General features: G+C 37.8%; 2 protein-coding genes across 3 annotated transcripts in view; both read right to left on the minus strand.

The window, feature by feature from the left end:
- Positions 1-2044: 2044 nt before the first annotated feature.
- pax7b (paired box 7b) lies at positions 2045-50188 on the minus strand. 2 transcript variants are annotated; one of them, XM_053686491.1, is made up of 9 exons: positions 49639-50188; positions 48306-48541; positions 47632-47761; positions 47271-47399; positions 29989-30188; positions 22617-22782; positions 22336-22532; positions 6788-7037; positions 2045-4309 (listed from the first exon to the last, which is right to left on the minus strand). In XM_053686491.1, the coding sequence occupies exons 1-9, from the start codon at positions 49721-49723 to the stop codon at positions 4194-4196; spliced, it is 1509 nt and encodes a 502-aa protein (XP_053542466.1). In that variant the 5' UTR covers positions 49724-50188; the 3' UTR covers positions 2045-4193. The 2 variants fall into 2 exon arrangements, with proteins under 2 accessions (XP_053542466.1, XP_053542465.1); XM_053686490.1 differs by having other exon boundaries at positions 47617-47761.
- An 11881-nt stretch (positions 50189-62069) lies between these two features.
- LOC108276422 (ERBB receptor feedback inhibitor 1) overlaps positions 62070-67339 on the minus strand; it is a 10641-nt gene continuing 5371 nt past the window's right edge. The window contains exons 2-4 of the mRNA XM_017488079.3: positions 66432-66595; positions 66033-66106; positions 62070-64332 (exon numbers count right to left, since the gene is read on the minus strand). Coding sequence (XP_017343568.1) covers positions 63383-64332; positions 66033-66106; positions 66432-66478 — 1071 coding nt within the window. The 5' untranslated portion in view covers positions 66479-66595 and the 3' untranslated portion in view covers positions 62070-63382. The remainder of the gene's footprint in view (positions 64333-66032; positions 66107-66431; positions 66596-67339) is intronic.

The following is a 67339-nucleotide window of genomic DNA, read 5'->3' on the forward strand; positions in this document are numbered from 1 at the left end:
CCCACCATCAATTTCCCTTTTTTTCTCTCGGGTGAAATGGAAAGAGTGAATTATAGGATGCAGGACATGAAACGGCCAGCGAGAGACAGGTTGAGGTCATTCATTCAAGTGTTGACTGCTCTCATGCAGGAGAGTGAGACTTTTCACTGGGATGTATTGAGTGGTTTTGAGAGTGAGTGGCGTTAGCAAGACTTCCAGTTTGCTCACAGCTTAATTTTGAAGTGATGCTGGCATGTGGAGATTAGAGACTGGGGGCAGGGAGGGGCACATGGAGGAGGCTGCCTACGGAATACCAGGGTTACTATGGAGGACTATAATCTTGTATTCCAGTGCCTGGAGACGGCAAATGAAAGGCTTGGCTTAAGAGGAAAAACTTCCTGAGAATTGAAGGGAGGAATAAAATTGTCTTAGCCATATTGACATTGACAGTGCAAAAAAAAACCCTCCACTGTGTAAGAGTATAATGTGTCAGAAAAAAGGAATATATCTAACAATGGTTTTGGCTGAAAGGATACATTCTTTTTCAGTAACAATCTCCTACTAAGTAGTCTACTTACCAATCCAGGTTATTAGGCAATCATGCGATCTGTCGGTGTAAGCTGATTGTGGGAATGTAGAATCCCCTCAGTAGAGATCAGACAGGCAGGCTCAGGTACATAATGTATCCTGGAATAATTATGGGATTTAAGGAGATGTTAGGCTTTGTAAGTGCTTTCTTTGTGACATTTTCGAGTGGTTGACACAGCACAGTCTCTACAACACAATAGCCTTAGGCTCTATTTGAGAGGAGGGGAGTCAGACTTCTTCAGACATGTTTTAATCAATTTATACCTTGTGGCATTTTTCCCCTTGTAATGATAATGTTTTGGTGACCCAAAATGCTCATTATTAACTAAACACCAGGCTTCTGAAATGTGAAATGCTTTGAAATGTTCTATGTTCTATTTTTTTTATTGCATTTATAATAATTTCATCCATACTTGATTACACTTATATATATATATATATATATATATATATATATATATATATATATATATATATATATATATATATATATATATATATAAAATTCACATCAGTCTAATTGTATGTGAGTGTGTGTGCTTTGTTATGATACTTTGTTCTGTCCATCCTCTTGTTTTTTAATGAAAAGTACACAACAGCTGTTTTCTTGATAGCAATATTGCTCACATGTGAAATTACTTTTTATGACAGCACAAAATGCCATGGACAGCTGAATCATAAAGAGGGACTCTTCAGCTCAAAACCACATACCAGTCAGATTTCATCATTGCATACAACTGCTGTAGGATTCACAGCTGGCTCCTGGCTGACTGTTCATGATACATATTTTCCTGTAATTCTGTTCATCACAAACGGAATGTCTCTCTGTAGTGTTCAAGGTGTTTGAACAAGTAGTCTTTGCATTGCTAACTCTTCAGGCTCATGAGTCTCAGGCCATAAGAAGCACACATTGGCAAGTGTTCAGAGGCTTTGTGCCCAGGCAATGCCCTCGTGGTCAGGTCTGAGGCACATGGCCTGGGGCTGCTGAACCATTACACAAGCCTTCTGTGAAGGCAGTGGCACTGAAGCATCTGTGTTGTGACACTGCTTTTAAGCTCTTCTTTATTCCCTCACAGCTTGGCTCAATTACTGCCAACTATTTTTAGTATCGTAAATCACTATGACTGTCAAGATGCACTTGACTTCAAATACGCTGAAAAACACTACATTGTGGAAAAGGGGATTAAATCATGATTGCTGTTTGTAGCGAGATCAAACGGTAGTATGTATGTATGTATGTATGTATGATACATGCCAATAAATATTTCCCCCCTTGAAAATGACTGAATAGAAATATCAGTGATTAAAACATGTATGTAGGCTGTGGCAGTGTTGCAAGTGCTCAGGAAATATGTAATGGCATATCAGTATTGGAATTTAAAAAAAAATTAATTACCCAAGATTTTCAACTATTGCTAATGTATTATTGACTCATGAGAGCAATAGAATTGCAGAGGAATCCACAAAGAATTGTATGTCCAGTTTTCAAAACTTTAATCAATAACAGTGCTACAGTAAAGACACCAACAGGCTGAATGTAGGAAAACCAATACAAGTTCCCATTATGCTATTGTTTCATACAGCAGAATAAATTATGCAATGATAATATACATACATGCTGAACAGAAAGATAAAGCAAATTACAATTGCTTAAGCAAGAACTATATAGGAATGTGATGGGGAAAAGCTAGAAAGAAATTTTGGAACTCAAATAGTGCTTTCAATATCCAAAAGGTAGACTGTGTTAGAAATGAATGCTACACGCTAAAACTTTTTACAGTCCTTCTTTTTCTTTTTATTTATTTTTATAATTTTTTTTTAATTTTCAAAAAATTTTTACAAAATATTTGAAGTGTTAAATGAAATGTTATAAGTCTTTAATGACACATGGTCACGTGCGTGTGAAACTCACGAGTGAGTTTGTCTTGTTTTCTCTTTGTCCTGCCAGCTACTCAATTTCTGACTTTGATTAGATTGGTTCTAGAAAACCATCACCTTCATTTAACCTTATTATGATGGTATATGTATACATCCAAACTGTGGAATGGGATGCCAAAAAAGACAGGAATGAACATAGGTCCTGGACAGCAGATAAACATTATTCTTGGGTCATCATGTATTTAGAGGTCTTTTTGTAATGAAATGATTTGCATTATGGGGGAGATGAAGGGCACAGTAAATTCAAACCACTAATTATTTATATGAAGCAAAATTACTTTCTTTACATTCTTTATATTACATACTCAATGCAGTTGAAAAAAAATGTATCAACAGAGGAGAAACAGAACGCAATATATTAAAATGTATGCATTATCACTCCACTTGCACTTTCTGTTTCATACACAACAAATTCACCCTGTATAATACCCTTCATACTTTACTGTGACCAATTATCAGCAAGTGCTATGACATTAGTGTAGCTCAAATATATGTTTGTTATTGGAATATGCACCAATAGTATGCATTTTTGAAGGCTATTACAAAATTATTACAGCATTTAAATGAAAATTGTGAGGTAATCCCTTTTTTATCATTTAATTTGTGACATATTAAGACTGTATACAACAAAATGAAAGAAAAGGAAAAGTGCAAGACATTGGTGGAATGCTAAATAATACACTGTGTAGGTCCCATGACGTCGTAAAGTAATGTTCTGGAATGTAGCACCTTTTAGTAATAGAGACAATCTAAGAAAAAAATCATACTGACTGTCCTGACACAGCTTTGAAAAGTAACATGTTTTTGAACGACTTCACATTACTTGTATAAGATCATAGTGGTAATACTTGAATGAAATGGGAGGGTTTTTCAATAATATTTAATATTATCTTACTGCATAAAAAAAAATACCACAAATAATACTGATACATGTCTCTCTCTAAAACTTGCCCATGATGTACATCAAGGGGTCGCTTTAGGACCGTTTTCATTTCTAACTGTTGTTGCTTTTCCCAGTGGATAATCCATGTGGGAATAAAGGGGCAAGGATTCAAAACTCCTGGAGTCCTTATTGGCCAGACCCTCCCAGAAGACTCTGCTGAGCCATACACCCCACTGACAGGTCCAGATCTATCTGAACGTCAAAGTTAAAAGGTCAAAAATCATGTAATGAGGGCAACTTGAACTGCTACCAGCCTCTCTTTGTATGGTGTGTTAGAAACTGGCTGAGAAACCAAAAAAGACAAATATAAGATGTAAACAAAATGTTCTAACAATAATAGCTGCAACAGTAATAGAAACAACCACAATCATCATATCAAATATAAATGTAATACCATCATTTTAAATCCTATTAAACATTAACATGGTCCAAACCATGTCCAAATGGAACTGTGGCCTATGTGTCAACATTGACTGCTGTGATGCTTGCTTTCTTCTCCAAAATCATGAAAGAGTCTCTTTGTGGAAATGACGAGGGTAGGGGACGAGAAATGGGATGGAAAAGGAGAGAGATGAGAAGCGGCACTATAGTGTCTGTTTATTAAATGGCTTTTGTATTCACTCAGCCATAGGTTAAGGGTCTAAGACTGTCTATGAATTTCTCTACTTCTCTTTTCTCTCGCACAGCCCAGTGGATGGAGGGATGCTGGTGAAAAAGAGAAGTGACGTTCCAGAGGACGAGTCTGTCAATATGCCTGGCCCGTCTCCACTTGTAGCAGTCCCAAGACGGCCGAGTGTTCCCCAAGCTTCATCCTCCTTTGTGTGGACAAGCTGACGTTCTTAGCCAGGTAGTCCACAGCAGCTGCAGGCAAAGCCAAACAAAATGAATATCTTTAGGATATGAATTCTGATTCCATAATGTGATTTTGAGATGAGCTTGAGTCCTAACATCTAGCAAATATTCAGAGCAGGATTATTCAGAGCACCTATTGGCTACTAATATGTAGTTGATGGCTGTTTGGGGAAATAAATGAGCCACCTGTTCCCTGCTGTCATTCACTCCTGTCATACAGAGTTTTCCTCTGTGCATCTCTTATTATCTCTGTCATCTCTGCTTTCTGCATTCCACACTCCATCATCTAGCATCAAATCTGGACATACTGCTCATGCAGTGACATAGATCATCTTTACTTTTAGTAGTGTCACCAGAAAAAAATGTATGTGTATTTTCAAAGCAAGAGGATTTTGCCAATTCCTCTTAAGTAAACTGCTATGAAATTACAACCCCATGTTATTTACAGAGTGGCACAGTGGCCCAGCAAGTAACATTGCATAGCTCCAGGGTCCCTGCCTCAGTTTCCTCCAGGGTCTCTGAGCTTGGCTTACATTTTCACGTAGATTTATCTGGTTTCCTCTCACCTCATCTCCCAAAAACTACTTGGGACTACATTGTCCCAAGGTGTGAATGCATCATGCATATTAACAGTGTGTTCCTTGTCCAGGATAGAGTAGTTAATGAAAATGAGTTTGGGAATGAATAAATTAATGAATGTTATTTACAGTCACATTAAGTTTATATGGATAATACCTCCCATAATTTTCCACAGCAAGTGCAACAAAGTAAAGAGGGGAGAGATTTCTGTCTCTCTGATAGGTGACCTAATACACACAACCTGGTGTGACTAGCACAGCACTGGAGGGCATGGGCTATTTGGACTGATTCGCAGACATGCTTTGCTTTGAGATCTTTATCAGGATCATATGTGAGGACTAACCTGCAAGCCCATCCAGGGTCAAAACGTGCAGAAATTCTCGCCCGCTACTTGGGACTGGAGCATTGATCTGGCTTAAACTTCATAAGGTTTCAATTTAACTGCACAAGCTAAAAACATTAAAAGCATTGGGTCTGTTTAAAAAGGCAAAGGGAATAGGGCAGGAGGTCGTGAGGACAAACCAAGGGCAGCATTGAGCTAGTGCAGAATGGAGATAGAACTAAGGAAACACCAATTAACCCTTTCTACTTACTTTCCATTTAAAACAGAAAATCTACTGAGCCTCCCTCTGTGCTTAACCCATAGTCAAAGTGGAAATGGGTATTATTAAGTTAACACAAGGCTGGGCTAGTGAGGACTTTCAATGTAATTATTTCCACAAAAAGCCTCATCCAAGCCATATAATCAAAAAAAAAAAAAAAAAAAAAAAAACATAAGAAGAAAGTGGAGCAAATGGTATATTTATGAGCCATTTAAGAAATATACACACAATAATTACCGAATCAAAATGACATCTATAATCACAAAGGCTATACACCTGGACCAGAGGAAATAAAAACAGAAGCCATCATTATTAATGATCAAAAACCCTCTCGCAGTTATAAGAATTAGCATGTTTGCATTATCTGCTGGCCTGTCAAGTGTGTCAGATGCCTGGCAAGTCCTTTGATATCACTGGCTGGTGGAGAAGGTAATTTTCACCTCTCCTGCTTCCTTTGTGGTGTGTAGCAATGGCAGGGTGGGGCGGAGAGATGTTGGACGTTGCCAGGCATTTGTCAGTGTGACAGTAAGTGAGGTTTAACATGCGCTAGCGTGTGTTAGCATGCAGAAAAGTGAGCCTGTCATGAGCAGGCAGTGTGCACGGTAGCAGGCACATACCTGTGGGTGGGCCAACTGTCCTTACTGTAGACGCTTAGCCTGACAGCTGGCAAAGTAATCACCCACGATTTAACTCTGTGCTCGCTCTCTCTCTCTCTCTCTCTCTCTCTCTCTCTCTCTCTCTCTCTCTCTTGTAGGAACCCTTTCGGTCTCTGTCATCCCAGGTTTACTCATTAAATCTGCCTCAAATATACACTTTGTCTCACCTCTTACTAAAAGAGACACTCTATCTGGCACTCCCAGTCATGGAGCACACAAGAAACACACTTATCTATCTCCCTGCAGCATGCACCCTCTAAGCTTCCATATTCCCCAGTGCATTTTCATGAATCAGACAGGTGTCCGCTGAGATATGTTAAGCCCATCTTTGACTTAACCTTTAAATTAAATGTTTAATCATGTTATTTTATTGGATAGATTTTGACCTCTGAGTAAGAGTTCATGCAAGAAGTTGATCCTTCAAGCAAAGACTGAAAAGCCTTTAAAGATGTTTTGTTTGTGTGTTTCTAATCATTCTGGTTACATTGTTAACCATTTAAATGTGGATAATATACATTAGGTATTTCAAAATAAATCTTTTAAAGTTAGATTAATATAAAACCATAAGAAATAGCTTGGGGGACATCAACTGGACATCCACTACTAAAAACCTGAGAGTTGATTATGGGTTTGAGTCATGATGTACTCACTCTGGCCATACTGGCTGTACTGGTAGCCAGCTGTGACAGGGTCCACACTGTAGCTGGTGGAGCTGTAGGTAGGAGGGCAGTAGGACTGAGATGAAGCCAGGCTTTCTGCTGTCTTCATGGGCTCTGAGCGCTGACTGCAGCTTCCTGAGATAGGGTTGGAAGCCTCAAGTCCGGTGTGCAAGGGCGAGATGGAGAAGTCATGCTGCGGCTGAGGAGCCATGGCGCTTGGGTTGCTCAGGATGCTCATAACCTGCAGGAATGACAGATTTGGCGTACAATCAACAGAACCCCTAATTTCCAGTTATTCACTGGGTATTACAACAAGCTCACAAGGTACAAAGTCTCAGCATTGGAAAGGGTTAAGTGGAAGCACAACAGCAGCCTTTCAAGGCATCCCGAGGGAGTGTTTAGTAGCTTGAAAACAGCTGTCAGAGTAAATAACACAAAGGGGTAAAATGAAGGATGGAGAGAAAGGACCAGAAAGAGAGACCGTATATGCACAGTCCAGGTTTGTGTGACCTGAGGCTGACTGCATAACAAGCTCTGAGGGAGGGTTTAATCAGAGGCCTCCAGTTATCCCACAGCTTCAGACCTCATGAATGATTAAAATTTTTCAAATAATAGATGCTCACATTAGGCATCTCCCTGGAGACCAATGCCGGGTTGGAGTACTGGTCTCAGAGTACAGGCTATCATTGGGTTTAAATTCATATTAGTCACAAATCAAATTCTACAGAGTTCTCCATTCTTGTTTGGTCCAACTGATCACAATTTTAACCTGACATCACTCCAAAAACCAAAGGGGAAAAATAAAGCCACAAGCATGTTTTCAAAATGTCTAGGGAACTTAGCTGGAAGGACTATGAGTAGAATAAATGGAGAAAATGAATAAGGCAAGAGGAGAGAGATGGAAAGGCATGGGGTGGGGGAAGGAAAGTGCACACAGAGAGAGACAGAGAATAGAGCTACTTGTAGAAGGTGCTCTGTCTGCCACATGCTCTCCATCCACAGGCCGACACAAAGCATCCTCCTGAACATCAGGTTCCCGTTGCGACTCGCTACGCCCCACTGGCCTTTGGCCATCTCAGGCCCCAGCCTGCTAAACCAATTAGCCCTTCACAGGGCTGCAGAGAGCAAAACCAGGCCCACATGCGCAGCTCCGACAACATCCATGGGCTATTTGCTAAAGGGCCATACAACCTGTAAGTTTATAAACTAATTTTGAAAACTCAGCCACTTCTGTGTGTTAGGCAAACCAGTGGGCATATGGAGAGGTTAATGCGAGCCCTAAACCTATAAGTGAATTTAGCTTAATATCCTCTGCCCAAAGGTTCTAGGAAAACTTGAAAATCACTACAATTATATTAAAAACATAAAGCAACAAGCCCGTGCATGTGATATGTGCATAGAGGAAGGAGGATGAGCGTGTGAAAGTGGTGGCCTATGGGGGTCTCAGTCTCATTGACGTTGCCGGGAGCTGGAGTGTGACCCCAGGCATGGGGCTGTGGGGTCGTGCCCACTCATCCGATCGCCTGTCTCACAGGGGGGGACAACCGACAGATAAGGGTGAAACTGACTGAGCGTTGATTATATTAAACTCTTTTGTATTCCTGTTATTTTAAATAACATTTATACATATTTTAAATACATACTGTATAATTTCACTAATAAAGTTCTACTACCATTATGAAAACCAGTTTTTAGTTCTTACACATACATTTTAGTTTAAGAGTTGCTTATATTTTTTCACAGGATATCAACTATAATAAAGTCGTGACACCCCATAATCCTCAGTGTTCCCTTAAACCTACATTTGGGTGTAATTGGAGGTAATTTTGGGTAATAGCAAAGCAGCATCGTGTGTATTCTCAAACTCTCGGCAGGAGTGGAGTTTTAATCAGATGAGCAAAGGCTGCAGCACAACGGGTGTTGGGGCAGAATGCCGGGGTGAGAGCTAAGAGAGCGCGCCGAGCGTCTGACACCTCTATTCAGCCCTGCGCTTAAGCAGCCTGTAACCTCGGTGATGGCATTATGCTTCTGAAAGACAAATTATTCAAATCTTCAAATTTAGCATAACCTTATTGACATCAATTAAAGTGGCGAATGGAGAATATTCCGGCATGGCGAGAGGTAGCGATCAACTTCGAGCAGGATCAGACTGGGGAAAGGAGGAGGCTGTCAGCTCAACCTTCTCATCATGCCCAGTGTGCTGGTGCCAGGCGTGTCATGGGGCATGGAGCCAACCAGCTGAAATTAGCACAGGCAATATAAAAGCTGCACAATAAGCCTGAAAAACAAACTAACAGAATCACCAAGCCAGGCTGTGTTAGATATATTTACACAGGCTACAGTCTTCACTGCGTATCACAGGAAAATCATTAGAATAAATACAAGTATCAATTTAAATACCTGCTTTTTAATATTATAATGTTATACCTTCTGAATGTACCCATGTTTGAAAAACAGTATTAGATGTAGCGTTTGAGACTAAACTGAAGATGAATATACCTCTGAGGACAGGGAGTGAACAAGGTCAAAAGCTTGTGCAGGCTGGAGGTTATAATCTATCACTTCCTGCTGTACTACCATCGCTGAGTTAAAATCAATATTCTTTCCACATGTGTAACCTTTGTGGATCTGATATGCAGGTGGAAGGAAGCAAGAACATTTGCCAATCATCCTGGATGACAAACAACATCCCCAGGGTCTCAAATTCCATGAGCACTAGATGACAACTTACACTCTCTCTCTCTCTCTCTCTCTCTCTCTCTCTCTCTCTCTCTCTCACACTCACACTAAAATACCAGGCATTCTGAAACACACTAAACTTTACTCCTTTTAAAATGTTCCACCCCTACAACCCCCATCCTCTCTCTCTCTCTCTCTCTCTCTCTCTCTCTCTCTCTCTCTCTCTCTCTCTCTCTCTCTCTCTCTTTCCCTCTCTCCCTCTGCAGTAGCTGGGCTTTCACTTCTTTTATTTGGAGAACTGCAGGAGTAGATAATGCCACGCAGGATCCAGTTTGAAAGACATAGCTCCAGGCATCCTTCTTCTCTTTCTCTTCTCTTTCCTTTTACTCAGAGATTTCTTTACAAATAACAATAAAAGAGTAATTAATTCTCTTAACTCAAGGCTGCGGCTTTATAAATTGTAAAATTGGAAATTGATACAATGTGCATCCTTTCAGATAAATGAATGGTGTGCACAGTATTTTTTTGGTCTAATTTCCTTAACTGTTAAATTGTAATTTTTGTCCAAATAAGTGTTTGACGCAGGTTTACTTCTTGTTGAATTTTATTAAGCGTAACGCAGACAGGCTCAGACTTAATGGCACATGACTGATAATACATTAGTCCCTTCTCTACAAAATGAGAGGAATATTAACTGGTAGTAAAGCTACCCATGTTAAAGAGTATGCTTCCTTTATTCCAATATTTGAAAACTGGATTGCAGTAAAAATAGAAAACTTATATTAGCTATCTTCCTTAAGGCAGAATTCATAATAAAACTGTAACTATGCTTTTCCTTCAAACAGTTTCACCAACTGAGCACTTTGAATGAATGATGAACAAATGGCCTAAGTATGTATGAGCTTTGTAGCAGGAGTGGGTGCAGCACCCTGCAGAGTTCAGTGCTACAATGACATTAATGATAATAAAGAAGGCCATCAGCATCCTTACAATCGGCCTGTCCACCTGCTCTGTGTCTCCTTTTGCTCAGGCAGAGAAGAGGACAGAGACAGGAAGAAGAAAAGACTAGAGGGGAGGGGGGGGACGACAAAAACTCATGAAGGACAGTTCTTGCCTGAGGGCATGCCTGCCTGCGGAGCAGATAGGACTTCTCTCAGTTAACTCTTCAACACACACACACACACACACAGACTGGATTTGCAGGAGTGTAGGAGTAGGCTCACATTTCACTCAGAGGAAGATTTTGTGTAGCCAAGCAAGGGTCATCTGTACAAAGAGCAGCCTTAAGCAGCACACAAGGTGTGAGAAGGTTATCTCCACAGTGCAGGGCTTTATCCTCCCTTTATACCACACCCACACAGACTGTTCACTACTGAGTATATGGAATGATCATTTTCAGTATAATATATTTTTTAAATGACACACCTCCCCAAAGATATGGGATTTGTCGGATTAAGAGACCTGACACATTGTGCTCCTGAGAGACGCAAACACAAGAACATCTCACTCACACACAGCGACATTTCATTTTCGGCAGGAATATCTGATGCAATGCAGCTGTAATTAAAGCAGAAAATAATGCCATTCTCCAGCAGGCAGATGCATTTCAGAGAGCACCCGTAATCCTTCTGCAAATCCCAACACCCCCATCTACCAGCAAATGATGTCAATTGGAAGGACTGTGTGCAACATACACACTTATGGCCAGGAAATGTAAGATTCTGATGCAATTGCTGTATGATTTGAGAAACTTTGAGAGGTTATTAGTCTTAAATATCATGCAATATTTAAACATCATGTGAATGCTTAGATTAGAATGTGGATTAATGACAGTCTGACTTACACAAAATACCAAGATGATATAAGTAACTGACCCAGAGCAGCTAAACTGACAATCAGTATGTTTACATGGACAACAATAAATTAACCCGATGAAGACAATACTCTAATTAAGAATCTACCATGTAAACAGCGATTACTTATCACCTTAATCTGACTAAAGTCATACGCGAAAAAAACACAAATCGAATTACGACATGTAGAGTTTTCCTGTTTTAGTCCCATTATCGACATGTATTACAGACATGTAAACACCTTAATCAAGCTATTAACATTGTGTGGGAGTTTTCACCGCATTTTGCTAAAGGACACGTACACACACACGACAGTTTTCAACCGTTTGACGGCAAACCAGAGAGCACAGCTGCATCTTAAACCGCATACTTACCTGCTATATAGTAGGCGAAATACATGTAGGTAAGTATGCCGTTTCAAGCAGTCGTCTATTTGCATGTATAGCATGACAAATGATTATCTGCACTTGAAGCTTTCGTAAAATTAAAAATGAACACTGTATATAGTACCATAACGAAGACGAACTGTATGTTGGAACGTGAAAATCTGGATGGAACGTCGGACGGCGTGGCGTGGGGACTTAATGACGTGTGCCATTAATCCATCTATGTCCTATAACATGTAAAACCTGAACATGAAAGGAATATTCTAAAAGCAACTCATCTAAACACCTTTATCACATTACTGTCTTATTCAGTATAAGTTCAATAATCAGATTATTGCTGTCCATGTAAACGTGTGTGTTAGAGTAAAACCTCAGAGAGGAATGAAACACAGTTTCATACATTCAATTAACTGTTTGTCAAGGCTGGAGGTAATTAGAAGATCCATCCTCTGTCTTTCTCCAAGTCAATAATTCTTTCCCTCTCTCTTCCTCTAAATTCCCAGTCTCCCCGAGTGGTAGGGATCAGATGACAGAGATGATTTCTTCTCCTACCCGTGTGTCATTGCGTTAATGGGCCACTGCACATTAATTGAAAGTGAAAAGGGGCATCAGCCAAAAAAAACCTGTGAGGGGAACAGGGGTGATACAGGAGGAAAGGGGGAGAATGGCTGGTCTATGAAATAGACAAGAAGGAACTAAAATGGGATGAGGGGGAGGAAAAGAGGAGAGAGGCGCTGAGGGAGACTTTAATTGTTTCAAATTAGGTACGTGATTGACAGTGACAGAAAGTGGGCACTGACAAGCTGGGCCCTGATGAGAACGATTAGCATGCAGCCAAACAAGCTGTCACTTTTAGCAACACGTTAGCTATGGGAAATACTGGGCATATGGCTCTTTTAACCCTGTACGGTAACACAGTCTACTAAACTGCTTAATCCATGACTGATGGATGAGGAAAGACTGGGTGGTCAAACCATAGGGCATAATTCATACCAACTAGATGTGACTAGTATTGCAGAATTAAGTGTAAACTGATTTTCATTACATATTTTATCAGTCACACCTCTACATAAATCAGCAAATGTTTAGCAATGAAAATTTAATTTGATCATACGTCCATATTCATAATGTGTTTTAAACAGTGTTGGGTAAAAAAAGTAATCCACTAAAAAGTACAAAAAAGTAATCCACTACAGATTACCAATTACTAATTTAAAATTGTAATCTGATTATATTACTGATTACTGCATGTAAAAAGTAATCAGATTACTAATTACTTTACTTTCACGTTATTTTCAAAACCTACCAAAATACACTACAAAGTGAAACTCATAGTTCTTTCAGTGATTTTAGTGCACGGCAATGTATGACATGATCAGAAACAGTTGGATTTATCATAAAACCTACCTCAGGTCTTGTCACTGTTTGTAGGACTACTTTTCTAACTAGGCTAGTTTGGTGTCACTAACCAAGGGGAGACACAGCTAAGCTATCACTGTATGAGTTGCAAAGTACATTATCCTTCCTTGTGCTCTGCTCATATCATGTTCATGTAAACTGGAACTCATATAAACATTTACACTCCTTGTTTTCCTGCTCAGCATGAGAGGATGTTACTGTTTCAGTTTCAACCCTTTTACTGGTTTAAAAAAAATCGGCACATATCCATTTTTCCTCACACTGACTGTGTGAGCTATCGTTTGGCAGGATTGAGAACTGTCAGCCAATAAGACACGATTGTTTCCACATATTTTCCTGTAAACCCTTTCTGATTGGTCTTGCCACTATTCGCTGAAGATATAAAATTACAGGCCATCTTCTTTTACTGACATTCAGTTACATAGTGACAAACCACTCCAAGTGGAGAATTATTCAAGGCTAAAGAAAAAAATATTCGGGGCAAAACGTGATTTATTTTTTAAAAATTCATTCTACTTTATATTGTTTTCTTAACAATAAATTTGTAATGCAAGTAATATAATTTTAATGACATCAGTAACAGTAAAAATCAGTAACAGTAAATCAAATTACATAAATTAAAAATGTAATGCGTTACATTACTGTGTTATCAGAAAAAGTAATTAGATTACAGTAACGCATTACTTTGTTACTTTGTAACACATTACACCCGACTCTGGTTGTAAATGCATTTTTGCATAGCTATGTACAGTGCTGTGATTTCTTCTGTTTTTGTGTATCTCTCTACTACATAGTTTTAGATTTTCAAACAAAATACAACATAAAACATAGGACAACCTGAATAAACACACAATACATTTTTTTTTATTGAGCAATAAAATGTTATCCAAAACCTAACACCAGTTGACAAACTAATTGCCCCCTTAAATTTAAAATCTGGTTGTGCCACCGTTAGCAGCAATAACTGCAACCAAACGTTTCCGATAACTGGAGATCAGTCTTTCACTTACTTCTAGGATTATGATTTACTTCTATTCTTTGGATCATTGTCTTGCTGCAGAATCCAGTTGCACTTGAGTTTCAACTTACAGACTGAAGACCGGACATTCTCCTTTAGGATTTTCTGTTAGAGAGCAGAATTAATGTTTGCCTCAATTATTACAAGTTGCCCAGGCCCTGAAGCAGCAAAGCATCCCCACACCATCACACTTCCACCACCATGCTTGATCATAGGTATGATGTTCTTTTTGTGGAATTCTGTGTTTGATTCACGCCAGATGTAACGGGAGCCCTGTCTTCCAAACAGTTCCAATTTCGACTAATGAATCCACAGAACATTCTCCCAAAAGGTTTGAGGATTATCAAGGTGTGTTTTGGCAAAATTCAGATGAGCCTTAATGTTCTTCTGGGTTAGCAGTGGTTTTCACTTCGCCACTCTTCCATGGATGGCATTTTTGACCAGTGTCTTTCTGATAGTAGAGTCATGAAGAGTGACCTTTTTTGATGCAAGAGAGGCCTGTAGGTCCTTTGATGCTGTCCTTGGCTCTTTTGAGACTTCCTGGATGAGTAGTTGCTGTGCTTTTGGAGGAATTTTGGAAGGTTGGCCACTTCTGGGAAGGTTCATTACAGTGCTGAGTTTTTCCATTTGGAGATAATGGCTCTCACTGTGGTTCTCTGGAGTCCCAGAGCCTTTTAAATAGCTTTGCAACCCTTCCCAGACTGATGTATTTCACCTTCTTCCTCATCATTTCTTGAATTTCTTTCAATTTTGACATAGTGTGCTATTGGGTAAGACCGTAAGTGTTGATTTGATTGAACAATGTTTGCAGTAATCAGGCCTGGTTGCATCTAGTCCAGCTGAACCCCATTATTAATGCAGTTTCATAGATTTGGGGAATTAGTAACTATGGGGGCAAATAGATTTTCACACAAATGCATTTTCACACAGGCCCAGTTGGTATTGGTATTTGTTTTATCTTAAATTTTGTTTTAATTTCTGAAACAATTTACTATAAGATATACACAAAATCAGATGAAATCAGTATGGGGCAAATACTTTTTCACAGCACTGTATGCTATGTAACATATTTATATGTAAACATATTTATAAAGCATTATAAATGCAGGATTCATAGCATGTGTTATGACATATTAAAAGAAAGATTTTTATTCCCTCAAACACAGCAAACATCATCATACCAGCAACATCACTTCCTAAATATCTTAAAGTACTATGAGGCCTCTCACTAACCAAAGGTTAATGCACCCTATTGGGTTGATGTGCAGCATAAGAACGCACTGCAATCCGATTACTTTTTCCAATATGTTTGCAGCAGTGTGGGATGAATTCAGGCAGAGGAACAAACATCCCCCTCTGACCTCCAAGCCGCTTCGGTCTGTCTGCTTCACACGGCCGCCTACGCTAAATTAAACGATTGCTTAAAATTATTTCATAAGAGAGGATGGGAGGGCAAGGCACAGTAACTGGCTCCAAGAATAATGCAAGGTGGAGGCAGGAGTGAGTGGGTGGTGGGCGGGTGTATGGGGGGGGGGGTTGTTTGCTATAAACAGCAGGCAGCAGGCACAGTGAAGAATGTCAGGTCAAATTGTTCTTGACAGTGTTAATATCAGCACCTCATAGAGATAATTACATGTAAATAAACAGTGAAATAACTCTCAGCTGGAGACCGAGAGCGAGAGCAGAACAGTTAGCGGAGGCCAGATGGGGACTCCAGCAGTGCTTAGTGTGGTGAAAGAGAGATAGTACTGCTCGAGCATGTAGGCCATAAACCTATTGTAGCAATATACAAATAAAAAAATCACAATTGATACAATAAACCATCTAAATCCAGTGAGCAAGACTGAGATGAAGAAGAGCAGAAGACTGTAGTGGAAAGTTAGTGGTTTGTAAGGTTGTAATAATAATCACAGATTCACGCCTGTCAGGATGGTATCTGGAACTAACACATAGCATGCACACTGAACCAACCTTCCACACAGTCACATGTGTATGTCCATAAGTGTTCTAAGTGCTTTCCTACTGTTCAGACACAGTGACCCTGCAAACTATCCTAACAACAAAAACATATACAATATCCTTAATATATTAGGGACTGAATCTCAGTGTATTTGTACAATGATAATAAAGGTATTCATGTTTCTAATATTACATTCTAAAAATTACTAACACATGATATCATTAACATTACATAGAGATACATTAAAATATCTCCTGAGCTTCTGTAATTAGCATAAAGGGGCCATAGATGGAATCTAGAAGGAGGAATCAATATAGAGCACCTTTATATTTTCCTATAAGTAACCTATATAGCCATATAACTATATATTACCTATATAACTCAATAGCATACAAGTCACAGGGGGGGAAAAAACATAGAATGCATTGATATGTAGGTAACCATTCAGGAAGACAATAGTAATGGTGATCATGTGCCTTTTAATAAGCAATAGCTTTGAATCTCATAGAAGCTTTAACATATGTGATGTGTAATATGCCTCTCCTAGGATTTGGTGAAAATTATATTGACCACTTGTGTGTGATAAATCTAAATTGCATTCCCATATATTTCTTATTTATCAGTAGGCAACAGCTCACTTTCTGCAGGAAATATCTCTCACCAACACAAACACACTTGAATTTAAATAGTGGTTTTATTGTCTGCCGTGTCCTTTCATTTATGCATGGGGAATAATGTACGCTCTCTCCAAGAAGAGATGGAGAGAGACAAGAGGACAATGAGAGCATGACTAGAGAAAGAGGCCAGAGGACAGACCACTGAGGTAGCATTTTTAAAAAAGTAGAAATACTATCAAAAGGTTTGAAGAGAGAAAGATGGTGATGTAGCAGGATACAAGAATTTGACTACAAAATACAACATTAGATACAAAGGAGACATGCCATCACATGCATTTTTTTTTTCATCAGACTTCTTGTTAGCCTGTCTAACAATAAAAAAGCGTCATTAAGACATAGAGAGAATTCTCATGAGAATGCTTACTATGCCTGTCAGCACCCCCTGTATAATATATTGACATAGCCCTCATTCTATAGCTACAACAGATTGATCAACAGAAAAACCCACTGCAGTAATTTAGACATAAATAAACCCTTGTCAACCGTCAGAGTCCACAGTGTCATTAAAATCCCACTACTGTGGGATTCAGTCTGTGTGACCTGAGAACCTTACTACGTGTGATTAATATGAGCATGGATGCTACAATTCCACTTAGTCCCCATAAAGACTTATAGAGAAACAGTGCGAGCTGGAGAGGGAGGGCCTAAATTTGAGCAGAAAACATTCCGCCAGTGGGCATGCTTTAAATTCTCTGATTTTTTTTTTTTTTTTGGCAGCTTCCAAGCAGGTCTCATCTCATTTTTTTCCCCTAAAGCTTCTTACTTTTTAATTCTTGCCAAATTGAAACAGCATCCATATTTAAGACGAGTTTTAATTAATGAGCATTTTCCTCCCTTGCTCTCAGACTATGGGAGTGATGTAAATATGTGCATTTATTATGTCTTTTGAGTTGTTGATGGAAAACAGTGACAGCTTCCATGTGAGAAGTTTAAAACACCACCAACTGGAGACAAACTCACCCATTGACATGCAGGTGCACAATGTCTCTTCAGAAAGAAGGATGCTACAACAGGAGTGGCCAAACTCAATCATATTTCTTTCTCTCCATACACCCCAACCCCCACCACATAACAGTTTCCTTTTTGGCAACCCCTGTGCGGGCTTCTTAAATATAATTCATCCAGTTTAAAGTGGCAGCGATGCTAATGGGAGAGGCGAGTGAGGTTTGAGTCCCCCCTCCCTTATCTCTAGCTGACAGTTGTCAGGAATCACTGGAGAGGCCTGGGCTAGTGTGTGTGCGGCTCAGGCGCAGAGGCCTGGGGATACAGATCAAAGGGAGCGCGGGTGAACGCTGCTCTGCCTCTGATCCCCCAGCGCTGAAACCCAGCCTAGGCACTCTCCTTTCCCAACATCAAATGCTAGCCAGAGTTCCTTCATTCCAAAACACAAATCTTCCTACTGCAAAATTACATTCTCTTTCACCACATCCCTCCTTTCCTTCTACATCTACTGCAAATATATATGTATGTTTATTCATTTTTTTCTGTGACAGGTTGTTTTCTGTATGGTGGATATAAATGTTTCTGTGAACAAGCGGTTTAATTGCATAAAAGTGGATAACCTTCAGCATTTATTTAACACTTTATACAAGTTATATAACACCAAACCCTAAACTTCTATTCTAATCATTTCTGCACTTTTATTAAAAAAAAAAAAAAAAAAAGATTCAATTAAAAGTATTAGAGGTTAAAGGTTAGAGACCAACAACAGTGGTTCCTATCAGAGAGGGTCCAAAGTGAAAACAGAAATATTATGAAAAAGACCATAATCATAAGTACCAAGGCAGTCTCTGTGTCTTCACAGAAAACAGAAGCAGTCAGTTCTAGTGTGGCGATTGAACTTAAAACAATATTGTGGCAATATAGAAGAAAATATTAAGAGCAATAAAAGTGTGTGGATTGTACCATGTTTTCCAGAAATGCAGTGAGAAAGTGCATACTTGGCAAAGGCTAAGTGCTATGTGTGAGCCGATAGCATGCACCTGTTGGTGTAGTGAGCCCAGTAGGATTAGGTTACAGCCTGGCAAACTGCCACCTCTTTACCATGGAGCAGGCGTTTCCCTCCATTCCACCCCGCTAACAAAGTGGTCTGTCTGCACCTCAATGAGTGAGTGTTGCCCATCTGCGCTTCAGTATGGACCTTCTCTGTGGCAAGAACTTCTGAGCAAGGTGCTCCCACTGTTCCAGCAACTACAGGAACGAGTAAATCAACTACTTAATAGCATGAGCCAAGAGAAGTGTTTAATACATTAAAGTCTCATTCAGATGTGTCATAACCATTTCTCTTTTAAGAGGAAAAATGTTAAGTAGAATCAGTTGGCCATTTTATGTTACTCTGACAAGAATAACTCATTTGGCATACAAAGACATGAAAGGACTAATATTTTGAGATATTGCAAAGAACAAGCAAACAAAAAGGAAACAAAATAAGTCATTTATACAAGCAGGTGACAGTTTAAATGAGAACCTTGAATAAATGAGTGCATAGTTTACATGACAATAAAATAGCTCACATGTACTGTGGTGTGTAGAAAGCCAAACGTGCCCAGGTGACCTCAATTTTGGATGAAGATAGCAAGACAAAAACATATATGTGAATTTGAATGTTTCCATAGGAACAGTGAATAAAATGACATCTACAATTGAAAATTGTTGATGAAAGCACACATTGAATGACTGTGATGCTTATGCATTAGTGTGATATGTAAGAAAGAACAGCAGAGCAACTGTTTTTAAGCTGTCAATGTCAGTGCAAGACATAATCAGACTGTCAGCAAGAGCAATCTTTGCACAGCCACATAGAGATGGATTTTATACTACAATGGCAGTGGGTAAAAAGAAGAATAGACATTTGAGAGTCCAGGAGATGGAAAAACCCACAGGCACTGGTCTACAGAGATGAGGGGAAAGTGATAAGGTCAGATGAGTCATCCTTTACCATATTCTTGAAAAGTGGATAAGTACACATGTAGTAAAATTCAAGAGAACAGTAAACATGGGTCTGGTGTCTCTGTTATGCAAAGGTGCATTTTGCTGGCATGATTTGGCCCCTCTTGTCCCCTTAGAGGGAAAACTCACTGCAAATCACTACAAAGTTATTCTGACTGATCACCTTGATCCTGTAATGAGCCGTTTTTATTCTGATGGGAGTAGTCTCTTCCAGGATGACCCCACCCACATTCACAGGGCATGAGAGTTCACTGAACCCAACCCAATCTCAACCCAATTGCACACCTATGGGAGGTTTCACAACGCTCTCCACCACCATCTTCAAAACACCTTAGGGAAGGAAGACTTGGTGTTCATCCCTCCAGTGTAGTTCCAAAGATGCCAAGGTGCATTGAAGCTGTTCTGGCATCTCGTGGCAGCCCAAGACTTTACTAAGAGACTTAATGGCTGTATGATTATTAAAAGGCACCATTTGTTTTTTCTTTCCTTTGTCTGTAGATCCCTAAAACACAACTTCTAAAGATTCTCTTTGTTTAATGCAAACAATTTATTCATTTATATCTATTTATTTAATATTAATAATAAATATTTAAATATAAATGTTAAATGCACCTACTAAAATACATCTCCTTTGAGTTTTCACTGCTTATTAGGCTTATTATTGTTGTGTTTGGCTTATTAGGGCTGTACAATATATAGTTTTTCTATAATTACTATAATATTGGCTTTTACAATACTGATATATTAGAAACCAACAATTTGCAAGTTAGCATTCAAGCATACCACAGTTTTGCTTTAGTGTTTTGTGACCATCCAGATAAGTTTTCTCTATGTACATAAAATAATAACAACAATAATAATTTATGTCACATGAATGCTGAGCAATCATCCATTTCTTTAACTAAATCTAAACTACATCACTCTGCAATCACATTGTGTTGCAATATACTTTTTTATATTGTGCCACCCTATGATTGAATTAATGCACTAAACTTGTGTTGCTGAAAATGGAACTGAAAATGATGATGTGGAAAATCAGAACATACCAAAAGTCAAAATGTGTCCTTTGTATAGCTAAAAAGAACCGAGGTGTTTTGGAGTTGAGGAGCACTGCTGGGTCTCATGGCATTTGACTCACAGTGTGATGGTGGGCTGAACTATGATGCTCCTGTCAAAAAGGACATAATTTTTCTCACAATAAGGGCCTGATGGAATTGCCACATGTGCCATGTGCAAGAGGGTGAGAGGGCAAAAAGTGGAGGGAGGTAACATTCACAGCATAGAGATAGAAAGGAGACAAACCTCAAGCATACTCAAATTCAAACTCAAAGAAGGTGAGCAAGACTACTTATTTTAACCATCATATTTACCACAATTTTACTTAGGTGTCAGATTTACTGAGGTAGGACACTGAATTTGAATTGCTGATTTGATTTCTATAGAAAAAATATTAAAATAGTGATCAATGTTATATTGAGTGCAGTGACAAAATAGTGATTCAGTATTTTCAGCTGCCAAATGTATAATTTATTTTCTCTTGTGAAAATTTTAAATATGGATTCTAGAGTATACATTCATCAAGAAAAAAATTTCTTGCAGTAAAATTTATGTGAATGAGTGGGCAATTGCAGACAAATAAGGCATTGAATTTCGTTTTCAGTTCCTTATACACCATTTCCATCTTATTTTATGCTTGTTGGTCAGATCTTGCTGCTTATGGTGGACAGAACTGCCCAGTCCTTGCGCGTACTTGTATATCATTTACTTTCTACTAGTGATTAGCATCAACATCATCCAGTTTTGATTATCAACCACAACCAGAGAGCTTCTTTCAAACACATATTGTTCAGGGCAGTAGGAAGTAGGACACAAAGCAGAATACATGAAAAATCCAGTCATGCAAAACCATAAAAGTGGACACAGAGCAAACATCAGTTATTGCATTCAGAATAAAATGGAGATAAATCTACTCAATGTACTGGCTTCGTACGTATAAAAAAGCAAACATACTCTATACACAAGCAATGTAGAGGCCTGCCCTCATCTCAGCCACACTGATTCGTTTGTTACACTTAATTAAAGCATCTTGACTTTCTTAAACATATATTAACTCCGGAAAATTACTTGCATACAATTAAATGAATAGGCTAATTAGTTTGGAGCGATTATTCCTTTTCTCCGTGAGCCATGGCGCTGTTCTTTCCCCTGCTTTCATTATTCAGCAGCAGATTTGTTCTCTGCAGGGTATCCACTATTGTTTCAAATTCAAGCTCTAAAGTCTTTCAAAGCAAACTATTATTGCTTTTTTAATTATGATAACACGTAATATAGAAGAAAATTAATAACAAAAATCTTATCTTCAAAACACCTAAATGGGAAAACACAAGGGACAAATCTTTTGCTATCTAAACACTACTTCTTTAGAAAGAATCTCTTTCACACCCAAGAGACGCACTTAATCACAGCACAGACATGGCAGCACACAAAGCGTACTCTCTTTTATCATCACAGAGCTCTGGTAATTCCACTTGAGAAACTCCTTAACATCTGTCTATAGAGAGGAATATTTACACACTTTGGTCAATGACCCTTACTAACCTGTGGAGAGAGGCCATTGTTGACGGGGTTCATGGGGTTGCTGGATGCTGACTGGCTCATGAAAGTGTCAGTGTAGCTGGAAAAGCTGTGCCGGTTGGACGAGAGGCCGTAGGCGGAGCTGCTGTCACTCGAGAGGCTGCCCTGATGCATGGTGGAGGGGGGCAAAGGCTGTGGCCGGTGCAATGTGCTACTGCCATCTGCAGAAAACATTGATATCATTAGCATCTTCCTTGCACAAATCATGCCAGACTCACATCAAGGGGTTGATCTTGGAGACCTACCCTGTGATAGCGTGGTAGCGGGGTAGCCGGGCTCAGGGAGCTGGTATGTAGGCAGAGTGGGCATGCCTGTTGCTGGAAAACCTCCTGGTAACAGGTGGTTGAATGCGGCAAGCTGATTGGCTCCGGCTTGTTTGCGCCATCTGGCTCGTCTATTGCTAAACCACACCTGCAAAAGAAAAATAACAAGAATAAGAACTGAGTCACACATAAAAAAAACCCTGTACTCAACATTAAGCCAACATTTTAAAATTAAATCACCTCTTTTGTTATTTGTTATGTTTTTAGGGTACACAGAAAAATGTATAGTTATTTAGTAGATGACAGGAAAAATAACTGGTGTGTAAATAAAGAATCCAAACAAAATTTACACGAATTCACAGCTTCAATGAGTCATGTTGGGAATTTAAAAATAGAGCACTGCTAATAATCTGTCTGTGGCAAGGGGGACAAGGCCCTGCCCCTGTGTATGCAAAAGAGTGAATGGCATTGCCTTTGAGGGGCCATTCTTCAGACTTTAATACACTGGCAGTGCAGTTAATCTACTGTTGTTTTTCAAATGTGCTCAGCCATTGTGAATTGTGTTGAAAGAGGGGGACAACTGCCCCCCAATGAATCGGACACAAAGAGTGGGTGTCCCTTTTAAACAGCTCATTCAGAATGATGCTTTCAGCCAGGACATTGATCAAGGAGCTTGAGCAGATATACTGTATGTGCACACACTCTTTATCTGTTCTTAGCAGCCTGTTTGGCCCCTCTTAAAGCTTTGTATGCAAAAAAGCATTTTGTTCAAGTGTATTTTTGTGGGTGCACCCTTTTGTAGCAATATATTGTGTTTTAAAGGTAAAAAAAAAGAAAGAAAGAAAGAAAGAAAGAAAGAAAGAGGGACACATTAACATCAGCTGGAGCGTTTCTGAGGTCCCAAATCATAAAAATGGATTTTTCAATCATGCAATTTAAGCAAAATAAACTACAAATCTTTGTTAAAATCAAAACCAAAATCATATTATTTGTGTTCTTTCCTGTTCCAGATTTAAACTGAACCACTGGCTGGACATCTAGGTTGATTGACCTATAATAAGCATGGGCCTAAATCCTAGAAACACCCAACTCCAGTGACATAAATTAGTGTTATTAACCCATCAGGGAACTAATCAATGGTTATTATGTGTACTTAGGAATTATCATCCTAAAAACATTGACCACACTATAATGTCTGGACATCAAAAGAATTTCTAACCTTTCAATTTTGTAATGCGTGCCTACTAATTAATTAGTCAAGTGTGTTGATTATACATAATTTTTGGTACATATCTTGCATATTGGATTTTAAAGCATAATTATTCATATTCATATTCATTAATAATTATTCATATTTATTTTCTAATCTTTAAATTTAATATAACTTTGAAAGTCGAATATGTAAGTACATAGTGACTAATGGGAAAAATACCAGGTACAAATGCTGAAATAATGCATATTTAAATATGTATATATCTGACAGAAAAGGGGTTGTAAGCACAGATAACAAATATTCCATAAGGGTTGTAATGATTAATATTAAATCAACATTCCCCTGATTATATATGTAGCAGTAATGCCTGTCCAGATAAAGTAGTGTGATATACATGGTGCTTTTTCAGATTAGATACCATGTTCCATGTACATTTTCAGCTTGCAAGGTATGTACCAAGTATTTTCCTAAATGAAGTGTGACTAATTGTCCTTTTGTGCAAACGTGAATGTCCAACATGTACCAAAAATATATATGTAATCACCACATACTGTATTTATTCATTAAATACTAGGTAGTTACTGTTCTTTAAAATTAAATGCAGCCAAATCAAAAACAGAGGAAAAGGTTAGTGATCGTCCAGTGTCTCGTTATACTGCTTTCCTTTACAGGTGTAAGCCATTACAGCACTAAAACCCTTTACACAGAGCTACCACTCCCACTTACTCAGGTTTCATTTACTGTACATGTGCTGGTAGGGAGGAATCTTTGTGATACTGAGGAGAAGGCCCAGGGCATTAGGATGTACATTTCTCTGTATAAGAAGCTAGAATGACTGCCCCAGCACCTCAAAAGAAGCTTGACGGAAGTCGAATGAATGCTCCATTCTGGACCCTGGTGACAAAGGCACCTTGAGCAGGGATTTTCTCTCTTTTGCTGTCTCTAATTCCCCTTCTCCTTAGAGAAGGAGCACACTATGCTCAGCATGGCTAAGAGGGAGGCCCAAGCTTGAGAGTCATTTCATATTTCTCAAAATTTCCCTAAGAGCAAAAGGGAGGTGTGAAGCAGGACATTTATGAAGGGATACAGCTCTGATTGGAGCTGAAGGACCTGTTATCTGTCGTCAGTGAGTATTGGGAGACTATAAGTAGAAAAATTCAATATATCTCAGTTCATTTGGCCGAGCAAAGCCAAGTGAGTGGAAATACAAAAAGAAGGGAGGTAAATGGGAGACAAATCTGATTGTTCTGTGCATTTCTACATCAGAGATGGCAGCTGAAGCCAGCTGAGGTACGCTGGCCCAGAATAGCACCATCCACTCTCATCCTGTATCAATCAGCCAGGTATTCCTATCAATTCTTCTCTCCATCTCACTCACAAGCCAGCGGCTAGGGGTCTACATGTCTTTCTAGGATTGCTATGGCACTGCAGCATGAGTGGTGGGAAGTGGGAGGTGGGCAGTGAGGAGTAAAACCTAGCTAACCTGATTGAATTTCACAGCAAAAAAGAACATAGCGGTGGTTGAGAGGCATAGAAAAGGTCCACATCAATCTCTCTGTGGCTATATGTAGTGCACTGGAGTGCTGATGGCCTGGTCAGTACTGAGTGGATGGTAGAGAAAGGGCAGATATGATAAGATATACAAAGTATTTGCACAACACTGTGATAGCATCTGATAAAAACCAACTCCTCTCCAGAGCATCTTCTACAACCACAATTATACTGCACTCCTATTTTACAGACAGATTAAATAATGTTTTAATGTGCAAACAAACACACATACACACACACAGAGTTCAACTCTGCCATTTATTTAAGGCTTTCCTCTGTAGGCTGTTCCTATTCACCGTGACTTGTTAGGATTAAGCACAGGTCTATTGGCTCCAGATTTTCCTGGGACCAATTGTGGCTTGTGCGATATAATTCCCCAAAACAGGAGCTTACACTCATGACCTGGATGTCTTGTATCCGGAGTGGATCAAAGAGTGTCAGAACAGACAGGAGTGAAAGTGAAAACAGCCCTGCGCCTGTCTCTGTACAGCATATGGATTGAGCATATGGATCTACTACTCATGCCATTTTTCTATATAAAACTTCTATCCAGTGTAATGAAGGAAAACCAAGCATTCTTTTTGTAATAGAGGCATGTGGTACAAGCAACTTAAGCTGCCATATATTAAAGAATACTATGCCAAAAGGTCATAAGATAAATTTGAAATGTAACAAAGAAAATCTTTGAACATGTTTAAAGCTAGTTTGATTTCTCGTTTTGGCTTCTTTCTATGTATTTTAGAGATGTTCTCACCATTTTTAATAGCTACAGTATGTATAGCATCAAATAATTTCTTACAGTATTTAAGTATATTTTCTACTTTACTTGAGTGTAAATTTTTCTGTCAATTTGACTTCACTTTTACTTCACAAATTGCTACTTTTTCCCTGACACATTTCACCAGATGTATATTGAAAATGTAACATTTTAATATATATTTTTAAAAAACACAACACACACTTTTGACGATTATTTCTGTCCAGATTACATAAAAGTTTACCTGAAATCACTGGTTCAAAAAGATTAATGGCACATTACTGTGTTTTTTTGTTGTTTTGTATTTTTACCTCATCAGAGGAAATACCATAGACCACTGTGGTAAGGAAGTTGTTCAAATGGATATAGCTATTACTTTTGGTCTGTCAATCTCTCTTCCCATTTCTAAAATAACTGTAGCACTGAATATTTATATATACTGTAGATGAGACCTGTATTTATATCTCTGCCTTATACATATAGATCCATCCATTTATCCATCCATCCATTTTCTGTACCACTTATCCTACACAGGGTCATGGGGAGCCTGGAGCCTATCCCAGGAACTCTGGGCATGAGGCGGGGGATATCCTGGACTGGTGCCAACCCATTGCAGGGCACACTTGCACACACACTCACACACCCATTCACACACTAGAGACAATTTAGAAATGCCAATAAGCCTACAACATGTCACTGGACTGGGGGAGGAAACCGGAGTACCCAGAGGAAACCTCCAAAGCACAGGGAAAACATGCAAACTCTGCACACACAGGGCAGAGACACCATATAAATATAAACCATACCATATTTTTCATACTCAATAGTTTTTTCATACTTACTTAAGTATGCATAATATTGCATAATATCAACTATTTTAAAACTTATACTCAAGCAGTGTGTTTTTTTTTAATATGATACTTTTCTCATATTTTATTTGAAACATTACTCTGTAATTTATTGAAGTATGACTACTGACTACTTTACATATCATTACTGTGGATAAAAATTTTTCATTCCTCAGACTGACTGGATAACGACTTGTCACTACAGATGGATATAAACTTAAATCTCCATCTGGTGGTAATTGTGTAGTCATGTTTTTAGAGCAGTGAGGGGAAAGACAGGTAGTCATGTTATAAGACACAAAACCCTGTGGTTAGTCAAATATGGATCACTTCCTATTATTTGTCCTTTGGGGCTGTAAATCAGATCATGAAAAAGAAGAATGACTCAGTGACAGTGGCTGGTGATGAACAGAGGATAAGAGAAGAAAACCTGAGCTAGAGGTCAAAACACTGCCAAAACACTACCCCCTCACTCTATCACTACACCATGTCTGTCTGTCTTTTTTGTAGGCTGCGCCCCCTCCCTTCCAATCTTCTCCCGCTGTCTCTCTCCCTCTGACATCTGGATACTGTGTCAGCGCAGCTGTGTTCAAGTGGGTTGACATTCAGGCCACGGGGTCTGCCAAAAGCCAAGAGGGTCAGACACCTTCCCCACTACAAAAGGAGTGATTCTAGAAGCCTGGCATCTCCATCTGAGTTTGTTCCAGCCATCAACCCAACTCATGCACACACACTCAGAGAATCACTGCTTAATCATTGCTTCTTTTTTAAAAGATATGACTGTGGATGTTTTATCACTTCTTCAGCTAAACAAATCTGATAAATCTGAATAAATCATCATTTTCTATATGATGATATTATTTAGACAGAACACTAAAGGAAAGTTGTTAGCACTAATGTTTGCCCACTTGTCTAATTTGCATCAGTTACCATAAAAACACAAAAGGACCACATGCTTCTTGGAGAGCATTTCAGTGACAGGAAATTTGTGCCAAATTTGACAGAGAGATCAACATGGTCTGTAATGATGCCAACTGGAACATTGTTTGGTAAACAAATCAACTCCCAACTGTTATTATTAAATCCTGTGATGGAAATATGAGGTATATACTGTATAGTACTTGGGTATAATGTAATATCACTAACTTTCTCTGTGGCCTAAGCCAGGGGCTTTGCCTAAACAAGAATTTTATTTTAATTAAAAGTGAATCCTAACACTATGGGAACACAAACAGTGAAAAACACTGGAAAGAACATTGCTCCAGGGGAAAAAAAGGTACTTTTTCATTCACGAAATATAATGAAATACATCTTTGGAGACCCCGACAGAGTGTGTCATCTGCGTAAGCTATATGGAGTGGTGGCTCTGCTGGGAAATGTTGGGAAATGTAAATGGAAATGTTAATATTTTAATCACATTTCAGTCAAATAAATAAAAGTGTATTTTTTTTTGTGAATTTCCGGCCAGTTTGTACAGAAATGTGTATTTATATACAGTATTCGAGACATATTTCACTATTGTTTGTTATCAAAGTACAACACCCTGACCGCATATATACAATTTTCTATAATTAATTTCAAGTCAAAGTTGGTTTAATTCAACTCCAGAAACTTAAACAATGTAATTATTGTCATTCTACTGGTATGTGAGAGATGTAAAGAGGCAGGAAATTCATGAATATAAAGAGAAATAAAGTGGTTTGGAATCTATTTTGCTTGAGAAATGTAAAAAAAAAAAAAAAAAAAAAAAAAAAAGGCAAATGATCGAAAGGGACAGCTGCAGTTTAATTGCAGTATGTGATAATCATGACAGTCTGCAAAGTTCTTTCCCTACATGCTCGACATCACATAACATGAAATAAAATCCCTTTAACATCATAGGCTAGCAGTCATAGCAGATTATAGGAAATAGTGTACCACCTAATAAATTTGTCATCTTTAATTATAAACTGTGGTAGGTTGTATACTGTAACGAAAAACAGTGCTGTTTCGATACAATGCAGAACTATAGTGGTATCAAAGAAATCACACAGCTGAGGTAAGCTGCCATGTTTTCCTTTTCTTTTTTTCTTTTTCCTTTTTTCTTGATTGATAAATGTTGCTGGTGTAAAAGGACTTCCCAGGAGAGCACGAGGGATCCACTCTGATATGCAGCAAATTTTATAAGGAGCAGCGGTGGGCTTGAAAGTGGTGGGAAGAAACAATCTCAGCCAAGAGCTGGAGTGAGAAATCCATCAGGAATGCACTCCTTCTCGTTTCATCCCCCTCCCCTTGTCCACCACAGCTGTTGCTATAACTCTACTGTAGTTTCCCTCTTCACTGTTTCAGTTATTTATGTGAGGAGGGGTTGTAGCACGGATGAGATTTAAGAGAGATCTGTTTAGTGATGGTAAATGGTTCACTTGCACCATTAATGTTTAGTGGTAGACACACAAAGCCCTTTCATAAAACAGTGACAAGCTGTAATTGCTGTTGCTTTCTACCCAAAAATGAAGGAATGACCTATCAACTTTTTATTTCTCCTTTAGTTTCAGAGTCTCTTTTTCTGTACTAATGTTAACTGCTGTTTAACAGCATTCATTAATGATTAAAATGTGTGATAATGAACAAAATACCAGGCCATATTTCTGTTTTCTCAGCAGGTCACTGACTGAGATAAGATTGAAAGTCCTAGTGGATTTTTCTACTATTTTTATTATTTAAGATGAACTTCTATTTCCGGTATCACTGTCACATCTGTGCAGATTCACAAATAAAGGAACATTTACTATGCTCTCATTGTGAGAGCCGTCTTTGTTCCCCACAGACTTAATAATATAAATATCAATAATTATCTGATAATCTGGTTCTGCTCACTTTCCTCACATACTGAGGCTCTTGTGAGTTAATTCTCTTGACATCTTATTACACAGTGTTTTCACAAAGCGATATTCACCTTGCAGGCATGGGCACAGGATTAGAAACTTGGAAAGAGAGGTTGTGTACCTGTACTCGAGCCTCTGTGAGTTTAGTCCTCTGAGCCAGCTCCTCTCGGGTGTAGATGTCAGGGTAGTGTGTCCTTTCGAAGGCCTTCTCCAGCTCCTCCAGCTGCTCAGCGGTGAATGTGGTTCGACTGCGTCTCTGCTTCCTCTTCAGCGGCAGGTCAGGCTCCGAATCCACATCTGAGCCTTCATCTACACGACTACCTGATATTGCCAAAAAGGAGCAAAACTGAGTCATTGTAAAGTTCAAATCAAAGTGGGAATTAGAAATACTATGTAACACCCACACGTAACTCAAGTCTTTTATTCATAAACAATTTCATCTCAGTTTTCACATCAGTGGGAGAAAGGAGGGAGAATGAGTGACAAGGAAATAAAAATAAAAATAACGACTTTCAAGCAAATATGAACACACTGTTTGCTTATTTATATGAAAAAAATAAAGCTTTCATAAATGCAATTCTGTGGGAGGACAAATCCTAACTGGCCCCGAGGCGATGATGGAGTGCTGGGGGAGTTAATCTTAGCAGACCACCTTAGCAATCCACTATTGTTCTGCACTGAAACAAAACTGGAACTGCCTTAATATCCATAGTATTTTATTATGTTGTGTCTTTAAATCAGGTGCACAATATATCATCACTGCTTTTAAAATGCAGACAGCAGATTATCTTCGACACTACAGCTATCCATGTCAATTACAGATAACACATCATTGCTGCTTAGTGGCTCAGTGCAGGAATGTTTTCAAATTACTAGAGAATTAGATTAAATCCATCACCTAATAGAGGGGTAATATGTGTAGGGGATAACTGAAACAGGGAATGGATGCACAAAAATGGCCATTACTGTGTGTGGAACAATGAGCATATGTGTTTAATTTTTGCAAACATTTTACATTTCACAGTACGTTTATATGTTTATTAATGTAATGTATGGAAATGTAGATCATTTGTATAAAATGAAATAAAATCTAACCATATTACCCTTGTTTTGTTGTTGTTGTTGTTGTTGTTGTTTTAACTCTTTTTCTAAATTCTCATCAGGCCCACCAACAGTCCCCTCATACAGATAAAAGATCAATCTACTTTTTGCTTTATTCCTTAAGTCACATCAAGAGCCTTCACCCATTCCACATTAATGGAATGATAAAGATAGGCTCTAAGAGCTTTTCTGCCTTGAGTTTATTCCTTATTTATTTCCAGTTTGGGCAGCGCTGGGCTGATCCTCTAAAAATCCCCCTGGCAGCATCAGGGGCCCAGTGCTGCAGATGCAGGCCTTAATCTAGGCCATGACTTCCCCACAAATTTAAGCCATTCCACATTAGGAACGGCTGAAGCCTGGCTCCTCATTGGCCAGTGCTGCCAGGGACTTCCAAGCCGGCTTCCTCTGAGAAGGAGGCTGATTTTGGAGAAGGTGGAACAGGCCATGACCTGCTATATAGCAAGTGAACCTGCTACTCATCCGGTCTCCAATACTCAGCCCTGAGCCTAGATCTCATCACTCACACTCTTACTCTCTCAAGATTGACACCTACATATTAATGACAGTTATTAGTTTTATCACTCTTTGTGGTGGTATTTGGTTTGGAAATGCCCATCAGGAGGATGCTTCAGACAGAGGGCTAGATTAGGGTTTATGGGAGCTAGCTTCAGGCAATATTATTGGAGAATGATAGAGTTTAATTACTCTGGTACATGATAGCTGACATGAACTGATAGCTCTGACCCCCATCTGACCTGTTCTACTCAGTGTTTGTGTCCTGGTTGGAATGACAGATCCAGTGTCAAGGATAAAAATTCTAATGAGAGCAGTGAAAACCAGCTGAAGCTGTTTAAAGCTGTTAAAGCAACTTTTTTGAAATTTACACTAAATCCAGCCCTTGCAGCCTGTCAGTATGAAGTGGCCTGGCTGTTCTGGATGAATATGCTCAATAGGAATTTGTGAGGTATATCAGCACTAATGATGACAGCAGCTCATGTTCTCTTGTGCTATGATTCAGGACATGTGGTGCCAGAGGGGACAGCAAAGAGTTGAAGGTTGAGCAGTGAAGGTAAATACATATATCACAGCAAAACAGATGCTTATCTTATGAAAGATAAGAAGAGTTATAACTGTTAATTATCAAGGAGTCAGTCAGAGTAAGCAAAATATAAGACATTAAGCCATGCACTATGGCCCTCCAGTATCCTTGGTTTATAACCCTGGCTAACTCCTTATGCTCATACATGAGAACATGTTTTAGACAAATGACAAGTGATTCTTATATCTTTCTTGCTAAAAAGATTGAAGCTATATACAGTGGAGTCCAAACGTTTGACCACAATGAAAATCTGGGATTTTTGAATATTCAATATTTAACAATTAAATGTAAGCCAATTTTTGATATTGACCATATTATCTCCTGTAACAAAAAGTAGAAAAGGTCAGAATCAAGGATCATCAGATTTTACACAAACTTGTGGATTCTATGCCCATTCTAGTGCACACTGTCATTAAATTCATGTAAATAATTTATTAGCGTATTTATTCATGTAAATATTTCTAAGATTCTATTTTTTACTGAAGTTGTAGCTGATAATATCGTTTGTAATGAAAAAATCTATTATTAACTTAGAAAAGAATGCAAAAGGGAAGCATTTTCTCTAACGGGTCACAGACTTTTGAGCTACTTGTATATATTCTGCTATTGGTTGACATGATACTGATGCAGTCAAAATAGCATTTGCCCCAGATTATGGAATTCTTATGCGTTCTGTTTGTTTTTTGTTTTTTATGTATAGGGGAAAAAGTGAAAAAGTCCAAACCCAGCCTAAATAAAAGTGCATTTAAAAGAAAAAAGCTAAATGAAAGCAAAGCCTTCAAAGTGGCTCCAACTTCAGGCCAGCACCACAGTTTAATTAAACAAGGAATTACGGGATTACATAGAGACTCTCATTACAGGCCACTTGAGGAGTCTTCTGGTGGCTGTCTTTTTGTCTCCCAGAGCTCACGCTGCACAGTTCTCAACGGATTACATGTGGCCGTAGGACATGAGGCCGCATTAATTAAATCAATTCCTCTGCCTTTTCTCTTTACAAAGATTCATTTCCCCCCAAGTGCCAACTCCTCTGAAAGTCTGCGGTAAAAATATACTCATATACAAACAGCGCTGTACATGTAGCAAATATCCCTTTGTTGATTTTAGGGAAGATTGCGACAAAACAGTTTGGCTATATGTTGCCATAGCAATACTCAAGGCCAGAGCAGAGGTCCATAGATCACCTTCCAAAGGCACCTTCTGAACCCTAGGGGTGGCTGCAGCTTTCATTTCAGAGACAGCATGGAATTTATTTATGCTTTCCTACATGCTGTTGGATTTCAGACGGGGGGGGGGGGGGGGGGGAGAAAATCCACCAATATCCAGCCTTGCTTTGCATCACCAACCCACATACTGTAGTTATCTGGGCAGATTCAGCCTCACTCAGAGATTGGTCCTCTTAATGTTTCTGATTGCCATTCTCAACTACCCCCCTACAAATTGCCCACCCACCCAAATACCACCCTGTTTTTTTTTTCTTTCCACCAGCTGCTGAATAAATAAAAGCTGAAGAGATAAATCTAAGCAGTGCATTTCGAGAGGCCAGAAGCTTGAGAGAGAGGTGCATGCATGACTGATGAGTATGAATCCTGCCACATCTCATTCTGCCCTGGTCACAACAATTACAACGTCATTTAGCTGCCACAGCAAATGAGCAACTGGGTCTGCACCACATGATAGAAAGAGAATAAGTTTGAAAGTGTGCTCCAGCTGAAGGTCAGCATCTCTCTTTTTCTATCCCGCACTATAATGAAGATGGGATTATGGTAATGAAACAGATGCTGGCGCAGATACGAAGCCCGAACCCGAACCTCATCTTTGTCTCAGAAAAGAGATCCCGCAATTGGCATGCTAGGTCCCTTCACACAAATGGGCCCATGGCAAGTTCACAGATATGATGAATGTGCTACAGCATAAATGGAATAGAGTAAAACATATGCTGCCTAGAAGCTCGGCTTTGGTATACGGTAAATTGGACAAGATATATCTGTGTTAAAATTCCAGAGTACTTCTCGAGCTGTTCGTCTGTCTCTGTAATAATGAGGAACATCCTAATTATAATAAAATGACATGTGATTCTATTTGCAAGTTCAAAGGATGCTGACAAAATGTTCTTGTTTATCATGAAATGAGACCATAATTAAGAAGTATTAAGAAGGCAATATTCCTTAAAGATCCTCCAGAGATTACTATTTTGTCAAATGCCTAATGTTGGCGTGAACCTGGTTGGAAGCCTAGTGAGTGATTAAAAATCATTTAAAATGTGATTTTTTTTTTTACTTCCTTATTAATTGGAACAAAAAAGTAACGTCACATTAGACTCCCAAAGGACAAAAGACAGTATACTATCTTGTTGCATTGAAAACTCCTGAATTATTCAGGCTGATTGCTCCTGCTTGTCGGATTTCACAGAACAATTAATCATATAACCAGCAAACATTTAGATTATTGATTCAGCCCTTCAACATCAAGTGAGCTAAAAAAAATTAACAAGAAAAGTAAAAAAAAAAAAAAGTACAGCAATCCTTTCAAAGAATTTTCACTACATAATGTGTGTTATTGAACATCATCAGCCTTAGGCTGTAGAGCCCTTTAAAAATGGCTGAGTCCAGGATGGTGATTAACTGCTATGGGTGAAGTGTGACTGGGGCCAAAGAGGAGTCATGACCACCCAACACAAGCTCCTCTCTTCTATCTTTTCCCATCAACCGCCAGCACCAGTGAAGCAGCAGATGGGATATTCATCATCACAGCCACACTTTCTTCCTCTCAGCCCTCTTTTCACTCTTGCTCTCCTGCAGCCGCTCCTGCCGGCAACTAAAAGGGCCTGAGGAAATGTGGCACTCCACAGCTGCACATTCTTGAAAGGGCATTGCACTTAGCACGGTGGCAAACATTTACACATTTGTCTTCATCAGGCCTGGCAGTCTAAACAACATTATAGCTTGTGTCACACATTAGCCAGGGCACATTATTGCTCTCCTCATTTCCAACAAGCGACGATTAACAAATTAGAGCAATACATTCGGCCTCTCTGAGCCATGGAAAGTAATGGGCCATGGCATATAGGCTCTGTCAATATACTCTATGCACTACATGGACTATTATTTACAATCCAAAGTGATTCTTCAGAAGACCACCCCTGTATTGTAAAGAGCTAATTGTAATGCAATGATTTGTTAAGGAAGAAAACAGATGGGGTATTTTTTTCATTCTGTGCAAATTCACAGCGGAGGAAAATCCATTCAAATCACACTCGGCCCTGCCTCACAATAAATATAAACCACCATTATCCATTTCACTTTAAAGAAACTACACCAAAACTGCCACAAAAAAAGCGTTCTCATCAACCACTGTAATCCAACTCCAACCTCTCTCCAGTTTCTCTCTTGTTTTCACAGTTGTTCCAGTGTCCTCTTTATAGGTCAGTTGGAGCGCAAGGAAGAGGGAAGAAATACTGTACAAACAGACTATTATAATCTCCTATCTCTGATGTCCATCTGCTACAGAACAGTCCATGTGGCTTGAGGGTTGGATTTAAACCGACCTGTCAATTCTAACATCTGCGCAAAGACTTGAAATGCAGCAGCAGAAGGAGATGGAGGTGCAGACTGACAGAGGGGTTAAAAAAATGCACACATAATAGAAAAACACAAAACAATACATTAGAGTCTGGCTGAAACCAAGATAGGGATTTATGCAGAAATTAGGTTTGCTGTACTTTATAAATGCTAAACAATTATGTAAATGGAAATATGTACTGGAAAAGGACACACAGTGTACAGCGAATGATTGAGTTGTTTCATTTAAATATTTTACTTTGATTTCTTTACCTGCATAAACTATATTAGTTTTTAGTTGTAAATGTATTTAGTTTCATATTTTGAAAAAAACTTCTACAGTATAGCTAATTTTTTAAGACAAGCTGGCAAAATGCAATGCCAGTGTGTTTAGAGGTGACACTTCTTCTACCCAGTGTCCATTCCTTTCATTCCATGGGATAAAAGCACATCCTCAAAAAAAGAAGAAGTTGTATAAGAAAACAGAAAAAAAAGAAGAAAAGGGGGGGAAGGTTCTATAATCAGCCAGCTCCCACAACAAACAATTAGCTCTCTTTTCTTTCTGTTGCTGTGCACAAAAAAGTTTGGAGGGGAAAAGGGGAAAATGTGAAGGAGAGGTGATGGGTGATGCTCTTTTATAGGTCTTGTCATGTGCTTGAAGGCTCAGTGGTCTTTTTGTCCATTGCCTATGTGTGTGAGCGTGCTCACCTTAAACAACAGAGAGCCTCGGGGGCCTCCCTGGCCTTTCAGGCCCAATAGAGGCAGCACCTTAGGGGACCATTTAAGCCTGAAAAGAGGGCTGAAAACCCTGCACAGCTCTGTGGGGCATCAATAAATGCTGACATATTGACTTTCTGTGCCCAAGCGCCACTGGAAAGTGCTGCCTGCATATTAATCCATTAAGGGGTTGGGGAGAGGGCCGGCACCATGGGGAGAGGGGGGGTGGCCAAGGATGGTTTGTGTCTCTTAGGTTTTGAATGTCCTGGAATGTGCCAGCCGCATGTTTGGTCTACAACAAGGTTAAGAAATGCGTCGTAATCTAGAAAACTTTGAGTAAAGTCATCTGTGTCTGGCTTGAGTCATAGTAACACATAAGAGACAGATTTTTTTGCTTTGGTTGCATAGCCTCTTGACATTTCATCACCATATTTTAAGTGCACATAAAAATGTCTGAGCGCCTTGTCCATCCCTGCTCTGAAATTTAAATCTGTGCACTAAGAATCAAATTTCTTAATATTGCTTCAGGCCATATGAGGTGATGGTAGAATTGCCTTTTGCTTGCTACATGAAAAGTGGACTCCATTGAGAAATGCTGAGGCAGACAACAAAAAACGGAGAAAGTTGTAATTCGGTTTCTACCTGCCAGCATTGTTCAGACTGCAGGTGAAAAGCAGGTGTCCATTTACACCAGCCTCATTCGCTCTTTTTTAATATTGAATTCATTTCCTGGGATATGGATCTTGATAATTGAGGTCAAAAGCAATCAAAATGGTGGAATTTAATCACATTTCTAAAGGAGGAAGAGATTCAGAAGAAAATCAGACCTTTAAACTTGCATGCCTTAATTGAATTCCACTTTAATACATTCTTTAGAAAAGAGCTTACTTGCACAGTTAGAACAGCACCACAAGAAAGGATTTCTCTGTGGAGAATGTAATGTATCATTTATATTATATAAATTTATTTAGTATGTTTTCAAATACTCCTGGACTGGAGATAAGAAAATCAGTGCCAACATGTTTACTTCAAACACACTGCAGGTGAAATTCCAGGGAGTTTCCTGAACCTGAAGCTTTTTGGATAATCATTACAATTTTAAACTGATAATAACTATTTAAAAAAAAAAAAAAAAAAAACATTTGTCGTGAAGGCATTATTTCTTAGAAAGTCTTTATCTGCACATTCCAATAACTGCAGCATTTGTGAATCTCTCTCAGAGATAAACAAAAAAGTGCTGACTGTCAGCTCTACCAGTGATTTAGCTTTAAGATTTAAAAATAAATCTAAATATATAGATGCAGGCACCATGTGGATAGCCTGAGGCTTAAATCAAACACTTTTTTTCTTTTAAATTAAATGTATAACCTTTTTTAAAGCAGATTAATAAACACAACAATGCCATTTGGCCTCAATGAACCTCCTTAGAGATTATAGTGCTTTAAAGTGCGTTATAATGTGGCCTTATAGTTGCTTTCCTTTTTTTCCCCCTTTTTTTTAAATGCATGAAACTAAGAAGAGGTTTCTTTTCAGAGATCTAGAGATCAGCATTTGAATATAAATTCAATATTATTATTTAGTCAATATTACTAACACAGCATACTAAATACCTATATTATCTAAGCACTGCTATAAAACATCTGTGAAATCAAATTCAATCTTTCTTAGTCAAACACTGACCAAAAAAATTACAACACTTACTGCTTTAATACTAAGGGGTATTTCAGAGCAGTTATTCAAAATGGTGACACAAATGAGGGAGAAAATCAGTGTAAAAATAGCCTGAGCCCATTTTGAAGCTGCATGGGGAGATGGGAGCAGGTCCTAACTGTCCTCCTCCTCTCACAGTGCCCAACGCTTTCACGTTATAAGATGGTGGAAAAAATCTGAGCACATTTCTGATTTGTAACACTCTAGGAACATGTTTATTGTCTTTGTGTGAGTGCACAACGTATAAATAAGACTAATGAAGAGTCTTGGGGTGAGGCTGCTGAAGAGCATAAAATGGGAAATTTTATGGCCTTAACTAGCATGGGCTGATGTTGATTTTTAAGCTATTGGACTATGGTGTTAGCTGCTAATCATAGGACTGATGCGGGACAAATGTCTCTCCACTTAATTAGTGCTAGACATTACATGGGCCATGCTTCCACTGTCATCTCAATCGGGCTGAAATTTTAGCCTTTGCAAACTGGAGGCATGCAATGTCGGACATCTTCTTTATGAATAATAATTTAAAAAAAAAAAACCTTTAGGGCAGAGCTACACAAATTAGAGACACTTCTCATTGAGAACAGGTCTGAAAATCTTCTTTCAGTTGCCATCTTTCATCTTTTCTAAGCATTTGGCTTTGGTCTATTTTAATTTTAACCATAATGGTGCAATGATTTGTCTGTTGTCATTTTAATGGAATTGTGAAAAATAAATACTCATTTCTTAAAAAACAAACATTCAATTTTTCATGCACTAAATGATTATGTTGGTTGTGGAAAAAGCATGGCATACAATATTTTCAGCATTTTTGTAAGATGAGAACTGTATCTTTGCAATAAATGTAGCCTGAGGCCTTAATTTAACTTGTCTCTGCTGTAATAACCATCAATATCAGCAAATTTCCACAGCTTTGGAGACTCATGCGCCCAGATGATCCAAAAGCAAACACTCTTTAATCAACACCTATTTGTCTAATCAACAAATGTATCTTTTACAACATCTTAAACAATTGTAGTTATTTCACAGCTTGTATTTAGTGAGGTATGGTTACAAGTAATTGCCAGCAAGAAAAGTGTTTATGTGCTGTCAGCTTATAAAACCAACACAGCGCAAGAGAATGTCAAGCACTGTCAATGCCAGTGTCAAGCACTGACAATTTCTTTTCCAAACAACATATAAAATAAAAATAAATGGAAGTTCATTAACTGTTTATGCAACTTATTTAGCCAATTCTTTGGCGTTTATCAGCATGGAGGTCTACATGAAGTTATAAATAGGTTTGTGAAAATTATAAAAAAAAATTACAAAAGTATTGTTGCTTGGGCACATTGTTGCGTCTAGTTGTTGATACATGCAAACACCTAAATGGTGTTTGCAAAAAATCATCCTGGGTCAATTCAAATTTTATTTAGAATTTAAGAATGCTTAAAAAAAAAAATTGGTACTGAATTTTTATAGTGTTCACATAATGTCATTTTCCATAATCTGGATATGGAAATAATGGCATAATCTTGCCATGATCACCTAGCAATTATATCTTTTCTTTGTTAAATCTGTTTACATAATATCCAAAAAGTAGCATGTCAGGGTGAATAGATTGCCGTGCCCTCCACCATGTCCTGCAGAACACAATTCGTGTGAAAGTGTGGGCCAGAAAAGTCACAAATCACAACACCCATTCTTCTTAAGCCACAGCACATTACACACAAAAGGACTCTTTTGTTTTTGGGTACGTTTTCTTGTTTGTTATAATTACTCAGACCTGAAGACATGTCTTTCTAATGTTGTTGGTCAATAAAAACAAAGTGCATGCTTAATATATTGCAAAATATCTGTACAGTAAAACACACATGGTAATTCACCAACATCGCTCCTACTATTTAATTCCCACCAATAACTCCTAAACTCTAATTCCCACCAGTAACATTTTAATGACCTCCCACCTTTATTGATTCAAAAATATATACTTTTGCCTGAATATAATCTAAAGACATAATTAGTAATGTACACACTTACAACGCAAAATTTCAATTTTATTTTGGCTGTTAATACTTTCCATATAGTAAAGATTACTTCAGATTACTTTGACAAGCAGCATACAAACATTTTGAAACCTTTAAACCTTTCTGCAGCAGTCAAAGAAATGCAAATTCTAACTTGCATTAAGACAACATCCAATGCTACAAAAAGCCAATTCCAAGTCACTCACTTGGAAAACAGTCTGTTTTAGGGTCTTTAAAAAAGGGTTGACCCTTTTCTTTTTGGACTTGAGATTACCATACTTCTCCCAGGCCTGTGACACCTGCTGCCCACTGTGGGCGTGCAGAACACAGACTTTTACTTCAAGCAGTCTAAAGACTGCGGCTCAGCGTATTGACCAAGGGCAAGAGTGCCCAGCTTGGAGCCCTCCTACCGCAGATGTACATTAATGGAGGAAATATACTGATCCCTGCAGCCGAAAGAAAAGGCTCTCCTTTTAACATGCTGTTGTCTGACTTGATCATGTCAGTTTGATAGAGCCCATTCAAAGTTATTCATGCACCCACCTTTGAGGAACAATGGCAGCCAGTTTATAAACTGTCTCCCTGCTTGCCTAAAGGCTTTGGGGTCTTTTGTTTCACTCCTCTTAATAAACTTTTGGAGGAGTTAATCAACCTGCTTGAATGGTCAATGTGGAAAAGCCAAAAGACACCAAACAAGAGAGTTTCCCCTTTTCTCTCTCTCTCTCTCTCTCTCTCTCTCTCTCTCTCTCTCTCATATAGAGTGACTGTATTTAAGTGGGCTGTGGAGGCTGTGAGACAACAGAATGAACTTTGCTCAAACAAATGGCTGGAACATTGAAAGAACAAAAGTGGTTTTAGAAAAAAATAGAAGAATATTGACTTTTTCATTTCTTTAAGCTGAAAAAAAAACACTTTTTTTCACCAACAATAACTTTAGCTATGATTTGCCATTATAAGCTATTTTAAACTAAACCATTGTTTAGGCTTCTGATTTTAAATTCAATCTGGTCTTATGGAAAATAATCAATTGTTCAGTAGACTAACAGATTTCTACACTGACTGACATTTTAGAGAGCTAAGTAAAATACAGTTTTAAAATGTGCATGACTGTCACAGAAAGGAGTAAATGTAAATGGGTTCATTTGAAATTGTTGAAGTGTTTGCAGTGGATTACTCGCACTTTGTTCTTGACAGGAAAATGACATCCAGGTAAATTATTTACACATTTAAATATTCCTTGAGCGTCGTGTGCAGTAGTGCTAGGGAAGTGTTTGTGATGGAGGTTCCTGTTTCAATTTCCCTACACGCAGCTTTGTAAACAAAGATGATCTATTCGAAATGTACAGGCTAAATGCTACTTTTCACTCAGAGACACGCTTGGGTTTTTATAGCTGCCCTGAAGCAGCGCTTCGCCTGGTCAGTCTTGTGGAAGAAGTGCCTTTTGTTAGCTGATCAGCGTCCCATCGGCTCTCCACACAAAACTCTCGGCATTTTGTCGGCGAAAATGAAAGCGGGATTAACGACTGGCTACTGAACACTCCATGGCAAAGGAGCGGGCCTCGACCCACCCCCGTCCCTCACCCTCATCCCATTAAAAAAAAACCTTTCCACTTTGGTAACTCCTCTTTTTGGTATATTTGTATTCCCAAAGAGACCATTAATGCCGATAGAAAGTGAAACGAACAATAGGCTAACAAAAAAAAAATCAACAAGTTTTCCGAGTGCTCAAAGCTGGCTTCAATCCCGTCTCTTGGCTTAATATAGGCTACTGGCTAATTAACAAATTACCACCCACTCTTTTTTAAGGCACCACAATTGTCTCCGTGATGTTAAAACGACCGCATAATTAGCTGACAGTAACAATAAACCTGGTCAATTTGCTTCATTATTTGCTTCATTATTCCTATTGATTGTTTTAATGGCTGTTTTCTTTACAATATCGATTATGCTCGATCTGTAATGGCGCTTGTTCTTGGAGCTCAGCAGAGGTAAACAGATAGCTTTTATTTGATAAAAACAGATAGCTTTTATTTGGCTCGGGTCAGCAAGAGTTCTCTGGGATGCCAGTTTTATGGTTCCGCATCCAGCACTGAAGGTGGCTGGGCGATCAAAACCACTTTTGTGCCACTACATAGGAAGCCCGAAGGCCAACACTTTTATTGCTGTCAGCAGGAGTTTCCCTTGTCGTTTGTTCATTTTGGTCTTCTGATCTAGCAAGACGTGGTGCACAGCGCGGTGCCAGTCTGCATGAAGTGTTTCCGGCCCGTTCCTTCTGAGCCATCAGCCTTCAAAATACACTCATATCAATTACTGCATACATTCGAGCTGAAACGTTTAGTTAAATAGGCCTTGTTCATGAGTGGTCAAGTATTTTGTGCTCAACATTATTTGAGACGCAAAATACCCGTAAACCCCTGCCGAATGACTCTATTGCATTCTTTAAATAAAAAAATAAATGAATAAAATTCGCTATTTTTTTAAACCGATTTCGTTCAGATTGCACCCAATCTCTCATAGCAAGAAATATTTTAATTAATAAACGGACAGGTTTGAAGGGAGCACAGGCACTCTGTAATATGATGAACTCTCATTGTCGTGGTGTCACCACAAGTGTTTCTGATAAGCAAAAGCGCCCAAGGATCAAAAGACTTTAAGCCTCTCGATTTCCCCCAAGCCACGTCCAACCTTCTCCACAACCTAACGTCTATTTCCGTCCCTCTCTCGTGCCTTTGAATATAAACGCATAAGGAGTTTTTGCGGTAAACACAGGATCTGCCCCAGGTGAAACGGCCTGCAGACCTGGTTAAAATATGTGATCCAACTTATATAATATTGCATTATGCAGTGATGAGTGGGTCTCTCGAAATTGATGTAGTTAGTTTTATTATTAACACCAGCTGCTTTCTGTAAAATGGAGGCTATGAAATACATTACGTTCGTGCTCCTGGAGTGAAAGTGATCTATGTCGTCCAGTAAACAGTGAAAAGATTTTTTTAAGCAGATATTATTAATTAATGAATAAATATTTGAACTACCGGACTACATCTAAAATATGAGCTGATTTCTTTCTTTCTTTCTTTCTTTTTTTCTTTCTTTCTTTATATATTCATTTATTTATTTATTTTAAAAGATGGACATTTATTAAGCTTACCAAGTAGGTCTATTAACCAAGCACAAATCAGCATTTTTGTCAGATGAAAAAAAATCTGAAGCTGTTTCAGAAGAATACAGAAAAATACACCGTTAGGAAAACAATAAGAGAAACTGCGTGTGTGATGTTCTCCAGGCGAACACACACAATGCTGCAACCTAAACTAAGAAGATGTTCCAGTTCACAATGATGGTCACTTTTGCTGGTTTGACTAATTTGATCCGTTCCACGAATTACGCAACTTGGTTTCTCTGGATTTAGGGAGTCAGTTTTATTCTATGCTGAGCCCTATTTCCCTGCAAAGAGCACCACTAAAATTAAACGGCATGTAAATCATTTATTCTTCAAACGGTTGCGGTTCCGGTTAATCAGTTCTAAATAGTGTCCTTTTTAACCATGATCTCTTACCTATTATTATTATTATTGTTGTTGTTGTTGTTGTTGTTGTTGTTGTTGTTGTTTTTGTTGTTGTTATTATTATTATTATTATTATTATTATTATTATTATTATTATTCCTGATGCTTGTTATCCTGTTTATAAATTCATTTTAGGCTGGACTATATATTTCCCAAAACCAGAATTCCAGTGAAATGTGATGGGAGGCAGCGCGGTGAGGTTAATCCGAGTTTAATACACTGATGCTCAGCACAGGAGCGCGGCTCTGATGATTGTGTTATCTCTTCCCAACATTTCGGTCTCCCTCAATTTGAACCCAGCCCTGTAGCTGCGAGAAAGTGCAAATGGAGTGACTCTCTGTGCCTGAGGAAAAAAGGTTATTAATAGCGAAATAACTTCCCCATACTTTCACTAAACCTCTGTCTGTTACCATTTCGGGTAGATTTGTTTGAAGTGCTCTCCTTCTCCCTTTTTTTATTTCATAAAAATATATTTAGGAAACCTGCTGCTAGTAATTGTATTTTTTTTTTTCTAAAAACAGGACTATTGGAGTCTTTGACTGGTTACTGTCTTAATCGTGCGCTTTGATTTGTTATTAATGACAACACAAATGTAAGTTTGCATTTTACTGCGATTTTTAATTAAAACTATTGCATTGGACGCCTTTTACTTGCAGTCTTAGGCTTATGTGTGATTCCAAAACTCGTTTACTTTTTTCCCCTTAATTAAGCCTATTTCTTTCTCTACCGCACACATAGCCAACATGGTAGCTTAAGTCATTGAACAGACACAAGTTTTGTCTCTCCGTCGTTTGTGTAAAGATGAGGTTTTTACTCTATATCACCAAAATTAATCGACTGGTATTGCAGACGTCTGGCTGTATACTGGTATATATATATATATATATATATATATATATATATATATATATATATATATATATATATATATATATATATATATATATATAATATATTTGTAGTCCAGTAAAGTGATAAGGATCATATTCAGATTAATGTTTCCCTGCGTAAAACTTGGCAAACTAATAACCAATCAGTCAGATTTATTATCAGAATATAATCAACGGAATTAATTTCTTGGTACTTAATGCTGAAAACTCACATCCTGCATTCTACCTATAACTGATGGTTACGAGTAGGAGTAGCAAATTTCATGTAAATGCGGAGTAATTAGGTTACAACGAGCAGTAGATCTGCTGTGCTTTGATTAAATGTGGGACTAAATAAGAGTTACCACTGATTACCAGTGTATGCTTAGACTTGTCTCTCCATATGTTATACGGATTCGTTTGGAGTGTCTATCACTTTCCATTCCTTCCAGCATCCGCTAAAGCAATTGGAAAGTACAATAAAACAAAATAAATCAAATATCTATATGAAACCCTAACAACTACGCAAGAAGCTAAAATCTCATGAATTTGTGCCCAAGGCTAGCCGGCGAGGAGCGTTTAGAGATGAAAGTGGAGAGAAATAAAAGGCTCAATTTAAGCTGCTTTAAACCCCTTCATCGTAACGTTTGTGCCGAGTGCTGGGGAGTGAAGGAGCTAAATACACTGCGCACTGTGCCTGAGAGCTATTACACCCCTGCCCAGTATCCGCACATTCACAACACAGTTTCCATTACCAGCTCTAATAAGTCTTGACGTTATTAAATGCCAGCAGGATGATAGAGTGAAACAAGACCAGAGATGAATATTTTTTTTAAGGTTTGGAATAAAGCACTGTGTGCTGAGGCTTTGCGTTCATGTGCCACCGTGACAGCTAAGCATGAGAAAATAATCTCCAGCAAATAAACTGGAGACAAACTGTTCAAAGGCCGTGGTGTTAAAACGCAAAATATATGCTAAATTAATAAGTGAATATAAACTCTAAGCCAACATTTTTTTTTTATAAATAATTAAACATATATAAACTCTCATGCTGGGAGAAACAAAAATAATGCTGCAAAATGAACTGGGAAATAATCGACACGGTCATCATGTTGTCTTGATAATTTGCTGGTGTCTGGCTGCCCCTACTATACTACCTTACTTCATGGTATGTCAAAATACAACGGCCTATACCATGTACTATGAGGCAGTAAACATTTTTTTTTGTATGTAATACAATATTACCATTATCAGTAAAAAAAAAAATAAAAAAAAAGTGCTGTTGTTGTTTAATAGCCTATTATTTTTGAACAACCATACTTTGGCTCTTGTACCTATAGGCTGTTAATTCATGAGAGAGGGCTCATGAGTTAAGTCGGATTTTTTGGGGACCGGTGAAAAAAACGATAATTTTGCGCATACCAAAGTTCTAGCATGACGCTCCAGCACAGGTTACCATAGTTACTGCGGATAGCATTCTATGTTCACCTAGTGTGCTATTTATTAGGGAGGAATGGAGTTTAGGACGTAGCCTTAAATATGCAATAAATCTGAAACTCCAGCGGCAAGCTTGGAAAACGCTGCCTTAATCGTCTACATACAGGGTTAGGTGAAAACACCCACAATATCTCCGGGGGAAAAAATACCTAAACAAGACTCAACACCCAAAATGCAACAGTTAAAGAAAAAAAAAAAACAACAACAACAACAACACAATAGCATCATGCGCATTTTCAAGTGGGAATCAAATATTTTGCACTCTCCCAATCTTATTATTTTCCAGCAGCAGATTCCATAAAATTACAAAACTATCTATCAGTGGGGTGTATTGAATAATTCATCTCGCTTTAGTTCTTTTCTTGGTCTTTTGTTTAAAAGTTTTCTCTCCTCCTTTACGGTGTTTTGAATGTGAATGCACGGATCTAGTCCTCTTTTCCACGCCTCGCTTTTGGATCTTGCCTTTGTAACGCAGATTCTTTACTTTCAAGCCTTCAATAGAGTCGAGGCTTTTTTTTTTATTTTGGAGTGAAGTTCATCTTCAAGTTTCATGAATGACTGTCACCGTGAAGAAAACCATTTTCTGCGATCGTTTGAACACGGCAAAAAAAAAAAAAGAAAAGAAAAAAGAAGAAAAAAAAACCTTGCAAAGCGCGCAAACCCTTAAAATTATTATGGCAAACCAAGCATATATAGCCTATATACCGGCAACTGTGATTCCTAAATAATCCTAGGAAATAGCTAAAACACGCAAGATCACATTAATACAAATCATACACGCGTAGGTCATGGCGTAAAAATGCGTTAAGGTGAGAATGAGAGTGACACATGATGGCGTGCACCAGCGCGCAAAGTGGTGAATCTACCGAGGGTAATTGAATTTGATTGCCACATCGGTCATCTGTCAGGCACCAGTTTTCTAGAGAGCGTTTACGCAGCGCCGGAGGAGTCTGTTGTACAAACGCGGCAAGCTCTAAATACCTCCCGTCAAGGCCAATATAAATAATTAAGTAGGCCAGATCAAATGGCGCAATGACAGCTCAACAGCAGGACAAATCTGCAGCGTCGGTCAGACACCGCGCATTAACGCCAATAAGCATGCATTAACCTCATGCACTGTAGAACTCAGGTCCACTGAGTTAAAACCCAGAGAGCTAAACTAAAACAAAATCCTGCTAATTGACCGCAGTGAATGTAGATGTGTCTCGAATTCTGCACTCAAAAGAGGGGAAAAAAGGATCCAAGGACAAGGGATTTTTTTGTTTGTTTGTTTTTTTACCTTTGTCACCGAGTATGCCATCAATGCTGTGTTTTGTTTTCTTCTCCCCACTTTCATCTTTTTTATCGCAATCGTCTTCATCTTCTTTCCTGCCAAATCGGGCGCGAAGCACTCGGCTTATCGAGCTCACTTTTAAAAGAAATATATATATATATATGTATATATTTAGGGACTATTAATAATAATAATAATAATAATAATAATAATAATAATAATAATAATAATAATAATAATGAAAAACATAGAATTGTTGCATTCAATATCTTGCTAAAGAGGCAAAAATATGTCTTCGCTGTAGAGGTCAGAGGTGTGTGAATATGGTCATGGTATAAAAAGGGTCGCTTACCAGGTGAGGCCTCACCTGAAGGAACTGTGCTTCTGTCACACACCCCGTCCTTCAGCAGTTTGTCGCGTATTTCCCAGCTGAACATGCCGGGATTCTCCCGCTTGTACTCCTCGATTCTCTTCTCCACGTCTGGCGTTGCCACCTGCTTTTAGGATTAAATTGGAATACCAACGATCAAGAAATAAGAAGGAAGTGCAGAGAAGAGGGACATAGGAGACAGAAAGAATGAGTACAAAATTAGTTTCAGTGTTCCACAGTTTAAGGTTAAGAAATATGTGGAATATCTGTGTGAGATATAGGCCTATATTTATATTATTTATATTATTTATAATAAAATAAAAAACTAAATAATAATAGTAACAATAAAAACAATTATACAGCATGAATTTAGCCTTATTTCCATCCATCATTATTGTTGGGCTATTACAGGCCTAATAATATTATTTGTTTTTATTATTATTATTATTATTATTATTATTATTATTATTATTATTATTATTATTGCTGTTGTTGTTATGTCCCAGTTCCCAGTGATGGACGCAATAATAATGTTTTAATATAGTGTATACAACACAACAACAACAACAACAACAACAACAACAATAATAATAATAATAATAATAATAATAATAATAATAATAATAATAATAATAATAATAATAATAAAATGTTTTGAGCGAGCTACTTACCCTGGGTTTACTCCCCCCTATAGCTCCAGGGCGGATGGATCCTGTCTCCTGATACCTGCACAGGATTTTGGACACGCAGCCGTGGGAGACCCGCAGCTGGCGCGAGATCACGCACGGCCGAATTCCGTGATGCGCCATTTCCACGATCTTATGTCGGATATGATTAGGCAAAGGCCTGCCGTTAATAAAAACCCCGCCAAGCTGATTCACACGCCCTTGACCCAAAGGAGTAGATACTAGGGGAAAAGGTTAAAAAAAAAAAAAAAAAAGGATTAACTTGGACCGAAATTATGGTTCACAAAGAGGCAACTTTTGTCCCCTTAAAAATGTAATCTTATTAGAAAATAATATATGAAAATAAAAGTAGGCAATAAACCAGTGGTTACTGTAGGCTATTGATAATATCAACACGTTTGTGGAATTTCTTAAATATGCACAGCCGCAAATTTTATGTTTCATTATAGACATCCACAATATTTCGTTTTCTAGCTAGCGCATTTCGCTAAATTAAATACAATACACAGTGTAAAATGCGTTTTTTCTGATTTAAAGAAAATAACCTATTTGAAACACATTCGTCAAAACCAAAACATGTATTATTATGTAGGCTACTTATTAGAAATGTTTAACAAACAATTATGATAACTGAGTAAGCGAGCGTAGGCTGACTTTCTAAAAACTACGATAATCAAAAATCTAAAATAATAATAATAATAATAATAATAATAATAATAATAATAATAATAATAATGCATGAATAAATAAACAAATAAATTTTATATATAGAAATTCCCAAATGAATTATCCTAAAAATCGCCACAAAATTCAGCTGCAACACAGTCTTTTTCCTCCATGCTATTTTGTTTTATTAAAATACATTTACCAATATGTCGTCAATAATTTAAGAATGCCTGATTTCATAGACATGAGTGGCTCCATGGGCTTTAGAACAAGCTGTAAATATTTGCGGTGTCCGCTTTATTAGCAGTCCTGCTTTACAAATATTGATGTGCAGATTTGCTTCCACCTGCACCACTTGAACTCTTCAGTAAATCCTGTCTGACATGCCGGATCATTAGCAAGTTTTATTTCAACCACTTGGTCACGTACCATTTGCTGGGCACATGGCAATAAATAAATAAATACAAATGGGGTGCTTTTAAATTCGCAAACGAATCATAAATAGCATGTCACTAAAATGTTAAGACAAAATAAACGAATACATAAAATAGGCTTTAAAACTAAAGCTAAAATAGTTGGAAAGGGGCGCTCTGAGCATTATTTGATCGAAATAAAAAGTTTGAATCTTAAGTCATATTTGGAGCTAACCCACCTTCTAAGGGGAAGCCGGTGCGGGGATAGTTCTGTCCTGGTGCTGGCCTCATCATCCGAGGTACTGATCCCGGTAAAGACGACATTCTGGTTATATTTAGGAGGCGCAGTACAGGCCGATATTCAAAAACTGGTGTCCACACTCGATGTTCAGTGCTGTTTTGTAGACAGGAGATCCGAATCAAAAGCGAAACAAAACAGCAACAACAACAAAAAAAAACTGTTATCCAACCAAAGCGCGGAATGAATTTTAAAACTCCTAAACTGATTTTGTTTAAAAAAAAAAAAAAAAAAAAAAAAAAAAAAAAAAAAACAAGAAGAAGAAAAAAAGAAAAAAGAATAAAAGGATTAACGCTTCTCCTGATTTGTGGAGAGGGGCATGAGGAAAAATCACAACTGCCAACCTAATGTCGAGTGCTCGAGTGAGGAAGGAGGGGGAGCAACTCCTTAACTCTCTTTAAGTGGACAAAGGTTACTTAATTTCTTCGCAGTGTTTTCTGCAAAGGTCCGGCAGGTTTTGATGACAAAGTGTGCGCAGAGCTCGAGTAGTAGTTTAAGTGGACAACTTTTTGGCGCACGGTGCAGGAGGGAGGCTCGCGCGCGCCAATAGGCTCCCTCAGCTTTCTTTTATTTTAGGGGCGCAGCCGAGCTTTAAAGGACCAATCAGAGCGCGGCGAAGCAGCCGCTCAGGCACTCACACTTTTCATTCACTCCACACCACCGCTAGTGAATAGAAAACAAACAAAACACCACACTGCTCAGCTTCCTTTTCATAACAGCACCAGCGGGACAAGACAAACACAATGTTTTAGTCAACACTGCAAACATGCCTGATCTCATGCCTGATCTCTGATATCATTTTCAGCCCAGTGGTTATGACACACAGATGTGGATCACTTGCATACATCTAACACCGTATGAGTTTACAGAAATAAAGCAATGTAGAGCAATATATCTACAAGCACAAAGCCCAAAAGCATGCATTTTGCTTAATTTCAAAGTCACAGAGTAGTATATGTAATATAACAATACATAGCTGTTTAAAATTAATAGATAAATAAATAAATAAAAATAGTAGATGAATCTAGTTTACAGATGTTGGGTTATTCTAAGCAGCCTACTTTTATCCAACGTTGTTCAAGTGTGTCGAAGACTGGTTTCCAGCAGGATTAGACTATGTTTCCTTTAGTGATGATCGAAAGAGGAGTAAATGCGTTTATCTAACTCCAGAAAAAAGTTTACTGGGTATCCTACTATCCAACTGCTTATAATATAGTGGCGTGATTGGCGTGATGGTTAGTAGTGGCTTGAATGCTTACCTGTGATGAACATTTAGAAATATAGCGTGTACTACACGGTAACAGATGCACAGTGTTGCCATGCTTAGGCTATTAGTTTTTCTATATCGCTTTCTAACAGGTTAAAGGTCACACAGGTTGAAGCAAAACATGTTGGGCAATTTGCATTAATAGTTCTGTATGGTAAATAGTCTTATTGCTATTTCCCTTGGTTTTTTAGAAAGATGGAAACCGAACAGAGTATTTGACCTGATCCGTGTAGCAGTCTGACATTTAATGATTTAATAATGACAGTAGAATGTCGCTGACATCCAGGTAACTATAACCTGATCATGGATAATGGCTAACACTTTCCTGAAAGTGTCAAATATTAGCCTATTGAACATAGGCTATTAAATAGTCATACAACTTTTATTAAATAACTAAACAATTCATGGTTTAAAAAAATCATTCAAGCCGGTCGTTTCTTAGCCTAATTCATAATTAATACACATTTCACAATAAGGTTCACACATGCCAAGTCCCTGTCTGTTCTTCATCTATCTTTCAAATTCTGTAATGATTTATTTAAAAAAAAAAAAAAAAAAAAAAAAAAAAAACCCATACAATCCATCTGAGCGCCTTATCAAACATGAAGTTCATTTCTCTGCACACCTTCTCACTGAATAAGAGTAGATCAGAAGTCACCTGGCAGAATTCCAGATCACATCAAATTTTGGTTCTTGACTTGGAAAAGGCTAGTATTGCTTAAAAGGCTAATAACTACAGGCTGTGAACTTTCGCCAGTTAAAAACAAAAAACAAAAAACAAAACAAAACAAAACAAAAAACAGAAATGCAGAGGGTTTGCATTGCTTGCTACAATATAGTTGCGGGCCGTTGGGTTATTCATATACACGCCTGTGTTAACAACAACGTCGTCAGTAATTGGTGTAACATGAGATAGTACTGCCTCTTCAAAGCACACACGGTCCCCAGAGACCAAAATAATTAATGCCAGTGTGATACCTTACCATGAGGATGAATGTAAAACAAAGTTTTACATTTTAAACCATGCAAAATATTTAATAAAGATGCCAGTCATTCCCAACGTGCATCTGAGATTCCTCAGCTTCACTTGTCAAATGAAAAGCTCATTTATTTGATATTAAACACAATATGGAGGGAGGGGGAGACTATTACAGCTACAAGATTTTTAAATCTCCATCTTTCAATAAATGTAGAGAATGTGATATCAATCTCTAATAAAGATTGGTTTCTAATAGGTACTATGTTCCTTTAGTCAAAACAACTGAAATAATATTTATACTATTATAAATATAAGTCTATCTCACTGCATGCATTTTTTTTCCTTCCACGCTGTTTCCAATTCCACTTTGGGCAGTACAGCTAAAACAAATTCAGTGGCCTTTATTTCACCACTGTTTCAAATCATTCATTTTGTGGCTAACCTAAATTACTGAAAGCGTTTTGTTTATTCTTTCTGGGTCTTGTAATAATTGCTTACAATGTTAGCCAAGCCCTAAAAGCAGAGTAAATTCTGAAACTCAAAATCAATTTTGGAGTAAGCTTTTAATCGGCTAGAATGGACAAAAAGTCAAAACACCTGCTGGAAAACCAAAAAAAAAGACAAACTCACCTTCAGTTAAAGGCTCAAACACCAAAAATGAGAATTATTATAACAAGGTATAATCTATGGAGCTGTCCAAATCATGAAATTATTGTCCAAACTCTGTTCCTACAGAATTTAGTTTAACCTAAACTTAATCTCTGGGACTAATATTAAAAATATTATTATCTAAAGTAGTTGTCACCAACCCTGTCGTTTTACAGAAGGGTTTGATTATTTACTTAATTTAGTAGGATCCAGATTCCCTGTCTAGTAGATTATTTGGATCAGGTGTATTGAATTTGGGCTATAGGAAGGTAGATCTCCAGGAACCAGGTTGGTGGCCATAGACTGAAACAAGTGATCCTGCATTCCAGTTCTTATAGTACGGCATTTGTTTATTCCCCTTGTTCTTGTGATTATCAAAACATTTGGGCTGATGCAAGTGTGTTTTAGTGTGGAAAGCACTAAAAATATACAGAGCATGGGATTTGACTACGTAAAAAAATTGCATTTCATAGAGATGAAAACATCCACTAGATGGCAATAAAGCTATAAAATAAAAATGTTTAATTAGTTTGCTTTGTGTAGGGCCAGCATATTAATCACAAAATATTAAAAACAAGGTACAGCATTGTCTGAATTATTACAGCTCCAGTGTCTGTGGTATGATCCTGAGTTTGAATTGTGTGCAGTTTTGTATGTTTTCCCCAAGGTTCTCTGGCTTCCTCCCCTCTCACAAAAAAAAGCTGGTATAGGTGGATTGGCGACTCCAAACTGCCCCTTGGTTTGAATGAGAAGGTGAATGGGAGTCCCATCCAGAGTGAACCATTCACCATGACCCCAAACAGGATAAAGAACATAGTGAAGATGAATGAATAAACAATTAATAATGATCTTTTTTTCAGGTTTGGGTAACATAAAGATAAAAATGTCAATAATTATTTGAAATATTTTTATTTGTGTTTTCACTGCATAGCCAGACATCAGCTTCTGATGAATCTTAGTCCATTCCTCATGAGCAATGGCCTCCAGTTCAGTAATATTCTTGGGTTTGCGTGCTGCAACCGCCTTCAACAAATCCCACCAGAGATTTTCTATGGGGTTCAAGTCAGGTGACTGTGATGGCCCTGTAGAATCTTCCAGGACTTCTTCTGCAACCAAGTCTTGGTGAAATTTGAGGTATGCTTGGGATCATTGTCCTGTTGGAAGGTCCAATGACACCCAAGCTTCAGCTTCCTCACAGACGGCATGACGAGAGTTTTTCACAACCTGCTTTCTCATAAATCTGGTTGCACCCATTGATAGCTTCCTTTTTCTGTCCTGTCCAGGCATTTTGTACACTTTCTGACCCTAGCCAGTTGATTTGTATTTCATGTGTTCCAGCTCAAGCACAACTGGTGCACCTAATGAAGCCCTTGATTAGTTGCATCAGGTGTGTTTGAGACAACACCTGTTTTGCATATTTGTGCTGTTGTGAGGGATTCTGTTCAGGGGTTGAACAACTTTGAAACTGGAGAAAACACTGTACGTTGCATTTTCTGTTGAATTTGCAGAAACCACTTGAAGCATTCGTTGTGTTGAACTATTTGAATTGCTTTTGTTTTATTTGTTCATTGCAAACAGCTGAACATCTACAAATTTTGGCAAGAAACCTGATTTGCAATGGGGGTTAAATAATTTTGATTGCAACTGTATATATATAAATTAATTTCCAGTTGTACCAGTCGCAAATCATGTGAATAGAGACAGAAAAAGCTGAACGCTTTACATGGTCAGTAAGTTAAACCTTATTAGGGATAGTTTGTTTCCCTGTCAACAGGTTTGATTTCATTATGTATAAAATATGTAGAGAAAACAAAACTGCACATTTGTTTTTCAACATGGCCGTTCACTGTGATTTTTTTATGCTTTGATGGATTTTTAGAAAATATAGTAGATCCCTATAAGAGACGATACAATAAACAGTTTTACTAGCTCTTTCATTTTCAGTCTGGTGTCCACACATATATTCCATCTTATTTTAAGGGCCAGGTCAATTACACCTGCAAATTGTTTAATTCAAACCAGTATCAACACCTCAGCACTGACCAGTGCTACTCTGACCTACCAAGTACCCAAGAAGAACAAAGCATTTAATCTGACATTCCTTTAATATATTTAATATAGCAAAACTGCTGTAAAATGGCATAAATCAAAGGTTTTACCATATTTGACCATATTTCTAAGGCTAGGTTATTTGACAGTTGTGACATCTGAGTTGCTGGAGTGAAACAGACTGTGGTCCTGTGCTTACATATAGAAACTGAGGGAGCAATTTTGAGCTCGTAGTGCACAAAGGCAAAGCATCTCCGCAGACAGAGACAGAGAAAGAGAGAGCAGGTGCTTCTGATCATACAAAGCCTGTCATCCTGATGTTGACTTCCTCATGACACATTTAGCACTGTAGTGCAGCTGGATGTGTTTAAGGGTGTTAAATCATGAGCCTGGTAATGGCATCTTGTCACAATAGATCACTGAAAGCAGATGAAAGAATGTCTGTGAGGTACAGCACATCACTCTCACTCTCGAATTCTCACAAACACACCTAGAGTACACACACACACAAAACATATGCACACACATTAATCTTACTATTTTTGTGAGGTACTTTTATTTATGTAACTAGTAATGCAGCTACTGCCATGCCTACACCTAAACCTATCACTAACACCTTAACCTCAGTAACCAAAAGGAAATCTTCTGTCTTTAAATAAAAGATGCAGTTTGTGTATAAGGGGGGTTCCCATTTTCCCTCATGGGGACCAAACAAATGCCCCAACAAGGGTCAAAACTGTCGGATATTCCTATCCTCGTGGGGCTATTTGGTCGGTCCCCCATCATGATATAAACATATGCTCACATACACACATGCTGTTGGCTGGTAGTTTTCCAAAGTAGAAAAAAAGCAGTTCCCCTCATGGGGATCAGACAAATGCCCCAACAAGGTGAAAACTGAAAGATATTTCTATCCTTGTGGGGACATTTGGTCCCCCATCATGATATAAAAAATCACACACACACACACACACACACACACACACACACACACACACACACACACACACACACACACACACACACACACACACACACACACACACACACACACACACACACACACACATCTTCACTGTCAATGTCACCCTGAACTACTCAGTTCTATCCCGTCTCAATTATAAGTTGATTTGGATTATAGTGTCAGCTAGATAAACAAATGTAAAGGTAGAACCATAAAACAGGCGGTTTCCAGGAGTGTAAGTTAGAGGAGCACATTTGTGGTCCCTGCAGAGTTCAGCACAGTTTGTTCATTTTCTCTACTCAAACACTTGTTATGATAGCTAGCATATAGGCAGTTTTGTTCTAGTTCATATGTAGTATGTTTACATGATTTATGAGAGATGTGATAACCTATCATAATGCCGGACAAAATAAGTGTCACTGTTCTGCTAGCACAAAACAATCGAGACAATTTTTCAAAAAAGTTCAGTAAAAAAGTTTAGTTTTATAAGTTTAGCACTGCACTTATATTTGAGAAGGAAATGATTTGAGAACTGCAAATCAGCAATGTAGGACCCAATGTCTTATGCGATTTTAATATGCTAAAGCTAGTTGAAGCTTAAATGCATCTCTTAAAAAAGACTACTAAACATGTTTTTAGATTAGAATAAAAAATAATCTCCAATTAGCTGAACAATAAATTAATATAGGTTCATTTTTAATTAAAAAGTTGGACCAAGCCAAATGCCATAGGAAGACAAATGATTTATAATATATGTTTAAAACATATCAGTTTTTCCTTGTTTATTCTACATTTTAATAAATAGAAGATAGACAATACAGCTTTCTTATGTCTGAACATAATGTAGAACATTACCTGAATTAACGAAGGATTGCTAAATAGGAAGTAAGCATGTTTACTGAATTTGCAAGCATTTCGGCTTATTCTGATGCTTATTGTTTTCCAATAATCTGAAATTCCAATTCAGGATCGATAAAAGTGTATTTCATGTGTATTTCATGTTGCGAGAGAAAAAAATCTGCAATGAAAGCATTTAAAATGCCACTGTATGTGGAGTGTGTGATCACAGCACTAAGGCCAGGCTGCAGTAGAACAGGGACTGCCATGCTACATGCAACTCATCCTTTCATACCATGAAAGCCTTTTTGTCAAGCTGTTTCATGTACCCATGTGTGACTTCAGGTATGGTACATGTGTAAAAGCATGAAGGAGGTCAGGACCTGATGGGAGGTCATGCTGTGTGGAGCATCACAGCTCTCACCTCTCAGTTGAGAATATATTAGCCCCATTAACCCCTTCAGTCAAGAAAGGGCATTGCAGGACCTGCTCCTAAATCATCTCTACTGTCTTTAGGGTTAAGTTTATCAACAGGTGTGTCAAAGAAATATGCTCAACGATGAGCAACAGCAAGAGGACATAGCATATCTCATCACCCAAAGACCTTCAAATTATTAGTTTAACAATAATCCACTATATCAGTAAGACCATTATGTGATATCATTTTACATCTGATAACCATTTGAAAATCACATTTTTATGATCTACAGCTTTGCACACAATGTATTTGTACAATTGGAACAAAATGGCCTCACATTAATATTTTCCTAGAGGGTAACTGGATTGCCATTCTTGATGTTAGTAGGGTGCAACTCTTCTAACAGACATCCTTTAAGCTTTATCAGCATTTGATGGACTGCATTTTTTCCCCCTTTAATCAGTTAGTGCAGGCTTTCTTTTAAAATGTCAGAAAAGAAAGAAGCCTGTTTAACGTAGATGAAAGTAACGGAGCCGATTTTACATGCTGCCCCGATTGGTTTCACTAAATCAATCTGAAAAACTAGCACAGAAGGAGAACTTGAATCTCTCCTGAACTGTGACATCTGCCCCTTTGCTAATGTTTTTACACTTTTTAGACAACCAAAAACAAAAATTTAGGATACATGTAACAGGTTATATTTTAATATATAGAAAACTGAATGCTAAGCTGATAATACCTTTCAAAAAAACTTCATGGTTAGTGCTGGACAATCCAATCAATACAACTGTCAGAATGACACAAAAATAACAAGACTAGTGCATAGCATCTAAATAGCTTAAATGTCAATTTAACCCCTAGGTTTTCTTAGGTTGTCAACCCTTACACAGGATATCCAGAAATCATGAGTCAAATAAAAAGACTCACCATGCAGTTGTCATCTAGGTTCTGTAAGCATAAAGGTTGTAGTAAAATGCTGAAACACAAACATAAGCTCAAATTCCAAAACATCTCAAAAAATCTTAAAATGGGTTATTAGGAATTACTATAATACACAGTATGTACTATATATGTTTGTTATAGGGTAGCATGCAATGCTTGAGGGAGGTTTTACAAGCTGTGCATGTAAAACTATCTTTCCTTTAAAAGAAGATCGTAAAATTGTTTACTTTATTTTTCAACTGTAATTAATAATGTTTCAATGCATGTCAGATTATTCGGGCTCTATATTTTTGGGTTTTGTCACATGGCTGTGTTCTGTCACTAACAGATATGGAATAAACATAATGAAATTGTTCATAGAGCAAATTCTTTGCAGAGCCTCCTCTTGATTTTGAGATTTCTGAGGGAACAAGTATAATTGCAAATTCATACATTCTATGTAAAACGCTGGTAATTCAGTAATCTAAACCAGAAAGCCTTGTGGTATTCAAATAATTGTAAACATAGTGAATTTACTACAATGGCCTTTTTTTAATCCCCTTTTCTTAGTTGATAGCAGATTGCTGTAGTAAAATGTTGTTGTTTTTTCTATATGATTATAAGTGGAACAGACAGTCTTGCACTGTGACACAGCCAGAAACACAATGCAAGATGTATGTAATTCACTAAATATTATTCTATTTGATTATTTTTAAAAAGTGGCATGCATGATGGTGCTTGGTTGAATAACATTTTTGGTCTGCACCATATATGAGTTTTATATATAATTACATGATATCATTTACAGTGGGTTTCCAGTTTACCTGTTCTTCTGGTGTTGTTTTTGAGAATCTGCATTAACAAATGTGTTGTTCAGGTGCCCCTTTATTCCCTGCTCATCCTGAGAGAACTTGACTGACCTCTACTGACAGTCTGTATTATATATAAAAGTCTGATAGTATATAATTTATGGCAGGGGTTCTCAATGTGGGGTCAGTGAAACAGCCTAGGGTCCTTTTTGTTTGTTTGTTTGTTTTTATTTTTTGGCAAATCACAACCCAGCATTTTCAAAGTTTTAATTATTTGTTATTCAGTTCTAATAGGTATTACCCTGATTTTACACTTGAATTGAATGGGTTTAATCCAATATATTAATTTCATACAGTTGCAATCAAAATTATTCAACCCCCATTGCAAATCAGGTTTATTGTCAAATTTTACATAATTTCAGCTGTTTGCAATGAACAAATCAAACAAAAGCAATTGAAATAACACAACAAATGTTTCAAGATGTTCCCCCAAATTCATCTGAAAATTCAATTTATGATGATTTCCCCTGTTTCAAAATTATTCAGCCCCCTGAATAGAATCCCTCACAACAGCACAAATATGCAAAACAGATGTTGTCTCAAGCACACCTGATGCAACTTATCAAGGGCTTCATTAGTTGCACCAGTTGTGCATGAGCTGGAACACATGAAATACCTGAACTGGCTAGGGTCAAAAAATGCATGAAATACCTGGATGGGGCAGAAAAAGGAAGCTATCAACGACTGCAACCAAATTTCTGAGAAGGCAGGTTGTGAAATAGTTATTTAACTATTTCAATTGCTTTTGCTTGATTTGTTCATTGCAAACACCTGAAAGTCTTTAAATTTTGACAATAAACCTGATTTGCAATGGAGGTTGCAATAATTTTGATTGCAACTGTAACACAAGCATGTAGCCTATAAATAATGTCATCTTTGACATAATGTGTTCTGTCAATGAAACATTCATGAATAAAACTCACTTTGGTTCTAATAAGCAGACACAACATTATTGTACACATTAAATAATGTTCATGAAATAATCTGCATTGATTAGTATCTATGGAATTTATTATACAGTTAAAGTGATCACTGATTTCAAACTGCTTGAGAGTGTAGTGTAGGTTTTGTGAAATTGAGAACTGATTTAAATTTTGGTATTGTATTTAGTTGGAAAATTAATCTTATCAAAATGGTGATTGACAACGTCTGACTGCAAAATTCAGAACTGATCCTGGACTTGAAGTTTCAGAACCAATAAGACGTACATGCAACTATAAGTGAATTAAAAATTAAACAAAACATTTTAATCTTACTGAACTCAAGCCAAAGTACTGTCTACTATTAAATACTTTGAAATTTCAGTGCTGGAAATCTGTGTAAAGAACAAACTATGAAAAATAAATAAATAAATAAAGCTCTTTCTACTTGCACTGACAACATGGGTCCTTCAAAGTTCTACACATTTACTTTGTTAGCACAGTTTTAGGTGACTAATCAAATTAGGGTAACGGTAAGTAAACAACAGGCAGTAGCCTAAAAAAAAAAAAAAAAAAAAAAAAAAAAAAAAAAAAAAAAAAAAAAGTCTTACTGAAAAGACACTAAAATCACAGGCTTTTAAGCAATACAACAGCATTTCAATCCTGTAGTGCCACCTGGTGGACAGTAATGGAGGCGTTAAAGAGCCAAACCAAAACAAACGTTAAATCAGAAAGTTTTTTTTTTAAGTTTTTTTTTTTAAGTTTTTTTTTTTTTTTTTTTAATTTAAACATCTTCTGGAGGAATGTAACGTTCCTGTAGTATTTTATTACCACTGATCTGTTTGCTTTTGTATCAGTGTCGCAGTGTTAAAGGCTCAAGAGTGGAACACAGGAATAGCTTGAGTGTCGACATGCTAGCATGACATTGTACAACGTTAAGGAAACGCGGAAACTTCCCTTAACGTCATGTCCTGACTGGTAAAGATTACATCATGTCATGTCATCATGTAATAACATAATTTCCTCTTCAATTTGAAATAACTCGCAAAGGTAGTCAGTCTAATGTTTATAAAGAAACCAAGATACCAAGCTCACGTGAGAAAGTGTTATTTGTAGATTTAGGTTTGTTTCAATACGCTGTTACATACACATATTCCTCACTACATACCTTGCTGGTAAAAATAAATAAATAAAAATAAAAATTGGTTTTAGCTGGTCTGGCTTTAGACACTTCCAGCCTGCTACTAGCCAGTCCGGTTAACCAGCATGGTTGGTCAGCCTGTTTCTAGCTGGTCAGGATGACTAGCTCGGTTGATCAGGTTGGTTCTAGCTGGTAAGTTTGACCAGGCTGGCTGGTTATGATGGTTCTGGCTGGTCAGGCTGGTTCTAGCTGGTCAGGAGGATCAGCCGGGTAGGTTACACTGGTTCTAGTTGGTCAGGAAAACCAGCCTGGTTGGTCAAACTGGTTCCAGCTGGTTCTAGCTTGTCAGGAGGATAAGCCTGGTTGGTCAAACTGCTTATCTGACCAGTTTAACACCAGCTAGTCCAGGGGGAGACCACCCAAACCAGCCATTTTAGGCTTGTAACATGTTTCATACTTTCTTCTAGGAAGTATAATAGTTATTCTACAGTTACTACTTTTCTGGTTTTAACAATATGGGATATCTCTAAAAGAAGAGAGATCTGTAGTATCCTTTAGCCTTTGTTTTTTGAACAGGTTAGTGACTCATAGCAGAACATTGTTTAGAAGTGGCCACTGGCTAATGGATAAACATATGGATTGGCGCAATGGAACTGAAATTAGTACAGCATGTGTGAAAGACACCACATCTTTGTGACATTTGTTACTTTGGCGTGCTGGAAGTCATAGGAAGTGAGTCAGGCAAGAGCCAGGGGTTTAACAATCTGTTCATTATGACTTCTCAGAGCAAACAACAGAGAGATAACGCCACACTGCATTGGCAACAGCGGATATGACCTCTAAATACATCCTATAAACTGATAAGGTATTGTGAGAACCCTTCCATGAACTTCACACGAAAGGTCAAAGCACAACATGTCTCTGTGGACATTTAAAATTGACAAAAACAAGGATCCAGGAAGCAGTGATCTCCAAATATTTGGATTGTTAGCAGTTGTAATGTTTTTGCACTGTTCTCAAACATGCTAAATTTTGAACAGCAAAATGGCCACTGTAATGTGTCAGTACAGAATAGAACACGATTCGTCATGTTATCATTATAATATAGAATATCATTATATTCTGTTTACTATGCTCTTAGAAAAGGGGTCTTCAAGGGTTTCTTAAGGGGCTTTTGGCTTCATGTGCATGTGTGTGTAAATTTTGTGATATAATCTTGCTTCACTTTTACTAAGACTTCAAAATGGGTCATTTAGACCTGAACAGAACAAAGTATCTCGCTTAGATTAACCGAACACTATCGTGCTATCTAACTTAGTAAACGTGAAAAGTATATAAATAATACATGAGACAACTTGATCTCATTTACTGATAAATAAGTCACTTTATTTCTTTAAATAGATCAGAGATGTAATGTGAAAAACTACAAATACTGCACGTAAAGACAAGTGCAATACAGTGCAACAACAGCAATAACAGTTAACAATCACGAGCCTTCATATGTGAATAAATAAGCCATGGATAAATACATTTTCATCTTCTGTTATGAGGAAGATGGCCAAAACGGACAGATTCCAAAAAAAATAAAAATCATGTAAACAGATGTGGTGCCACATGACCGACTTAATCACTTGAGAATTAACTAAGAAAAAAGCAACAGTAGATGGGTGGATAAATACATGACATGTACGTGTTAAAGTACAGGTTGTGTCAGGGTAATACGGAACATTGACCTTTTCTCATTTGGCTCAAACAGTCACACTTTAAGAGTTTAACCATAATTGCTTAGCTGCACAAACAAATAAAAGGTAATGATTCAGATATTTTATAGTTGTTTCTTTTAGCATAATCAGAACTTCTAACTGTAATAGTAAGCAACTAAACAAGCTTTCTGTTAAAAGGACATTAATCCAAAAATTAGCTCAATATTTCAGAGGCATTCTGTTTAGTAATAAGTTGAGTCATTTCATTAATAAACTGGTTTTACATTTCCTTAAACAATTTAAAATGTAAAAATAAGGTCCCACTGAACATACTGTAGAACATGAGTTATCAGTTGATGAGTGCAAATACTAGATGAATTATCAGCAACACAAACAACTGGGGATATAACACATGCAGTGCAGAATGATTAAAATGGCACTTAAAATACTCTTAATGCTCTGTGTTAATGATATGACAGGGATATGATCAGGGCTGCTCAACTCCACTCCAAGGCAGTTTGGTAATTTCTCTGCTCGAACACTACTGAAGCTAGTAATTAACTGGTGAATTACATATCTATGAGCAAGAAAAATAACCAGAATGTGCTGGAATCCAGTCCTTCTCCAACTTATAGTATAAGACCAGCTTATACTAATCAGTGGTACATGTAAACCATCAAAGAACGAAAGATGTTGTTTGTTTTGTTTTTTAAAAAAAAGGAATACTGGAAGCAGGCGAAATAAAATAAACATAAAATGTAAATCATAATGACGCTGCATGATCAAAATTTTTTTTTTTTTTTTTTTTTTTAACACAACAGCTCCACTATGTCCAGCATTTATGACCTGGCCACATTTCAGTACTCTGGGTTCAAGTTGAGGTGGTACTGCGTAGGAATGAATATATCTATAAGCACCTGAATACTGCAAGTAAGTACAGTTGTAGTTAGCCTAACAACCTGCTTCTACTCAACATCCACTTTGCACAGCTTCGGAATCAGACTCCTTGAAAAATCTTCCAAATCTGTCCAAGTATCCTGGCCTCTGTGGAAGAAGGAAGTAATGTGTAGCACTGGCCTTCTTTCCGTCTTCCATGATGGGCAGTATACATGGTGCATGTGAAGTAGGCAATCCTTCACACTTTGGCTTGCCCTGGGTTTTACTCACGTACTTGGGATTGGGGGCGAAGCTTTGTGTAGGAGGCATCACTCCATTGACGTAAATGGGAAGGCTTTTAGGACTAGGACTGCGTGGGGCCATGTAGTACATTGGCCGCCTGGGTGGGATTTCGGGAGGCTCTTCAATGCCTTGATGGTCGGCACTCTTTTGAGGATGGGATGGAATGGGAGCACGGGGAGGGACCTCAGGCTTCTCCTGTGCATGGGTATTTCGAAGGTTAGTAGGTTTAAAAGACGCCGCAGGTCCTGAGTTAGAGCGGCGCAATCTGCGCTGGGGCTTTTCTTGTATAAGGCTGTCCTTTTCTCGAAGCACCACTTGTTCCCTCTCACACTTCTGTCCAATCATATTATCCTGCATAGCATCACAGTACGCATAGTTGATCTGACCGCAACCGCGGAAACTTCGCCTATTCTGCGCTCTGTATTGGAAGGCTGATGTTTTAGAGGCACATTCTGGTATCAGTAGCTGGCTCTCGCTGGTGCTGGAGAAGAACTCCACTTCGCTGTCTGCTGCTTCATCAGAAGACATATCCCCCATGTCCGGGAGAGGAGGAAGAGGTTTAGAGCTTCTCTTGGGAGAATATGGGCGCGCTTGTTCATAGACAGAGAGTTTCTTGAAGGACGGAACGACCTGGTCTCCTTCAGGTGAGCTGTGCATGGAGGAGAGGAGGAGCTGTGCGGGATCAACAGGCTTTAAAGACTGACAGTGGTGCCTAGAGTTGTGGGAGCCAAACATCTTCCCTGGAAGAAGTGGGAAAAAAAGTGCATGCTTTTGGAATCATGTGTGGCCAGTACAAGTTACATTTACAACAGGCAAACATACATTGTAAGATAAGAGAGCTCAAAAGTCTCGAACCACTGGCGATAACAGTTTTTCCTTCAGCAGTACAGCATTACTTAGTGGATAAGTGCAATTAAATATGGGTTATTTATAGAGATGCACCGATGTATCAGCCAATAATTGGTAGCAGCTGATAAAGGCCATTTTTCACGCTATTGGCCATAGGCCAATAGTTTAAAAACATCCGATGATCAGGGCCGATTATATCTTGTCAATAAAAAGAGAGCAGGAAAACAGACTGTGTGTAAAGATGTCTCTTGTGTGGAATTACTTTGAATTGGGTGACAATGATGACAAAACTGCAGAGTATAAGCTCTCCACCGCTAAAATTTTACACCGCATGCTGCAGCAGAGCAGAAGCAGTGCATTTTTTTTTCGGTGTGCATGCTTACGAATCAGTGCTTTTACACCAGATGGTGCAGCAGTGAAGCAGGGGTTTCGGCATCAATGTAACAAAATTTTTGCTTGTTTTTTTGCTGCGCTGCTCGCGCTAAATTAAAGTGCCAGTAAACGGTTGAAACATTTAAATAAAAGAGTTGACAAAAATTATATATATATATATATATATATATATATATATATATATATATATATATATATATATATATATATATATATATATATATATATATATCTTGCACAGAAAAATATATTTGTAGACTAGTACATTTCATATCCAGTTAATGTTAATATATAAAGTTGATATTATATATTACCAGTTTGATGTTCAGTGATGAAGTAGAAATGCTTTTGTTTGTGGTGAGTGAATGTGAAGCCTAACAGGAGGTTTTTTTTAGCATTCACTCCATGTTAATATGAATTAATAACATTCAATAAGTTACGAAATCTTAATTTAATCTTTAGAATGTGAGTAACGTGTTTTCTGTTCATGAGACCAGTTACTATGAAACAACTTGTTGAAATGGAGAGAATAAAGTTTTTATTTGCATTTCCTTCAGAATTGTGGAATTACTTATTATTAATTTAAAAGAAGGTATAAAAGGCCAAACTATTGGTATCGGTATCTGCATTGGCCGATATCACTCTGGATAATCAGCTATCAGTATCAGCTGAGAAATTTACTATCAGTGCATCTCTAGTTATTTAGTCATTTAAGAATTCACACAGAATTTAACTATAAAATTGCTGCAATTCCACTTGCTTCATTTACATTATAAAAGTTTTTTTTTTTATACTTTTTAAAAAAAGTAAATACCTATATGCAAATATAAAAATAGCTATACAATACATTTCATTACCTTAGTGAAAATGGAGTCTTGTTTGAGAAACGATTTACAAGCTAGTAATACTTTGTAACGAACGATGAAAAAAAAAAAGAAAAGAAAAAAAAGAAAAAAAAACATTCAAGTGGTCTCAAACTTTTGGTTTGTACTGTGCATCTTATGAAAGCATTAATCTTAATGGGAGAGAAAAATGCAGCATCCACACAACAGAAAATGCTTATCAGCCAAGAAGGTGACAATCTGGCTTCCCAAAGCCCTCTAAATTTCCTGAAAAACAACCACCTCAGAGACAGAGAACACACAGTGACCAGACGATCTTCCCTCCCTCCTGGTACATTTCAGAGTCATTCACTTACTTTCAAATCCCACAGAGGTCAAGCCTTGCTGATGTGTTTTCACTGTGTAGTCAGCTCCAAAAGAAAAGTACATGCTGTAACACAAACAGACGATGAGTCCTTCAGTACAAACTGGCCAAAACAGTACATTTTGCAATATAGCAAAGCTATGCAAATACATCACAATCATGCCTTTAATGGCTTCCAGTCCAATGGCTTGCTAATATGTCAACAGCTCAGTGGAGAGTAAAAAAAAAAAAAAAAAAAAAAAAAAACTATTTTCATGGCACAGTCCAATGGAATAAAGCTTCTATACACTTTGATGTTTTTTGTCTTTTTTTTTTTTTTTTTTACCTGCAGTTTGGTTAACATAACACGGTATTATATGGCATTTAGGAGTGTGCCTGTGTTAGTGCTCACCTGTTAATATCATCATATTGGTCCCAGTATGGTTGGGATGAAGCCATACTTTGGTGAAAGAAAGAAAAAACGGAAGAGATTTCACATTATGTCAGTCATGGAGAATTCATAATCCATCAGCCTCCATGTTCCATGCAAACCAAGATACCATTTGATTCAGTGCTCTGAAAGCATAAGAAATTGAAATGTTATAGAATTTCTTTTCATATGCCAAAGCATGTTCAAAGTGTTCATTGTTGGGGATGCTAGCAATGCTTTAATTTGTAGCTCCTTTTATGTACATCAAACTGAGGAATGCTTGTTTGAAGTGTGGTCATTTTTCACCACCCACTTCACCAGTAGGCATGGCCTCTGAAGCCTCTCTCCTCCCTCCTTCAGTTAATTACAGAGCAGCACACTGCTTTAATCAGCTCTGCAGACTGAAATCCTATATTCCCTCAGCCTGGAAAGAATACGTGGTGGTCTCTACTACTACTACTACTACTACTACTACTACTACTACTACTACTGCTACTACTGCTACTACTGCTACTACTGCTACTACTGCTACTACTGCTGCTAACACTACCATTACTAAATACTACTACAATTACTACTACTGCTGCTACTACTACTGCTACCACTACTAATACTACTAGTATTATTACTAATACTATTACAACTACTACCACCACCACAACCATTACTATTACTACTACAATTACTACTACTGCTGCTACTACTAATACTAATACTACTACTATTACTAGAGATGGCGGCTGTCTCTAAACAAAGAGTTATACACTAAATAATTTTAATCTGTCATGGTTGTAAAAAAAACAAAAAAACAAAAAAAAAACACCTTTTTCTACAGATTAGATCTAGGAAATGTAAATGAACCAATATTAATAGAAATATATTATAATATA

The sequence above is a fragment of the Ictalurus punctatus genome, chromosome 15 (genome assembly GCF_001660625.3).
Source record: "Ictalurus punctatus breed USDA103 chromosome 15, Coco_2.0, whole genome shotgun sequence".
Lineage (NCBI taxonomy): Eukaryota > Metazoa > Chordata > Actinopteri > Siluriformes > Ictaluridae > Ictalurus > Ictalurus punctatus.

Excerpts from the sequence above, each read along its gene's own strand:
- pax7b (XM_053686490.1), bottom strand. The coding sequence starts at position 49,723 with ATGTCGTCTTTACCGGGATCAGTACCTCGGATGATGAGGCCAGCACCA. Across the intron at positions 47,400-47,616 it reads TTCAGGTGAGGCCTCACCTG|TGAGCTCGATAAGCCGAGTG; the intron begins GTAAGCGACCCT and ends TTCTTTTAAAAG. Across the intron at positions 4,310-6,787 it reads GTACAGCCAGTATGGCCAGA|CTGCTGTGGACTACCTGGCT; the intron begins GTGAGTACATCA and ends CTTTGCCTGCAG.